Here is a 72,089-nt window from a genome sequence, read left to right as displayed (position 1 = left end):
CGATGGTGTAGCAGAGGAGGTAGTGGGTGAAGAGAATGTTATACACCAAGAGGAAGTACTGGTTGAAGAAAGTGTGGTAGGAGAAGAGGAAGAACTGGCTACAGGTAATGTGGTAATTGAAGAGGAGGGAGTGGCTGCAGGTAATGTGGTAATTGAAGAGGAGGGAGTGGCTGCAACTAATGTGGTAATTGAAGAGGAGGGAGTGGCTGCAACTAATGTGGTAATTGAAGAGGAGGGAATGGGTGTACATAATGTGGTTGTAGAAGAAGAACAAGTGGCTGCAGATAAAGTGGTAGTAGAAGAGGAAGAAGTGGCTGTAGATAATGTGGTAGTTGAAGAGGAAGGAGTGGCTGTAGAAAATGTGACTCAACAGAATGTGGTAGCAGAAGAGGAAGTAGTGGCTGAAGATGTAAATTGTGAAGATGAAGAAGGTTTAGGTGGAGAGAAATTAGATGACATTGAAGAAGAGAGGGTGGCAGACGATGATGATGGGTTTGGGATGGATATTGATCCACCTGTGAGGAAGTTTGGGGCTGTTTTAGATAGGTGGAAATCATTCAAACGGAATTCAAGCAGAGTGAAGAGGAAAAGAGATATTGGTGAAGGGGCATTTGTGACAAATGAAGATGTTGGATTGCATGACATTAATGAGGACTACGAATCAGATGAATTAGATTCTGATGTTGACAGTGATGAGGGTGCTGCCACAGTTGGTCCCAAATTTAGTAAGTTCAGACATGAAGATATGAATAAAGACTTCAAATTTAAATTGGGAATGGAGTTTGGATCTTTGAAGGACTTTAAACAAGCTTTAATGGAGCATAGTGTTCTTAATGGAAAAGAAGTAAAGTTTGTTAAAAATGATCAGAAGCGAGTGAGGGCAATTTGCAAGAAAAAATGTGGTTTTGTAATCATGGCTAGCAGGGTTGGAGGAAGGGAAACCTACAGAGTCAAGACACTTATTGGGCGTCATAAATGTGGAAGGGTATTTGGAAATAAAAATGCAAACAAGGACTGGATTGCTCAGGTCCTTATAGACAGGTTTATGAATGTTGGTATTATGACTATGGCTCAAATTATTGATGAGGTGAAGAAGACATATAGTGTAGGTATAACACCATGGAGGGCTGGGAAAGCAAAACAGATTGCCATGGACTGTTTGGTTGGGGATGGTCAGCGACAATATGCTCGTTTATATGACTATGTGGCTGAATTATTGAGAGTGAAAGCTGGAACTTTCAAGATTAAGATAAATCAACCCCAACCAACTCTGCCACCTAGGTTTGGTTGTTTTTACATGTGTTTAGATGGATGTAAGCAAGGGTTTTTGGCTGGATGCAGACCCTTTATAGGTGTGGATGGTTGCCACTTGAAGACAGCGTATGGTGGTCAATTGTTGGTTGCAGTGGGTAGGGACCCGAATGATCAATATTATCCGCTGGCTTTTGCAGTAGTAGAAAACGAGTGCAAGGAGACTTGGAGGTGGTTCTTGACATTGCTGTTAGAAGATATTGGGGACATTGGAAATCATAGATGGGTATTTATTTCAGATCAACAAAAGGTAAGTATCATAGTGGAATGTAAACTCTGATTTAAATTAATCTGGAATGTCAAATTGATATCTAATTCTACCTTTGAATTAAATTTGTGCAGGGCCTAATGACGGTCTTTGAGGAAATCTTGAATGGAGTGGAACATCGTTTCTGTTTGAGACACTTATATAGCAATTTCAAGAAGAAATTTGGTGGTGGTGTTGTGATCAGGGACTTGATGATGGGAGCAACAAAGGCAACATACTATGCAGGATGGGAAAAAAAATGGGTGAGTTGAGAAACATCAACCCTGATGCTTTTAATTGGTTAGTTGCCATTCCTAGGGAGTCTTGGTGTAAACATGCATTCAGCATGTATCCAAGATGTGATGTCTTGATGAATAATCTGTCAGAGTCATTTAATAGTACTATTTTACTGGCTAGGGATAAACCTATAATTACTATGATGGAATGGATTAGATCATATATAATGAGTAGGTTTGCAACCCTTAGAGAGAAAGTGAATGCATATACAGGAACTGTGATGCCTAAACCACAGAAAAGGCTGGACAGGGAAATAGAAAAAAGTGGGAATTGGCTTCTTGTATGGGCAGGGGATTCTAAGTTTGAAGTGACGCAGGGGTTCACTATGGAAAAATTTGTTGTTGATTTAAGTAACCATAACTGTAGTTGTTATTTTTGGGATTTAGTTGGTATACCTTGTAGGCATGCTGTGGCAGCCATTAATTACAAGGTTGAAAACCCAGAGGATTATGTTCATGCTTATTACAAAAGGGATGCATACCAGGCTTCGTATGGCCCTCAAATTACCCCAATCAATGGACAACAACTTTGGCCAAAAACCAATCAACCTGAACTACTGCCACCCATTTACAAGACTCCACCTGGGAGACCAAAAAAGCTAAGAAGAAGGGAAGCTGATGAACATGTCAGCCATTCCAAACTATCAAAGAAGAATACCATCATCAAATGTAGCAAGTGCAAACAGTTAGGCCATAACATAAGAAGCTGTAGAAGGGGAATCAGAAACAGAAAGGTAAACGCAAATCTGTACTACTTACAATTTCTTTCATTCCTAAATACAACTTCTGAATCTTGAATTCATACAAAATTGCCAGGGACAGATGCATACAACTGGTAGTGCAGCAACCAACACTGCAGGAACATCAAACCTTAGCTCCACCAGTAGAACCAGATCCACATCACGGGTTGCAGCATCCACCAACCAAGGAGAAAGACCTCGAACCACCATAAGGAGAAGAAGAATGAGAACAAGGGTTTTAGGGTCTCAAGCAAGTACTACAACTTCAGCACAACCCACGTGAATGTGAAAGAATGAAGTTTTTTTGTTGGATTTTTTTGTATGGTGGACCACTTTTCTGTAATGTAGTGCATTATAATAGTGGACCACTGTTTTAGAATATTGGGCATAGTGAAAGTTGCCCACTTTTTTGATTGCAGAACTATTGCATTATTGTATTAACAATTTGGGACCACTTGTCTGCTAGACTTAATTGACAGCTACTGTTTGTTGGATTACGTTTTATTGTTTATGAATGAAAACTATTTATCAGTAAATCATGATGTAATTATTTCATTGCAGTGAGTTTTGTTTCAATTCCCTGAATGTGGTATTAAGGAAATATTTCAGAATCTGAAATTGATGATAACAGTAAATGCATAATAATCACAACTACAAGTTCCATTTTCATTGCAAATACTAAGACATAACAGTAACCAAAAGTTTGAAATTCCATTACAATTCCAATAATATCATAATCACAACTACAAAAAACTACCCACTACAGTAATCTCAAACATTGCAATTAACTTTGAACAACAACATGAACACCATTACAATTGTTGAGACCCACGATATCACAAATAAAAAAAACAGGAATGTCCCAATTTTTTCTCTTGTTGCAATTTCATCTTCAACTTCTCATTTTTCTTCATCAAATCAAGCATAATTTTCTCCCTTTTCAAAGAAACTTCATCTTCTTCACCTTTTTTCCCACCATCAACTCTTTTTCCACCACTGGCTTCACTCTCTTTTTCTTTCCCTTGAAAATCAGATTCCTCGTCGTCAACCCATTCAAAGTAATTACAATGTGAATTGGAAAAAGATGAAACCATTACCACAAATACAAAAGCAACATCCAATAAGTCACGGGATTTGAAACTTACAGCCCAATTTCGACATCTCCAAAATAATCTCCCTTTGTTTTTCACAGTAGATGCCTTTAGGAGCAACAATCTTTCCCCACACCCACAGACTTTGGATGACATTTCTGAAGATGACGCACAACTTTGCGACATTTTCGAACCTGTATTCCGCGGCGTACATGGAAACCCTTTGCTACCACTCTTCATCACTCAAGAACGCAATAATTATGCCAAACTCTGCCTACCCAGTGACGATATGCAGCAATTGCTCACTATCTCGAAGCCCCAATTCACAAATTTCAATTTTAGGGTTTCTAAATTTCCCAACCCCTTTTTTATTTGGATGTAAAGCTTCTCTTTAATTAGCACGTGCAGAAACACACTCCACTTACATCGCATAAAACAGGATCCATACGTGGCAGTCCGTTTGCCAGGTGTCAAATAAAACTAACGGCATCCAAAAAGGAGGACTATTTCCAATCGTTTCAAAACATGAGGGACCAAATTGGAGCAAACGTTAGTTGGGGGACTAAAAACAAAATCGCATAATACTTGAGGGACTAAAAACATAATTAACCCTTAAAAAAATATACCATAAATTTCACGTCCTTTAAAGACAAGAAAATAAAGATATAGACGATGTTTATCATATAGAAAAAAATAATTGTACATATTATATTATAAAGACAATAGCCATTAGGATTAAAATTAAGTTGTACACTAAATATATGTTTTACAAGTACTTAGTGATAGACTATTTTTTATATTAATTTTAATATTAATGACATGATTTTATTTTCTTTACAGTTCAATTTTTATATGAATTGATTCACTACAAGAAAGTATGTATTTATCAATGAAATTCTATGAACGAGTAAAAATCTATTAGTAATACAAATTTTATTGATGAATTTTAAACTTTTTTTATTACTGATAGATATTTTTGTCGATAATTTAAGATAATGTAAATGAGGAAAGGATAGAAAAAATTTGGATTGAAGCATGCAGAGCGCTAGAGAGAAAATGCTCCCACTATACAAGACACAATATTATGCGTTCCTATCTTAATATATAACAATGCGTCAAATCGATCGAATGCAACAAAAAATATATGAACCTTATGAACATAATTATTTTAAGAGATAATACAAAAAATAAAAAAATAACACTCTTGAGATAACTCTAGTGTTTGTTGTGTATTTATAGGTAAAAAGAAAAACATAAGAGTCAATAGTCATCAAACTGATACTAATTTAAAAAATACTAATTTCTAATATTTGAAATAAATAAAAAAATTTATACATAAATAATATTTAACTCTTGAATTAGCATAATGTTAAAACATCAATAATAACAATGTTTTATTTTAATTACTATTTTATTTTAAATTATACTAATATTTCTAACGAATCATATGCGTACTATAGGCAATTCATAATTTTTGTTGTAGTGTTTAATATTTGCTATAGTAATATTGATACTCATTCTAAAATATTCCGATTAAAAGTTTAAGTAAAAATGACTAGAGGTCATACATTCTTCATAAGAGAAAAAATTAATAAACACACACAAACAATTATATATATATATATATATATATATATATATATATATATATATATATATATATATAACTGTCAAAATGGGTTGGAACTCGTCAATTCGGTCCATCATGGGTTCGGGCCGGATTGGGTTGAAATTTTTTTATAAATTTTAATATGGGTTCATTTTTGACCCGGGTCACTTAGAACCCGGCTCATCCGGGTTGAACTCGTGGTGAGCCGGGTTGGCTCACAAACCCGCAAATAAAGGGTTACGCAAGTGTGTTTTGTTAAGTTGGACTTTGCATATAGGTCAGGTTAGGTTTAGGGATGGCAATTAGGGCCTGGCCCGCGAGCCCGGCCCGCAGGCCTGCAGAAAAAGCGCGGGGCGGGCCAGGATATTGAGCCCGTAGGCCCGCGCGGGCTCGGCCCGCGGCCCACGCGGGCCGGCCCGCAAGCCCGCATAAAATTTTTAAAAAAAAAAAAAACTTGCACTTGTGTATATTAATTACTTCTTTTATGGACTCTTGCATTAACATTTCAAATTCTTGTATAATTGGAAAAGACAAGTATTATGTAATTTTTAATGTGCTAAAATTTAAATAATACATTGTGTATGTCATAGTATGAATATGATGAAAATGTTGAATTATCAATTTATCATCTAATTCCCCAAAGTCTTTACTTAATTTTGTGAACTTCTTAAAGTTTCCTAATTTTTAAACATTGAAAATTTTATCATAAAAAAAATAAATAAATAAAAAAATTTAAAAAAAAAAGCGGGCCGGCCCGCGGGCCAACGTATATGCGAGGCGGGGCGGGCCGGCCCGCGGTGTTCGGGCCTTATGCGGGGCGGGCCTAAACGGGACGGGCCGGTCCGCATTGCCACCCCTAGTTAGGTTGCTTTTTTAGCCAACACATAGATAATTTGGTATTTTTTTATTTTATTTTGTATTTGGATTGTATTGAAGTTTATTTAGATTTTAATTGTAGTTATAATTTAGTTTTGACTGAAAAAAAATTATCCCTTTTAATTAAGTGAGTCTGTGAGTCGGTCAACCCGTTTAACCCACCAATCTGTGGTGGGCTGGGTCAAGTTCATTTTTCTTTTGACTCGCTAATAAATAAGTCACCCGTAGTGGGTCGAGCTGGACCGAACCAAATTAACCGTTTTCACATCTCTATATTTATATTTATATCAGTGTGTGTTAGTATCATTGTTAAGGAGACATAAATATCACACCGAAACAAATATTTTAAATGAAGTCGTTTATAGTGATAGATGTGATTATAGCGACCAATAATTTAAATTTGAGTTTGAGTTCGAATTTCTTGTCCAAAACAACTAATACTCCGTATTTCGTTTAAGATTTTTGTGATAAAAAATAAAGGATTGGTGGCAATATATTTTTTATTATTATTAGTTAGACGTGACGTTTTTTGTGATAAATAGCTTAGAATATTTTGATTTTGTAACGACATTGTATTATTAGTTAGAAGTAGTGAAGTTAACACTATAATACGTACGTCAAGTTTGATTGCGTTCATTTGATTGGATTGGGAAAGTCTTTAATTTGATCACGCAATTCTTTCACAAACATTGTAGAGATTAAATTCTTAATTACCTGCTTAATTTAAAACTTTACTTGTTAAACCCGAGTTAAAAATAGTGATTAATAATTATCTCGAAATTTTAAATATGGTGGGGTTGTGAGTAGTAAAAAAATGCAAGAAAGAAAGTGTGTAGAAAGAATGATGAGGGCATGGTTGTACCTGGCATGCATGATTGCACGCTAACGAAAAAAAAGCAAATGAATGACGCAGTGAAGAGAGGAACCATGCAATGCAACACTTTTGCTTCCCTCATCAGACATCATCATGGGACATTTCTCATGCTCTTTTCTTTTCTTAATTATGCCTTTCATCGTCTTCTTCAATCTGCTGCTATCAAACTATGCGACAAACTCTTCCTAAAATATTTGCACCTTCCTCAAAACTTTCTTCATTATTAAATAATTAATTACAATATAATATTTTAGTTTAAACAATATAAATTTTAGTTCTCATTTCGACCATTTATTATTGGTTTGGTAAAGATTGATTATCTTTTGAAAATATTTCGAATGATAATTTAAAAAATGTAGAAAATAAAGTTTTTAATGCTACATTCACAGGTAGTTTTTGTTGATGGTGGTTGAAACGCAAGGAAATCTGCGAATGGTGATGGAGGCGTTTTTCAGTGAGGCTCACATATAGGTGATTTCAGTTGATGGTGGTTGAAATGCAAGGAGATCTGCAAATGGTGATAGAGGTGTTTTTCAGTGAGGCTCACATATAGGTGATTTTCGTTGATGGTGGTTGAAACGCAAGGAGATATGCAAATGATGATGGAGGCGTTTTCCAGTGAAGCTCACATGCTTACTCGTGTTATTGCAGGTTTCAACCATTTTTGAATAATTTTCTTTTATTTTTAACGTATTTTATCCTTCAATTGTTATTAGAATCGAGACAATAACGATGAGATATGTCTCGGGTAAGAACCGAGACATAAAAGTGAATTTTTTTTACCTCATTTAAATATGTCTCGGGTCTTAAATCGAGATCAAATAATCAAAATAACCGTGACAGAAATCCTGTCATTTTTGTTTCATTTGATTAGATGTGATTAATGCATTCTTAAGTTATCTTTAATTATATTCAATAAAAATGATGTTTATATTTAAATTAACTTGTTGATATTTTTGAACACTAATTATAAATAAAACTGAATTGGTTAACATTTTCTTATATCTCATTGAAAAAAAAACGAAAGAGTTAGAAAATTCCTTGAACTCCTAATATGCATGCTTGTTTTGAAAAGGGATGATTATTATATAATTGCAATAATCACAATGATGATTAAGATAACATTGATAAACAATAACTTAAGTTGGTCCAAAAAAACAATGATGGAAAAGATGAGAGGGAATATATTGACTTTGATGATGGAAGCAATTCGCCATGAAAAGAAGGATGATGTTGGAGAATGATGATGAGACTCTCCACGATTTGTTGACCACACACATTCACAATGTATAAACTCAATAACTAAATTTTGGAAACGATTAAATTTGTCATTATAATTTTAAAAATTTAAGAAGAGTTCATTATATTTTAAATCTTTAAATGTTTAATTGAAATTGTATTTTGTATTTGCCATAAATTTTGAATTAATTTTATTTTCATACTTTATGAATTTATATAGTCTAGTTGACGATGTTAACAAGTTTATGAGGTAACAAATCATATTATACATGGAATTAAAATTAAATATTAATTTGTATGGAGGTTCAATTTTAATCTATTATGTATAATTGTTTGTCACAAACGATTCAATGTTAATGTGGAAAACATCGTACGTTCATGGTATGATAAAATTTATACAAAATTATCAGTGAAAAAGTAAAATACAATATTTGTTAAAAGTTTAGGTAACAATAAGTAATTAATCCTTAAATGAGATTCCATTGAATATTATATATATAAAGAAAATTAATGTTGTAAAATATTGAAGAAGAATATAAAATAATAGTACTTAAAAGTAAATGTGACGACTTCAGTTACAGTAACTCGTGTGCCCCGACCACGCCCTTTCAGTGAATTCATCATTTTGTTTTGATATGCTTTTTCAAGTGTCAGACTTACGTATATCAGAATAATGATAAATGTTCTTAATATTTCAGACGACAGTGAGTAAATAAAATGCAACAAAATGATAATTTTAATTCATAAAATTATAAATCACTGTCAATTTCATATTTTTAAAAAATATTTAATCTTTAAATGTGTAAAATTAGGATAACTACGTTCTATGGTTAAATTCTGTATAAGCATTCAATTAATTTTACATTAAATTTGATATAAAATTGTGAGACTGATTTTGTACTTTTTCTTATAGTTTTTGAGAATTAAATAAAAAAATGTTTAGTTTCTTAAATAATTAACTATTATCTGTTTACACATTTAATAATTAATTTAGCTGTTTGTCCATAAAATATAAGAAAATGAAGTTAAAAACAAAAAAGCATATATTAAAAATTCCTTCTTTTTTCAAAGTTGTAATTATTTAATGTTCTAATGTATTTGATTCTTCTGAGTATTTAGAGAGAAGTTATATAAGAGATATATAATAATAATAATAAAATTTGAGTCCAACCACACAAAAATTTGATACAAATCTCGACTTAAAATTTTGAGATAATGTCTTTATTAAGATATTCAATTTTCTATTTTAATCTATACTTACTTAAATTCTCAACAGTTTGTTTAAGGTGTATCACTTATCACCATTAAAACTAAATTTTCTTTATTAATAATTACTTTTACGTAAATACTTCATAATAATATTATATATAATATAGTTTTGAAATTCTACATAAACATATTATAAATAATAATAATAATAATAGTAATATATATTTCATTCCCATAAATCACAAACAATGAAAGAAATATTATTTTATTAATATTATTCTTAAAATAATTTTATTATGTTTTATTAGCTTTATTATTGAGGCATTTAATATTATATCCTTTAATTTGACTTTTTAATTTATATTAAATATTTTGTGTATTTACTTTTTTTATTAGTGTAATAATTATACCAATAATGTTATTATTACTAATAATATTAATAATTTTATTATTAATAGCACTAACTATGTTTTTAATTTTTTATTTTCGATATATGACTCTTTTTTTTTCAGAATTCTTGGTTTCTTTAAAGTTACAAATTATCACCTTTGATCTTAGTCTGATATAGCATTAGTTAAGTACTTACATGTTAAATAAAAAGTTAAATAATTATTGTAAGTGATAAATACTAGTATTATCATATAATAAAAAAATTATAAAATAGTAAAATAAATGTTATTCAACTATCTGAATATAAGGACTCAAACCATTAATTTAAAATTTTGAAGAGATAAAAATCGAACTTCTTTTAAGAGAATGAAAACCTAAAACAAATAGCTTTATTTTAAATTAAAAATAAATAAAATTTAGATAAATTACGTACACAGTGCCTCCTGCGTGTGCGTATTTTTTAAATATACGTGATATTATATTAGTAGGTGATAATAATGTAATATTATTAAGTTAATATATAAAATAAAATTATATTTATTAAAAATAAAATAAAATATATTAGAAAAGATAAAAGAATGTTTGTTGATAAATAAAGAAAACAGAAGAGCAGAGATTGGCGATTTTATAAAAGTATTTGTAAAAATAACGGTCAATTTTTAAAAAATAAAATTAGTAGTTTAAAATGTGGACACAAAAGAGGAAATCCTCTTAATATATCAGTATAAATTAATAACCCATTCAAACCTTATTGAAATTAAATCTCGTCTCATTACAATTTTTTTTTACCTTTTTCTTTTATCAATAGTAAACTTTCTTATACACACATTTACATAAATATTTACAAGAATAATGGATTAATAAGTTTTACAAGTGAGTCTGAACAAACAAATCTACCTATTGAATCATTAAATCCTACATTAATATTGTGCATATTGTTCCTTCACATGTGATGCTCATTCTAAAAATAGAGGTCATCCACAACACAATAACTATCCTACAAATAGCCCATTTCTACTTAAAGTTTGCAATTAATTTTGTCTACAATCTATTTCATAAACATGTTTATAAAGTTTTTCCACTTACTTTGCCTAACTAGATTTGAGTATTTTTTTTTTATTATTATTATTAGCAAGTAGACTTGAGCATGACTTGGGTGTTAAAAACATTACGATAAAGTCATAGGTGATAACTTGAGGAGAAAGACATCACAACATCTTAAATAAGTTACTTTTATTTAAATATCCAAAAAAAATTTACATGACATTATATTTAATTATTTTTCACTTTCTCTTTTTCTTTACAAATACAAAATTTTACTTTTTTATGATTATTTTATCTCTATATAAGTGTGAAATGGTTGTTCTTTACCTTGTAAAAGTTGAAATCTCTTTGGTTGGTCAACAAATATCTCATCTAGTAAGTAACCATTTAAAAATGCAAATTTTAAGTTCAACAAATATGTCATCTAGTAAAAGAAGACAACAAAAATTTCATATCAATTCAAGTTCAATTTCAAAGTGATTTTTCAAGAAGCAAGGGACTTGTATAAATTATATTGGTGTGAAATTTCTTTGTATTTTTTTAATGCTGATGTGGGCCTTAACTGGGTCTTGATTGAGCCTCCATTTGGGCCTTGTGGACGTCCAACCCTAGTCAAACTAGGTCAAAGACTCACCGCATCATGAAGACTAGGGTCATTTTAGGCATTTTAGTATTTTACTCTTCAAATAGAGTTTTTCTTCCATGGAATTTCACCTTCTTTTATTTTCTTAACTATGGATTTGTAGAATATCCCATACCTTCTGTCATGAATATTAGTAAACTATGATTAAATCTTCAACAACTAAAAAATCCAAAACAAAGGAATATTAAAACATTAAATAAAAAATAAATATGTTACAGTTATTATAAACATAATTTCAACAGCAACTAACAATCTAAAATACATTTTAAATGTTTCTTAAAATATGATTTTATTATAAGAGGTTTTAGAATGATTAACTTTAAGTAAATATTCTTAAATATAATAAGAGGTATTGGAAAAAGTTACGGAGTGGAGGAAACAATTACCCGAAATATTACATTGTGTTTGGATAAAACATTTCAACAATGCTTAGAAATTGAAATGCTTTTTATTTAAATTGCTTGTAATTAAATTCCATTCATTTTTTAAATAACTTGTTTGAATAAGGAAATTAAAATACCTTACATTTCAATTTCTTGTTTGGAAAAAAAAATTGAATTTATTGTGAGATAAAATTTAATTTTAACAATATTTATTTTACGCTTAATTATGTTTTGAGTTCATGATAAATTTGGAAACATGCTTGACAACCCAGATGGGTCGGCAGACCCAACTATGCAACCGAATTGGTTAGACCCGACGACCCACCCGAGCTGGACCGACTAGGAAGCCCAGACAGGTTGGGTGGCCCGATGATCTAGAGGCCTAACGGCCCATACTACACGATTGTGCCGTTAAGTTCGTCAATATGGCCCGGTCAAACTCGTCTAGGTCATGGGCCCAATGCTCCAAACGGGTCTGATGACCCGAACGAGCCCGACGACCTGGACGGGCCCGACGAGTTGAACAAGCCCAACAATCCGGACGAGGCCGAATACCCGGACGGGTCCGAATACCCGGACGGGTCCGAATACCCGGACGGGTCCGACGACCCAGACGGGCCCGTACACCCAAACAAGCCCAAAGACCTGGATGGGTCTGATGACTAGGATGGGCCTGAGGACCCGGACGGGCCCGACGACTTGGACACGTCCGACGACCCGGACAGACCTGACTACCTAGACGGGCTCGAGACTCGAACAGGCCTAACAACTCGTATGAGCCCTTTCAAAACATCGGGTTTGTCCGGATAGTCTTGCCTGTACAAGTCATCGGACCCGTCTAGATCGTCAGGACCGTTTGGGTCATCGTTCTCGTCTGAGTCATCGGGCCCGTCTGAGTCATCGGGCCCGTCTGGGTCGTCGGGCCTATTTGGGTCGTTAGACGTGTCCAAGTCGTCGGGCCCATCCGAGTCGTCGGGCTCGTCCGAGTCCTCGGGCCCATCCTAGTCGTCGACCTGTTCGGGTCTTCGGGCCCATATGGGTGTACGGGCCCAATGATTTCGAAGGGCCCGTCAGGGTCGTCGGGCTCGTCCAGGTCGTCGAGATCTTCCGGGTTGTTTGGCCCGTCTAGGTCGTCAGGCCCGTCCGAATCATCGGGCTCGTTTGGATCGTCGGGCCAGTTTGGGTCATCAGACTTGTTTCGGTCATCAGGCCCGTTTGGGTTGTCAGGACCGTCCGGTTCGTCAGGCCTGTCCGGGTCGTCGGGCACGTCCGGGTCATCGGGCCCGTCCGGGTCGTCGGGCCCGTTTGGGTCGTCAGGCACGTTCGGGTCTGTCCGGGTCGTCGGGCACGTCCGGGTCGTCGTGCACGTCCGAATTGTCTAGAATGTGAGGTTGAGTGAGAATAATTTCAAATTCTACCTATTTTGAGAGTATTTGAATTTCTACTAATTTAGCTAATTGAAATCCTTCAAAAAAATGCTTGCATTTGAAATGCTTTCTAATTTCTATATCCAAACAAAGCATTTCATTACAAAAAAATCTAAATTCTTCAAAAAAATGAATTGTTTCACTAAAATAGTCTATCCAAACACACTCTTAGATTTGATAGTTAGTTTCTTGACTATATGAGCTGTAAACGTGCAATGATTACTTATTTATTCGTATTTAAAAATAAATAAAATTAACAAATTTGTATACTAATAAAAAATGTTTTTGCTATTTAGTTTTATTATTTGGAAAGGATTTGTTTTCTAAACTACTTTTCATGGAAGCTTGACATTTTATAAAAAAAAGAGAAAACGTTTTTAGGATTTTATAAGAATATTTCTTACCTATAAGAGATGAAATGACTGAACTATAGGAACTGCGACTAAAACATGTCCATATCTTGTCGTTGAGAGTCTATCGTCCCAAAAAGCAACATCTTTGATCATATAAATTTAATATCCATAATATCTATAAAGTTATTCCAATATATATATATATATATATATATATATATATATATATATTTATTTATATATATTAGAAAAATATACCTTGTAACTTTTTTAGAAACTCGAGTGTTATATTTTACTGTCAACACATAATCATCAGACTCACAAGGTCATATGACTTATAAGACATGTATTACAATAATTTTTAAAATTATTGACAATATTATATCGATGGAAGCAAATTGTTAATAAATTTGAATTATCAATAGATTTTATTGATAGTTTTAAAATTTATATTACCAACCAACAAATTTACTGACAAATTTAAAAGTTTTAATTATTGACAAAAATTTTTGATGTAAAATTTGTCAGTAGTTATATACCTTAAAACCTTAAAATTCATCAATAAAATCTATTGATAATTGAAAGTTCTTATTAACACATATTTTGTTTTTTATTTGTAAAATTCATTGGTAATTACATACCTTAAAATCTATCATAAAATTAATTAGTATTTTAAATTTTTTAATATTGATAGATTTGGACATCGATAAATTTGTTGATAAGAAAAAAAATAGACAAATTTCCAGTCCACATCTAGCCAGAAATATATTATAAAGGTTAAATCATTTCAGAGGTCTCTATTTTTGTAACAAAATCTCAAGTAGGTCTCCTGTAACATCCATACTTAAAAATATATTTTTATCATGATGTAGTTTTTACTTGTTGAAAATAACAATAAAAAGAAAACAAAACTAATAAAATATATATATATATATATTAAAAAATATTAGTTAAAAATATATTACTTAAAATATTATTAAATAAGTGTGTGAATTAAGAAAAATGAAGAATCTTCTAAAGAGATAAGAAGATAAGTTCAGAAGATAAGAAGGAAAAAAAAGAGAAAAGAAAAGAAAAACTAAAGAGAGAGAAGATAAGAAGAAAAAAGAAAAAACTAAAGAGATAAAAATTATCTCTTCATTAATGAAAGCAATGATGATTTGAAAAAATAAACACATGTGTGACTTATATATATACACATATATATGTATATATATATATACATATATATGTATATATATATATATATATGTATATGTATATGTATATGTATATGCATGAAGATGAAAGGAAGTGAAATAAATAAGTTACGTGAGAGAGAAAGAAAGAAAGAAAGAAAGAAAAGAGAAATAGAAGGAGAGAGAGAAAGAAGAGACAGAGAAAGAGAAGATACAAAGAGAAAGTTTAGAGTAAAGATTGAAAGATATCCTAATCCTTTTCAAATATTATTAGTGTGACATTTCAATCAACAAGGTAAAGGGGGTGAGGTTAAGTTATTTTTATATTAATCTTGATAAACTCATGGTATTATATTAATCTTGATAAACTCATGGTATTATATTAATCTTTTAATTATTTTGAATCATATATTATTATATTCACTTCTATTTAACTTATTTTCATTTAATATCCTCTTATATTTATTTAATTTATTTCCAGCTATCCGTTCCTTTATTTCATTTAATTTATCTTTAATCGTGCACTGATCTTTATTTTTTTATTTAATATCCAGTTACATATTGATCATGTTTATTTATTTTATTTAATTTATCTCTAATTATGTACTAGTCTTGTTTATTTACTTTATTTAATTTGTCCTCTAATTATATACTGATTTTGTCCTTTTATTTCACTTAATTTATCTAATTGGTCATGATTATTTATTTTATTTCACCTCCAATTATTTACTGATCTATTTATTTATTTAATTTAACTTATTTTTTTATTAGTCTTGTTTATTTATTTTATTTTATTTTTAGTCATGTATTTTATATTATTTAATCCTTCGTCTTGCTCACATTTTCCCTTTTTTTTTCCCTCCATCTGCAGCTGTACCCCACTACATTCAACACACAACACCACATCAAAATCACAATCATCACCAACCAATCACTCACACTCTCTCTCTAGTACTTCGATTCCTTTCATTACCACCAACTAAACAAAAAAGAAAAAAAGAAAAAAAATTCAACCATGAATTCAAAAATAGATAAATTTAACGATTGAATATTTACCCCATTTCCACCGTGTCATTCTTCTATGAAAGCATGTGCATAAACTTTACCACAAAAGGTAACGGAGAAGACTATGCAAACTGAGATTGACGCAGCACAAAATGCTTCAGCACAATAGCTATTCTTGGACTTGGCCCACTAAACAAATACCTACCTAATTACTTATTATATATATTATATATTATATATTATATATTATATCTACTACAACAACAATAATAGTTGTCCACAAAAACTACGAGGAACCACAACCTGCATCATCAACAACGATACCAAGAGGCCTAAATTGGCATTCACCAACTATGTCTCAAAATAAAATATCTTCATCGACATCTAGTACAAGGAGACATGCATTCTTACAACCTCAAATTTAGACATCTACGATGAAGATGCTTTATGAACTACAGTGAATTAGGTAAACATTTCATTCCAGACCAATTTCGTACCCATCTTCATTATTTGTTGTACTAATATCTCAAAAAAAAAAGTGTGGATCTTTGACGAAAATATAAAATATTATATTTCAACTCAAACACGTTGTAAATTTTTTGAAGTTATTAATTTCGTTTAAGATTCTGCTAGTTAGAAGTGCACACAGCTTCAGGATTCGAACGTATGAATTCCACACGCGTATACGTACTTTTATGGTAAGTAATGGTGAGTGTATGAAACTAGTAGGTCATGATTGAGCTGTGGAATCCGATCTATAAGTATATTTATTGATTTAATTAGTTGGATAATAGTTACTTTTGTTCATACGTGTCAATTGTATCCATTTATAAGAAGGTTTCTAATAAGCTACCAATCGAGTCCCAATTTTAAAAAAAAATGTTTCAATTAGATCTTTTTATAAAAATATTATTAACATTGTTAACTTATTAATGACTTTTACCACTAAATTTTAATATAAATATCAATACTTAATTTTGTAAGTCATTTTAAATATCAATACTGTTAACAATGTTATAATTCTTTTGTAAAGAGACTTAATTGAGATATCTTTTCAAAAGTTGAAACTCAAAAAGGAACTTAATTGAGACATCCTTTCAAAAGTTAAGATTCAATTGACACATTTTTAAAAAACAAGTATCAAATTGACACATCCAAACGAAAATGAATATCATCTGACTAATTAAACCTATATTTATTATTCAATTTTGGTCATTAAAATATGTATTTTTTAAAATATTAAATTATTTAATTTTAAATAATGTAGTCTATTTTAAAAAAAAAAGTATTATAAAATATCTAACTAAAAAAGTATGTTTTGACATTACAAATTAAAAAAATCAAAATTTACAATAAAATTCAACCCAAGACCAATTTTATTAGATTAGGTGCAGTCTAGGAGGTGCGATGAGACAAAATGATCACATAAGAACTCCACAACCATTTTAGAATAAATATAAGCATTATAACTGGTTTTGCCCTAAAACAACGGTGACTGAATCGGAAGATAGATAGATAGTAGACATAATTATATACCAGTCCAATCAAAACAATATCAGCAAAGACAGTACCATGATGTTCTAGTCCTAAAATCATGCTTAAGTATGATCTAGTGAAGATTTTATGAACGCAGAATTTCAAACTTTTTCTTTTTTAAAAAAATACCCACTTACCATTGTGGGTAAGAAGGGTCAGAACAATTCAACCGCAGTAAAGTAAACAGAAGCTCGTGCGATAATGAAGGACCAGATTATGCAATCTATCCTACATCGGCAGATAAACTGGTTCTGGATAATTCAGATAGAAGAGATTTCTGGATTAAAACTTTTGAAGCAATGGATTTTTGTCTAAATAATAGGTTGGCTAGAACTACTTAATTGATAAGCTCATTGTATGCTGAACTAATACTTGAACAAAATAAAAAAGGACTTTGTTTTGATGAACTTCAATATGAATCTTGTTGAAATAAGATTTCGAGAAAAAAAAAAAAAAACTTTTTAACAAAACATATATAGCCCTTTTCATGAAGGAAAACTCTTCTGAAAATGGTAGAGTAGGAAAATTTAATTCCTGGATGCAGACATATATAGCAGACACTAGAAACGGCTCAATGCTTAAAGGAAATACTAAAACCGCGAATGACAGTAATCTGAAACCATCTTGAATCTACCAAAAATTGTAAACGGTGAAAACTTCATAAATATAAGGCAACGCGAAAGCAAAGCACTTACATAGGTGTTGGAAAATTATTATCATATGAGGTACATGATAGAATAGTAATAAGTTGAAGATCTATAAGAGTTTTTTTATCAGTTCAAACGTCTGCGTCTTGGGGCACGAGAATCTCCACTATCCACATCAGACAATCTTGAAGCATCATTCCTCCTCCTAGAAGAGGATGTTGACAAGGATACCATGGAATCAATCTCCACAGCAGTGTCCACTTGACTCTCTGAATTTATAACAGCGCCAATGCTTGAAAAAGAATCCCTGTCATCAACCGGAGGTGAAGGTTGTTCTTGGTTCCTGCCAATTGCATTGCTACGGAAATAAGCCTCCAGTAACCTTTCAGCAGAAGTGAGTGCTGAAAGAGTAGAAAGCGTTGCTCTGTGTGATTGTGTTCTTCGAAGCAAATGGGATTGTTGCACCCTACTTCGGTTATCCCCTGCCTCAGCAGTATTATTAGCATTATTCTGAGCAAAAGCCATCACATCCTCTGGGAGTGGCCCTAAATTCTGCTCTCTCCGCATCCCTCGAGCAGTCAAGAACCTACTTAGCAAGGAAGTAGTTCTCTCTGCATTTTCACGGCCACCATCCACTTCATGTGGCTGAACATAATCACGAGTAAGATCAATTCTACTCCCAAGACGCCGAATCATCTCTTCCACAGGGAGTGCAAATGCATTTCTCTGAATGGTTTGTCTCAGACTCTCAACCCTCCTTGCTTGGGGCCTAGGAGGGATCTTGAGAGCAGAATCCTCCTCATGACCTCGGACATTGTTTCCTCGCCCATATATTGGGGTAACACTTTTGAGAGTCACCTCTCCCTTGCAAACTGGGCACTCTTTCGCATCAGAATGCAGATGCAACCACCTATACAGGCAAGGCCAACAAAACAAATGGCCACAACAAGTCACAACAGGATCCCTTGAGAGGTCCAAACAGATGTTACAATCAAAAAAGTCTCCATCAGTGCCACTACCCTTCTCAACATCATCCTTCTTCTGCGAAGCCTCGTCCTCTGCAACACCATTCACATTCTCACATGCCTTTGGCACCTCCTCCATTCTCTCCTCGGCCGCCACACTGCCTTCTCCCGCCTGTAAGGCGGTTCCATTTCCAGAATTGACCAGAAACTGGTTCAATTCCATGGAGATATTGTGGGCCTCAGGAGGAATATGAAAATGCCGCGCAGCTTCAGGTGGGATGTGGACATGAAGTTCAGGGTGCGGTAGGGGAAGATGCCGCCATCGCCATCGTTGTCGTGCCCTAAACCTCACAGCTTCACTAATCCTCTGAAGAGGCTCTCCTATCCAATCATCCAAGTTCACAGCTTCATTGCTTATGGGGTCAGTTTCAGGCTCTGGGCCTGGACCCAGATTCAAATCAAGGTTCATTGCATCGGAGGTCTCTTCCTCCATCGCAGCAGCTTCAATCACCAAACTGGAAAGACGCTTCCTTTATTGCAAATTTCAATTGCAGGGAAAGGAAAACAACAAAGGAAAGGAAAGCGAAAACTTTTCCACAAAAAAACCTCGAGTCCAACACAAATCCCAGAAACCCAGGTAAGAGGGAAATTAGGGTGTCGAAATTAACAATCAGAAGAGAAAATCCCCCAATCTTGAGGCGAAATTGAGCTCAAACCCTAGTTTCATCGCAAACACGAAGGACTCCAGATCCAATACAGAGGGTTGACCACAATTGTAAGGAGAACCCATGGTGAATTACTCGAATTAAACTCGAAATGAAGGGAAGCTGCGTAAGTGTTGCCGATTAGGGTTATGCAAGTACAAGTTTACGAAAAAAAGACGGATAATTTTTTTTTATACATGTAATCAGGAAAAGAAAAAAACAGATTGAAGGAATGAAAGAGGGAAAATGGAAGAAGGGAGAAGAAGAAGAATTGAGAAGAAGATAGAAGACCTTGGAGACAAGAGACGGTAGAATTAGGGTTGGATCATTGTTTGTCGTCGGTGCGCCGTGCTTGCGGTTGGATCTAGTGAGAGAGAAATGGGGTTTAGAGGAAAGAGAAAATGGTTAGTGAGGGAGAAGAAGGTAGAAGAAGAACAACCTCACCTTCACCTGGTATGGTACGTATGTTGTTGTGTTTGTGGTGGTGATGAACGGTGTGATGAGGTAGAGGCACGAGTGGGTTGTCTGTGATATTCCTACGCCGCTCGCTGCACCAAGGCGATATCAGAGCCGTTCTTGTGATGAATCACAATGAAACAATTCTCCTTCTCTTAGCCTAATTACCATTATTATCTCATTAAAAAAGCGAGGTTTTCTTAAGACCACCTCCACCTGCATAACTTTTTTCTGCTTAGGATTATGTCTGAACTATATTAAACTTGGACCATGGTTAGGGGAAAAAAAATTCTCTAACCTTTAAGGAAACTATATTTCTAAATTTCAACCTGAAATTATTAATTATTTTAAGTACTAAGTGAGATAAATCACCTCATGCTAAGGTGACTATTGAAAATATGATAATAAATTGTTTTATCATATTAATTGAATCTTTTAGTTTGTTTTTATGTTATGAAAATTGTTTATTTTATACTAAATTTATGATTTAAGCAAATTATTTTAAAATAAAGTAATTATTATTTTATTATCTTAAATAGAAAAGTGAAAATTTGAAGTTGAAGAGGAGAATTATTTTAGGATTTTCTTGTTAGAACTAAAAGAGGATACAAGAGAAATGAAATACACAAAACAAAATTGGTGTGATGATGTATACAAATGCACACTGATGCACTCAGAATTATAAATCTAATTAGAGTAATTATACAAAACCCATAAAGATTTGAATCACATTTTTAACACTTATTTGATTCAAAATTTTACAAATGAAATCAACTATATTCGAAAGACTTTCTTAATTCCTCAAATCTTTTTATCTTTAAAGCCATTGTCATAATATCAACTGGTTGCACTTCAGTCTTGTAATGCTTTAGTTTGATTCTACTCTTGTTGACTTGATCCATGAGAAAATGAAATTTGGTGTCTATATACTTGCTTCTACCATGAGACATTGGATTTTTGGGCAAATTTATGGTTAATATTTTTATAACATATCATCAATTCATTAAGTAGTGAGCACAACCACAATGCTTAACATAATGTTGAATAGGCTGCAATATATTCTGCTTAACATGTTGACAGTACCATCGCTGTTTGCTTCTTTTAGCTCTAAGATATAGGGGACCTAGACAATAGAAACACTTGTCCCATAGTGTTTTTTCTATCGATCAAGTCTCCAACAACAATTAGAATCAGATTAGGCTACAAGACGTAGATGATTATCTTCTTTGGTTTGATGGGAGAAAATAATTTCATATGACAATGTCCCTTTCAGATATTTCATTATTCTCTTTGGAGCTCCGAGATGTGATTGTCTAGGATTATTCATGAATTTACTCACAAATATAACACTGAAGGCAATGGTCTGTTGTGACAAATAAATCTCAAACTACCAACAATCTTTTTGAACAAGGTTCCATCAACTGAACCTTCATGCTCAATCTTTTTCACATTTACCTCAGTTGCAGTTTCTGCACGATTTTACTCCAACATATTCAATTTCTTTAGTACCTCTAAAATGTACTTCTTCTGGTTCATATCAGATCCCTTTTCATATCGACCAACTCTAATCCTAAAAAATATGATAGGATTTCCGATTATGTTATTTCAAATTCCTTCTTTAAACTTTGCTTGAGTGATTCAATAATGACTGGACTGCTTCCTATAATAAGTAAAACATCCACATTTAAGCAAATAACAATAATTTTAGTGACATTTACAACCTGAAAAATACAATCCATGTTCAACTGAACATTTATGAAACCAACACTTTGAAAAAAAGTATCAATCCTTTTGTTTGAGGCCCTTGGTTCTTGTTAGAGGCCATAAATAAAGAGTCATCTTTAATTTCAAAACCGTATGTTCATTCCCTTTACTTATGAATCCAGGGGTTGCGTAATGAAGACCTCTTCACCCAGTACTCCATTGAGAAAGGCAAATTTAACATCAAGCTACCATTACTTCCAATTCTTCCAACTAGTCAAACCAACAATCAACCTTACAGTTTCCAATTTACCCATTAAGGCAAAAACCTCTTTAGTAATCTAACCCCTCCTTTTACACGAACCCTCTAGCCACCGATCTAGCTTTATGTTTAGCCAAAAACCCATCCAATTTGATTTTAACTTTGAAAACCCATTTGACACTAATAGAAACCTTATTCTGAGGTAATTACACCATTTGTCAGGTTCTGTTCTTCTCGATGCTCCTCAGTTTCTCTTCCATAGATGATTTCCATACTTTGCTAACGAGTGCTTCTTCAAAACAAAAAAAAAAAAAGTTCTACATCCGCCAAGAGTGCCAAGTGTTGTACTAGATCACCATCATCTGAAATTGCATTATCAAAGTAAATCTGATAACCTGATAGGTTTGAAGGAAACATTTTATTCCTTGTTGGTCTACTATTCAATGCCTGAGACTCACTAATCACTGTCTATTATCCTTGAAATGATCATTTTCTTCCCAATCAAACTCTAAACTTGAATTGTTCCAGATTTGAATTCACTACATGAATTAGATTCATCAAAGTGAACATCTTTACCGAATGAAACTTGCTTTGTCTCGGGATTGTACAATTTGTAGGAGCCTATGGAGTTGTAACCTACAAAAATTATTGGTTCGCTTTTATGATCAAGCTTCCTTCTCCTTTGATGGAATGTGTTTGTAACACAATGAACCAAAATTTGTAAGATGCTTGACTGAAGGCTAGACCATGCTTTTTTCTAGAACCATTGAGTTAAGCCTTTTAGTAGGACATCTTTAAAACATGTACAACAGTCACAACTGCTTCACCTAAAAAACTGTGAGGAAGATTCTTCTGTCTTACCATGCTTCTTATCATGTTCACAATTGTCCTATTTCTTCTCTCTCAGCAACCCCGTTAATTTAAGGAGTGTAAGAAGTAGTCAACTCATGTACACAATACCGTTTTCCTTAAAAAACTTTTTTATCTCATTGGAAGTAAATTCACCTCCACCATTTGTTCTCGACACCTTTATGCATCTCCCTGATTGTTTCTCTACAAGAATCTTGAATTCTTTGAAAACATTAAACACTTCACTCGGCTGTAATTAGGTATAACCACAATTTTCTTTTGAAATCATCCACAAACAAGGCAAATATGTGTTCCCTCCCAGTGGAGGAACATCAAAAGTTCCACACACATTTGAATATACAACATTGCAATACATCACTAGCTTTAGACACAATATATGAACTGAATGAACTTCTTAATTTCTTACTGATAAGACAATTATCACAAACTTTCTTTGGAATTGCAATTGAAGGAAGACTATTTATCATATCTCTTTATCTTTGAAGACTTAAATATTTGAATTTTAAGTGACCCAATCTCAAATGCCATAGCCATGAATTATCTAATAACAAAGCAACAAAAAAAAAACATTATGATTGAATGGTGTTTAGACTTACCTTGAAAGTCTTGTTCGGAGCCAAATGGGCTTTAATAACCATTTTGTTTGTAAAGTCATAAATCTTTAAGAAACCATTAACCATGTTCATTGAAAATCCCTTCTCCAACAATTGACCGATGCCAATTAAATTGCTCTTCATCTCAAGAACATATAGCACATCAGAAATTACAACTTGTCGACCATCTTCTCATGTTACTAGCATATTCTTGGTTCCTTCAACCTGAATAACTCTATTATCAACAAATCTTACAATGCTTTTCTTCTTTTCATCAAAATTAATAAGCCAATCACGACGACCTGTCATATGGTTTGAGCACTCAGAGTCTAAATAACAACTTTCATTGTTGTCTAAATATGGGTTGGTAACTAGAGCTGTCAAAACGGGTAATCCGGCTCGACCCACCACGGGTTGATGATTTAGTGAGCCAACCCAACCCGACTCACTTTTTAGCGAATCAAAAAATTCGAACCCGGCCCGGCCCATCACGGGTTGACGGGTTAAACGGGTTGACTCACGGGTTCACTTAATTAAAAAAAATATTATTTTTTTTATATTTCTTTCAGTCAAAACTAAATTGTAATTCTAATTAAAATTTAAATAATCTTTAATACAATCCAAATACAAATCAACCTAACATGACCCAAATGTAAAGCCCAACTTAATAAAAAAACACTTGTGTGACCCTTTTATCTACGAGTTGGTGAGCCAGCTCGGCTCACCACGGGTTCAACCCGGATTAGCCAGGTTCTAAATGAGTCTGGTCAAAAATCAACCTGTATTGAAATTTGTAAAAAAATTTCAACCCAACTCGAACCCGTGGTGAGCTGGGATGGCTCGTGGGTTCCAACCCATTTTGACATCTCTATTGGTAACCATCATCATCAAAAAGAGGTTCTCCAGGATCGTCATTAAAAACCTTTTCTTCTTTAACCATGTATGCTTAATGTGATGGACTTCCCTTATGACATCTATGACTTAGTGCAATCATACATTCTTTGGAGAAATGGCCAATGCAATTAGAATTAAAACATTTAATTCACTTTCTATCAACTACCTTTTCCTTTCCACCTCGTGAATTACTGGAACTCTCTTTCTTACTTAGACTTTTAGATTGATCTGAATCAATATTTTCCTCGACTATTTCTACCATAGCCACCTCCCAAATGTCTACCACGTCCTCGACCACGACCTCTAAAATTGCCTCTGTAGCCTCATTTTCAAAATGCGCCTCATCAACACATTGATGAATAAAAAAAGGTTGTTTTACAATCTTTCTTATGTTCTTTGTAAAGTGCCTTTTACGCATACGTGGAATCTTCCTTGAGCATTGAGTACCCTTCTTTGAGAATTACTACGACATCCTAGTAACCGAAAATTGCTTTCATTTGTACATGCCACAAATCCTAGTTCACCCCATAGAACCTGACTCTAATTCCAATTTGTCAGAACTAAAAGAGAATGTAAGAGGAATGGAATACATATAAAAACTTGTTTTACTAATGCGATGCACACTGATGCACATAAATACACACATAACAATAGTTACAATAGTTTAAAATAAAGTAGTAGTTACTTATAAAATTATAAAACTGACTAGAGTAACAACACATAACCCACAAATTCTTTGAATCACATTTTAACATTTCTCACTCAACGAGTCATATCTTCGTTCAATGAGAAGAGAATTTTGCTCCTCGAGAGAGAAGCACATTCACTTAATGAGTGAAGGAAGTTAACAATATTTAAAAAGTTATCTTGCTGAGTGAATGGTTATACTCACATAACAAGAAGTCATTCTTTTCGAACTATTGAAAAAATGAAATATGAATGTAAAGAGTAGCTTTTTTGGAGAGGGACAAAACTAGATACCTTTTCGAAGAGTTGCTTGATAAGGATATTCAAGACAACTTCCCACTTTAATCTTGTCATTTTTGTGCTCCAAATATATAGTAGTAGTTAACTCCTATTTTCATTGGGTGAATGTCAGGAATCTCATCTTTATGTATTTTTTCTTTGCAAAAGAAATATGTTACATGGCTCTTAAGTTCTTCCTTAGTGCTTAATGTTACATGGTTGATTTTGTATGATTTTTGTTGTATCTAAACATTGAAAAATGTCTTTAGAACTGGGTTTCAAGATTGAACAACTTAGAGATGTGATTCTAGACATATTTTTATATCTCTTGGTCGTTATAAACACTTATCATTCATAGAAATATTGGGTAAAAAAATAAGGTGTTAATATCTTTGCCTTAACTTAGAAAAAATGCATTGAATTGAGTTCATGTACCCGTGCTGAGATTGTCATGACCAAATGTTTAAGCTAAGCCAAAAATGTGCCTAAAGCCTCCCCAACCAATTAACCTCTATATTTGGTGGAGGTACTCGAGCTTCATCAACCACTACCCGTGTCATATCAAAATATAAAGGGACAATATAGATGTTATCAACTCTCCCTCTTTTTGTTGTCCAATTACAACTAAACGAGAGATATTATCTTAAACATATAACTCACATTGATTTGGTACATTAGTGTGAGTGTGATTCATTAAGGGATTTGCAACAGAACATAACCTTTTGGTGCTCACTCTAATGAACTCGGGAAGTGTATAAGTTGTTCCTTGAGTATGCTACTGAGAACGAGCAAAAGACTATAAATTTTCATCAAACTCTTGTTGCAAGGACTGCCAAATTTGATTAAATTTTTCTTTAAATTGTGTCTCCACTTTATGCAAGGCATCCTTATTGCAAGAGTTGGCATTTCTCGGTGGTGGTGGACTGAAGTAATCTTGGAGACACATGTCACACCAGTATCACGCACATGTCTTGGGTGTTTTGGTCTTCCTATGGTTGTCGTCAAAATATTGTCTTGACCACGACAAAAAAAGGAGTCCTATGTAACATGCTCAACTAAGGAATATTATAACATGTAAAGGGCTCAAGTGAAAAAATCATCAAATAAAGGCGATGGACTAATCAACAAAAGGCAATCATCAAAGTTTGTGGGTAGGCACAAGAGTGAGAGAGAAAAGATTCCCAATAGACAATTGGGTGACTATGTGTATAGTGGATTATAGAAGGGGAAGCGTCACCTCTGATGGGGTTGTTGGTTGTTATCTAGCTTCTACTTTCACTCTTTATTATCTCATCATCTTCTCTGAAATTTCTTTTTTCTTATTCCTATGTGTCATGGCTCACACTAGGTCGTGACTTGAGTCCTTCTTTGTAAACAAATCCAGCGAATAAAACAATATAATAATTCTCTTCTTTATTGTTAACTAATTTTTTTCCCTTTCAATTTGTGTTTTCATTGCCACCATTACAAAAAACATACCATAAGGATCTCTAAAATGATATGAAAAAAAAAATGCTTGATGCAATTGAGTAAGAAAAAGGAAGAGGATACCTTAAAACATTTTTTTGAACTGGAGCTAACAATTGCAAACCTATATGAGAAGCAAGCTCACGCTAGATCGAGCTTAGGGAAAGAGGCCATGTATAGTCATCCCTTTCATGTAAGCGTGAAGTTAGATTATTCTCACGTCGATGGTAATGATGTGTTGTGATGGATCTTCAAAGTAAAACAATTTTTTATTCTTATCATACTCTAGAGGATTAACGTTATTATTGTCATTCACATGAACAAAGATGTTGCCCCATGGTCACATGGACAAAGAAGTTCACAAGGGATCAATAATTAATCTGAAACCTAAATATAAGCCCTATAAATGTTGGGGAAATAATAATAGTAATTTGTATATTTGTATTTACGATTTTTATAGTTAAGATATGTGCAAATCGTAAAGTCATTTGCTAATCTATTGCAAGTAGCCTTCCACATCTCATATTGGGGAGGTCAACAAACTCTTTCCCTATTGCCTCTGCTTGAGCTTTCATGAGGCGTTGCTCCAAAAATGTGTATCTCCTTATGACAATAGGTGGGATGCGTCATTTAGTTTTTGCCATTCCTGGGCGACTAGTCTTTTTACCTGCAATGCAAATAAAAAAAGCGAGTCAACAAAATATTGTAAATAAATTTGTGTCATTATAAGAATTGTCAAAAACTAACCTTTTGATAGAATCATTCAACTAGTCAGATGAAATTGCATCCAATCCTCCTTACTGATATGATAGTTGACATAGGAACTATAATCTTTATGCTTTATGTGTTCTTGTGTCAAGAAAGCCTTAAAATCCCTCTATTTTGTGGCAATGGTGGATAAGACTTTCTTTCTTACCAACTCAATGTTATAAATTTCAAAATTTTATTGCACAAAGAAACTTATGAAACATTAATCAATTCATTATGAATGTAGGTTAATAATGAAATTAACTAGTGTTCATATAACTCAATATCATGTCACGTGAGGTTGTTCTCTATCTTTTCAAACTCATATCATGCACAAAGGACATAGAAACATGTCGTCGAGCTATGAATCCCAAATAAGTACTAAAACTAGCAGCATTTGGGCTTGAAGACTTCCCAAATGAGTATCTATGTCAACCAACATCCTCTCCTTAGTAATCAATCCCCAAATTACCTAAGAGAACCAAGTTTCAAATCTACCTAGTCCACTCTTTTTGCTTCTCGATTTAGAGTTTTTCATACATAAAAATTAATAATCTAAACTACAATTTTCTCTCTATTTATTTTTAAACGTATTATATAGATTACCTACACAATTTAATCTCTAAACTTGTAAACAAAATGATGACATAATTATTAAGTCACTCCTATATATTAAAATAATTAATTACTCCCAATAACTTTTAATATTCCTATATTTTTAATTTTAATTTCAAACATCCAATAATTAAATGTAAATATTCAACAATTAATTTCAATATTAAAAATTCAAAATTTAAACATCTAAATAACACGAATGTCATGTTAAGGATGAACAAAACTAATTCAATGAAGATACTTATATATTCCTATGATTAAAAACTCCAAAAATAATTACGGTATCAATTTCAAAAACAAACCAGGGACTTAAACCACTAATCTCATGATAAATTCTAAATCACAATTTAATCAAATAGAAAGCTCTAACATACAAAACCACTTACACGAACGAAAGATAAGACTTTTAAATCAACAATACTTATTAAGATGTTTTGTGATCATAAATATCTCCTTATGGACTAGTGTCATCTATTATGTTTGATAAAATACAAGTAAGAGAAAGTTTAAGAGAAATATTTATTTGAAAGTATCATAATGAGAGTTTGTATACTGATTTATCATAAACTTGTGTAATATATAAATTACAATATCTCATGGTATAGTGCATGTTTGGTTCTGCGTCAAATTGATGTAGAATTGACTTTCTAATGCATAATCCGTACGTGTTTGATTTCTAAAATCAATTAGAGGGTAAAAAATTCATGTTGAATGAGAAGTAAGTAATTTTCTCCAACACCGAACCAAACACAACCATAAGAGAAAAAATAAACCTAATATGTATCGTCATAAAACAAAATATCTCATAATAATAAAAGAGAATAAAATATATAATATCTATAACAATAGAATTAAAACCAGGAGATATATGATATCTTTATCATTCTCTCTCTCAAGGTGGGCATGGAGATTAGGAAGACCCAACTTGGAAGTAACATTATAGAAAGTAGTAGGATGAAGAGAATCTTAAAAACCTTGAGATTTTTTTGTTTCATTGTTGATAATTGTTATCAACAAGAAAGAGATATACAAAAACAAATGCATCGTTTTTTTCAAGATGAAGAAATAAAGGGTGAGGAGAAACCAAACTCGTCATGAGTTAAACAGGTAAATGATGAAGAGAAAGTACTGGCAGAAGGTGTTCTTCCATCTGATATCATGTTATTGTTTGATAAAACACAAGAAAGAAAAGGTTGAGGAGAAATACTTTTATTGAAAGTGCCAGGATGAGAGTGTGCATATTGATTTATTAGAAATTTATTCAATATATAAATTACAATATCTCATGATATAAGGAAAAAATAAAATCTAATATATATCATCATAACAATAAAAGAGCATAAAATATATAATATCCCTATCAATAGAATGAAAACCAAAAGATATATGATATATTTATCATCATGATTAACCCAAACTAAACACTTTACCATAATTCACTAATCAAATTAATTCACTAATAATATCACCATATTTTTTCTTATATTTATAATCATATGATCATAGTTACTATTATAAGTAATATGACAATTCTTCGTACAATAGCATTTTTGAGTAAAACAATACGAATTTAAGAAACTCATCACTATAATTCATAAAAGCTCATTCTCCAAAAAAATTTAGTGGTTAATTATTCTTAATATAGTCTATTCAAAAATAAAAGTTTAAAAAAATTTATAAGTCAATTTTGTCCACAATATTTATTAGCATATACTGCAGAAAAGTAAAAACTCACAATTAAATCTACGGAAATTGTTTCGGGAGATCCCAACGTCTAATTATTTCTAACGTCAAAATTTTAGGAAAAATTATTAACCAAACTCAGTTATTCATAAGCAATGGTAGATAGTTCCACAAAGTTAATATCACAAACATGTCGTAAGCAATACATTAATTAATATCTTAATGGCAACATGCATTTTTTTTATAAAATTCATAATACCAAAACTGATTGCTAACTCATTCTAAATTCTAATATTAGTCCTAAAATCTTAAATTTGAATATAAAAAATACTAATCAAGTTCAACAATGCTTACCCAATTACAGAAAATTCTATGAAGTTCATACTACCGCAAATTTTATTTTTAATTCTATAACTAATTCCACTAAGAATTGTGTTTGTCTTAATCTGAATCTAAACATCTCCCTAGCACATCCAATTTTACGAGAAAAATAATACTTAGGATCAATTACACATCAATAATTATAGACAATAATTTAAGATGATGTTCTCTGTTCTACTAATAACAACTAGGGATGGCAACAGGGCGGGGCGGGGACGGGTTTCGCTATCCCATACACATCCCCGCATAAAAAATTCATCCCCATCCCCATACCCAAACCCAACGGGTATCAAACTTTTTTCCCATCCCCATCCCCACCGGGTATAATCTCGTACCCATACCCGTACCCGTGTTCTAACTACTTTAATATTAATTTTTATAAAAGAAAAAAAATTACGGTAAAGAAAACATAATATTATGAAATATTCAATATTAGGAGGATTTTCTTCGATGTCAAATACCTTAAAATAAATTATAATTGTTTACATTTTATATTAGAATACCAAATAAAATTTCATGTGAACCAAAACATTTATTAAATTTGCAAACTACAACATTGATGAACTTAGTTGATAAAATTAAAAAATATTTCAAAAAAATATAAAAGGAAAACAAATATTCAAATTAAAATATATTTTAAATGTTTGTTTACTTCAATTTTTTAAATTCTAATGAATCTCTTTTTTATACACTAATAAAAGTTATAATATATCACTTGATCAAAATGACACAAAGAACAAATAATAAACATAATAATAAAAGGAAAAAAAATATTCAAATTAAAATATATTTTAAATGTTTGTTTACTTCAATTTTTTAAATTATAATAAATCTCTTTTTTATACACTAATAAAAGTTATAATACATCACTTGATCAAAATGACACAAAGAACAAATAATAAACATAATAATAAAATTTTGACATAGATTTTGTATCTTTTGAACTTCAATATATGTTGGATAGTGACAAAAAAATATTCATAGCAATTACATTAAATTTTTATATTGTAGTAAATAAAAGTTATTTATACAATTAAAGTGAAAAAAATTACAGTATGATTAATAGTGAGTTATAAAATAACAAATAATTAGATAGAATATATCGAAATATTATTCTACATGATGAAAATAAACAATAAATAAAAATATTAAAAAACTAACAAATGTGTGTTTTAGAAATAATTTGAGAGACTATCGAAAGAAATCGCACAAAGGAAATCAAATGTATAATTAAGGTATGATAAAATGAAAAATACATTAGAGAACTAATTATTAAATTACGTTTGAAGTGGTTAAAATTAAATAGAAATATCATTAGTGACAAAAAAAATTGTCATTAAATTACAAATAAATTAGTAATTAAATTGGTCACTAAATCAAGTATCGATTCGATCATTGAATCAGTCACTAATTTAGTCATTGATTCAGACAATAAATCAACTACTACCACCAATGACGAAAAATAGTGACTGATATGGGTTACTGACTAAATCAGTCACCATTTCATGTTTTTCTTGTAGTGAATTATCATATACTATTCCTAAATATCATTATATATATATATATATATATATATATATATATATATATATATAAAATTTTAACCACTTCAAACAGAATTGAAAGTGAAAAAATTACATTATGATTAACAATGAGTTATAAAATAAAAAATAATTAGATAGAATATATCGAAATATTATTCTACATGATAAAAATAAAAACAATAAATAAAAATATTAAAAAACTAACAAATGTGTGTTTTAGAAATAATTTGAGAGACTATCGAAAAAAATCACACAAAGGAAATCAAATGTATAACTAAGGTATGATAAGATGAAATATATCTTAGAGAACTAAGAAAACTTTTCAAATATCAACATATATACTTAATGGTTGAAAAATAACGAAAATTATTTCAATGAAACAAAAGAGTTCTTCAAATTAAACAAAAATTAATAATAATAATAATAATAATAATAAGTAAAGAATTTTTTTTATATTATCTTAAATTGAGAGTATAAACATTCTCATGAAAGGAAAATTTATAATAAATAAAAATATTAAAAAATAATATAAATATTCAAATGTGAGGCATAATATTTTTTTTTTATTAACATACATCATTTTAACATAATTACATAAAGGTTATGATAAGATAAAAAATATATTGGAGATGAGAATGAGTTTCATGACAAATGAAATAATTAAAAGAAAAAAAAAGAAAATATATATATATATATATATATATATATATATATATATATATATATATAGGAGTTACTTAATTAATTGTGAATATTTTAATAATTTAAACGAGAATGAAGATATGGCGGGGACGGGTATTATGGCGGGTATATGTACATCCCCATACCCATCCTCATACCCAACTGAAAAAGTCGGGGATTCCCCATACCCATACCCATACCCAGTCAATGCGGGGATTCCCCGTCAAAACGGGGACGGGTTCGGACAATACCCACGGGGACGGATTTATTTGCCATCTCTAATAACAACCACTAGATATGTTCAAATTTATAGTTAATTCTAAAGAAGTTATTTTCTTCCCATTACAAATCCATATTTATCTAAAATAATTAAAATTCCATAGAAAATAACAAAATAGTTGTAATGTACACATCAAAGTAAAACTTAATTTTTGAAGATTATGTCAATTTTAACTAATCAATAATTTTAGTAGAGATATTCTAGATTTTTTATAAAAATTATTCTAACTGGTGAGTTCCTAATATATTATAATATTATTGAAAAAATATACCTCATTCTTTTAAAGTGATTATTATTAAATTTAAACTTACCCCTTCTAATTTCCTTACTATTGTGTTTCGAAACTAACGTACATGTACATTACTAATCGTTAGAAAATTCATCATTTAGAAAAAAAATTGATTTCAATTTTTACTTATCAAATAATTTTTATGTAAAATTAATAATCTCATTTAATTGTCTAATGGTTATTAAAATTTAAATTAAAACTTCCCTCGTAATTGAAACTTTCAAATTAGGCAACAACAAAATCCTTAAAAATATATATAAAAAAAGATATATTAATTTCATAAAGATTATCTCAAGATGATTCCAGTTTATTCTTAACCTTAAGTATTTTCTTTCATACAAAAGTTATATTTTACTCATAACTCTTCCTTGACAAATTAAAATTTATTCATTTTAATAAGTTTTACTTTACAAAAAAAAAAACTCCAAAATATCAAAACTCAATTAAAACCAGAAATAAATATTGTTCAAAGTTCCAATTGTCATATATATTAATAGGAAATCGTATTTGTAATAAAAATAAATGGTAGCTTCTATGTAAAATTTTCTAAATAGGACAAATAACTATTTAGATTCTAGAAAATTTAGTAAAAATAGAATATATTCATATATTAAACAATTATAACTTAATCTACAAAAGATATTCTTTTAATTATTCCACTTATCGTTTTCTCCTTGCTCAAAATTTTTAAAGAACAATGCTCCTTCAAATGTAGTACTACCGTAAACATGTTCACAAGTTTAAAACTCATATGGATTAGATTTTGAAAAAATAAAATAAAATTGAACAACGACCACAAACTTCAAAATTTATAACTAATTCTACAAACAAATATTTTCAATTGATTTGAGTTGTTATTTACTTACACTACAAAGAAGTTGCAAGAAAAAAACTATGAACTTTCAAAAATAAAAACACGAACTCAACTCTAAGTTAGTGAAGTTAGATAATTGTTTAGCTAATAATCGATATACCCATTTTAAAAGGTTTGTTAGTTTTTAAAGTTTATGGAAATCTTCCGATTTTTTTTTTATCAGAAAAAATTATTAACTCTAGAGTATTCAGGATACTCTAACACTTTTAAAAAATTTAAAAAAAATATTGAAAGTTTTCCGATATGAGCTCCAAGTATTTATTCCCTGTAGGAACCCCTTCAACTTTCATTCAAGGTCACGCTCCAAGTCCAATTAGATGTTTTTTTTTAAATGTTCTATTATAGGAACGAAACAAACACAAAAAAGTAGAAAGAACATATTTATAGCGCGTATTTCTATTTTCTTAACGTTTTTCATTATATTAAGTAGTTTTGAACGAAAGTACAATTTTTTTTATTAGATCAAATAGTATAAGGAAACAAATACGAAAGAATTGAAAAACGTAGAAATGAGAAAGTTTCTATTTATATGACCAAATAATAGATCTATTACCAAAATTCTACTTTTACAAGTTAATTTCGTACGATTGAAAGAAATAAATATAGAAAAATTAAATAAAAAGTAGTTTTTTTAGGTATTATTGTAATAAGTAATATCTTATAAAAAATCCGTTTTTTCTATAAATCTAAAGAAAATTATATGATTTTCATTTTTTATCTGATTTAGTACGAGTTATTAATTCTTTAAAAGAAGATAAATTAATTAATGATTAACATTAAGTTACATTAAAAAATAAAGAATGTAAGTTAAAAAAATGAATGATAGTGTCATTATTCTAAATTTAAATATAAATCTAAATATTTTTTATCTCCTTCAACTGATCTTATCCATAAATAAGACGGTAAAATGAATTTTACATTCACATAAAAGGTATAGAAATAATATATTATCGTTTTATTTCTTTTCTTCTACACTGTATCAATGGTTACTAGTTTTTCAACATTTTATCTTCATTTTCCAACATCATCGTCTCGTCGAACCATTTGGGTCATTCCACATTTCTCTCCTTTCAACCACGACTAGCTGTAATTTCGAAATAGGTACCATCTAGCTACTTAATTTTTAAAGTTGATTTGTGACCATGGTAAAAGAAATTAAAGTAACAGCTGAATCAAGTATCAAGTAAAACATGTTACTACAAACGCAAATTTATTATAAAAACTTATTATAACATCACTTTACGTAAGAAAACAAACCAATAGTCCAACATGCAGATACTGATTTCGAAGTTCTACCATACCCTGACATGATCACACAACGAACACAAACCTATGTTTTTATATAGTTTTAAGTTTGTGTGTGTGTATATATATGTGTGTTTGTGTGTGTGTGTAATGTGTGAAGAACAAGTTGTGCCTCATGGGATTCTTTATTTTTTAGCTTCCATTGACTTTCTTACAATCTGATCTGATTTCTCCCTGGCTTCCTGTTAAGGGGCTAATATTACCCATGTTAATCATGGACTGAGCAAAGGCTTGGAAGAACGCGGTTTGGTTGTTGGCGAAGGTGTTGACGATGGATATTGTGGCGGAGCCACTGGTGGAAAAAAGTTCTTGGTCTGTTTGAAGAAGACCCTGATTGTTGAGAAGATTTTGGAAGTAGTTGTTGTCGAAGGTGTCTGGGGAAGAAGGGTCAAGGTTGTTCAGAGTGTTCCCGCTTCCATTTTGTGGACAATTTTGCTGCAGGGTTGCTAAATAGCTTGAGTTCAGCGTGGGATCAGGGTTACCCGTTCCACTGAAGTTGAACAGCCTCTGGTTGAAAAACCTGCACTGTGCACGACCAAAAGTGTGTGCACCTTCGAAACCAAACACTAGTTAATAAACATATGTCGTAATTAATCGTGGCCTGAAAAGTTGTAACTACGATTACCAGATAATGCAACGAGATCAGTTATGTTTAAGCCTACGGCAGCAAATTTTGCTGTGACATTGGCCAAGCTTTCAGTTGGTGCGGGAATGGAAGTGTTAGCACCAGATTGGTTTGCAATCAAACCGTCCCTTCTACCTAGTAGTACGGTCCACGAAGGTCCTCCTCCCTGCAAATATTTAGGTTGTCATGTTGTGGGAAAAGTCTTTGTTCTTTTCTTACAAGAAATGAACGATAAGAACAAGTAAATTACCAAAGACACAGAAGCTTCAGCAGCAAGGGCAAGAATATCAGCACAAGATACAACACCAGGGCATGAATTTTCAAGAGATGTCTTTATGTTGTCGACTACGTTGAAGCCACGAGCGGAATTATTGTTGGGGACTGCATTTTTCTCGCTCAGCGTTATGTTCCCACCTTGGTCTAACAAAAGAGACCCATCACATCCCTGAAACTCAAAAGTAGTATTTTTCTGATATCTGACAGTGCATGATGGTACCAAAAACAGAATGAATTATATGTGCTTCTTGAAATGTGTACATTAACAAAGCAATCATGAAAATGAAGACGAGTTAGGCTTGCAGCAATACGAGTATCAGATTGCAGAGCCTGCTGAATAACGCTGCGCACAATGGAAGAGACGTTAGGGCATGTGGTGGAATAGAAGGTTGAACTCAGTTGAGCATTTGATGGATGAAGAAAGATTGTGAGAATTAAGAAAATGGTGGTGGTGAGAAGGGAATGAGTTAAAGAAGACATATTTGATGACTTCTTGTGAATAATGCATGGAATCTAGGTGGCATATATATAAGAAAGTGTACATTTTGAAAAATTTATAATTTGCTTGGAGATAAAGTTTTCACTGTTACATTACTTGCAAGCATAAGCTAGGTGAAAGGCCTAAAAAATAGGATTTGTAGTAATCATTAGGTGCACACAGCAGACGTTGAAAGGAAAATTCAAACCATAATTATTACCACTTAACTACCTTGCGCTACTTGAGTCCATATTTGGCACCATATATAAATTCTATCTCAGTGCATGACTTAGAATTTATCAGTTAAATGTCATAAAACCTGCATGAAGTGATTGAATGGAAAATCAGAACAAGATTGCAAAATTCAAGTTGTCAGTTGTCATAAATTCTAATTTTTCTTTTTCCATAGTTAAGCGTTGAACTGTTACAATAAGATTCTTGGGAGGTGTTTAACATTGAAGATGAAAAAGATAGAAGATTCTAAGGGACATGGTTGTTGTGTTAGGAAAATTATTAACGAGCTAAACGTTTGATAGATTGTTTTTCAGTCATTCTTCGTAGGTACAACGTCTAAGTCAGCATGGGAAAACAAAACATTAAGGTACAACATCTAGTCACTGATAATGTGTAACCAATAGAAACATGTCTGTAATCAGTGAGGAACATATATGCGTGTCATTATGTGGCCATCGTGAATATGATTTTTCCAGTTCTAGATGCTTTTGAAATTGCATGTTATGGAAAAGATGACCATTATGGACGAGAAGTAACACTGGGATGTAAAATGACAGGGACAATTCACATTCAGAAATGGAAACCACCACAAAGTAAGATTTGTATATGTTACTAATTTAAAATATTTATGTTTATATACATTATATTTCTGAGAGAGAAAAAGAGTAACTCTAAAAAAACACTGATATACCAAATATACACCGCAGATATATTACACATTAACATTTTGTAAGAAAATTATAAGCATGTGCTAATTAATAAGAAAATATCCAAATATGTGTTTTACAAATCAAAAAATACACACAAAAGCAAAACTAAAATCTCAAAGACATCGTCTAAACAAAACATGTATCATTGAAGAATAACAAATATACATACTATAAGATGGAAAAGTAATTTTTTAACGATTTTGAAAACTTTCTTTTATAATTTTATAATTTTAGGTAACATTTTTTTAAAAATAATTTTCCTTTCTTTATTTTTCTATATTTTAAGACCACTCAAAAAATACTACTTTAGGTTGTAAAAACAAATTATTAAAATTTAGTTATCAAAATATCATCGTCTAATAAAATATTATTAGTGTGGTTTATCTACTTAAAAATCTTCTCACATACATAATAAATATGATGGCAAGACAAAACAATGAAACAGTGCAGTAAGTTAATGTAATTTAATTAAAACAAAAAGAAAAACATATAAATGTTCATATCATATTACTTTTTATGTGATAAGCTATTTGGTCATGTGAATTAATTACAAAGTAATTGATTTTATTGCTGGGATTTTAATGTTATTTATGTAGAAGTTGATAAATGCAAGTTCTTTATAAGGAATTTTTTTGTTAAGCTCTCTCTTAATATATTAAACTATTATTCAATCATTCTCATTTCATTTATGAAAAATTATCTTTTACGATCCAAGATGATATTCTCTAAATTATTTTTCATTTTTCATTTTTTTATATTTTAAAATCACTTAAATGTCACCTCAAATTGTAAAAAACAAATTATTAAAATTTAATTGTCAAAATATAATTATCATTCACATTTACTTATAGGTTCTTTATCTAGCGAAATGTGAACTTTTGTATCAAAACTTATGTATGATGCCTTTGAAATTAATTGAGTGTGCCATGTTTGGTAGGATCTTAACCGAAGATGAAGTAAAGACATTAAGAGAAATATCCACTTTTTGTGGTCCTAAGTCTCTTCAAACTTTTAAAATAATCATATATCTGATAATTTCATTTGTGTACTTTTTTTTGACAACTTCTTAATCTGTTTCGGCTCCAATGATATATTTTTACTTCAAATAACGTACACCTTAATAACAATAATACAAAAGCATATGCTTTCAAAGTGCAAATTTTGTTCAAAACATATTCAAATGTTAAGTGTAACCATGACTCATTTTTGTAGGATTGTTGTTTAATTACCTAAATTACTGCTCGCAAGTCGTCGTGAGTTGATTATGGAGTCTATTATGAACATCTAAACATTCATATCTAAATGCAATTGATTTTAATTATATATATATATATATATATATATATATATATATATATATATATATTTATATTGAGCATATTTATCAAACATTAACATTTAATCAGGATAATAATCTAGCCACTTACGTGAAATCGGGGTAGTTGTTTAATGAGACTTCTGATTTAGAAATTAGTTAAACATATTCTTTTTTTATTATTTGGCTTAAATACCTTTTTGGTCCTCATTTTCACATAATGTTTAAAATGGTCCTCATTTTTACCGAATGTTTAGAATGGTCCTCAATTTCGCAATTCGTGTTTTATTTTGTCCTTTTCTGTAACGCCGTTTAAATCATTAATGGAACATTTTACAGGTGGCACGGTTTGTATTAGGGTGTGTTACGTGTACTATACAGGTGGCTAATTAACGTTAATTTTTTAATTTAGGGGAAATTTTGCAATTAGGGAAATTTCTTTATCTTCGTCTTTCTTGAGTTCGAGTTTAGATTTGCAGAGGAAGCAGCTAATACTTGCCATTTCATCATTGGATTGCAGTTGCACTCTTCATTTCAATTTTCTAGTTAATCATCATCGAGGTAAGTGGGTTCAGGGTTTTCTGGGTTGTGTTTGCTTGTGGGTTAGGGTTTTCGTAATTCTATTTTTGGGTTTGTTTGTCTTTCGATTGTTGTGATGTTCTGCATGGTTTCTAAATTACTTCCATGATTTTGTGTAGTTTGTGTCTGTAGGTGGGGTTCAGTGGGGTATTATTTTAGTTGGTTTGTTTGTCGGTTGTCGATGTTGGTGTAATGGTTCCCATTATTTTATTTGTAATTGATCGTAGCAGTGGTCCCCCATTGTGTTAAAGTAGGCTTAATAATACATCTTTTTTATCTGTTTAATTTACTTTAGGGCAATGAGTGATGATAAATGTTATTGTCCACCACGGTGGTGAAGTAGAGGCCCATGAAGAGGCTGCTGAAGTAGAGATTGGGGATGCCAGTGGTCTGAATAGTGATGTTGAAGTGGAAGGTGAAATTGAAGTGGAAACTATGCCTGAAAGTGATGATTCTAGCAGAGGTAAATTTGAAAATAGAGCACGTCATTTAATCGAGTTATTTGATGATGAATGACATTTAGAAGAATTACTTAGTGGGCCAGATAGCGAGAGTGAAACAACTGGGGATGAAGAAAACAATGATGAAAGGACAGGATGTGGTCCATTCCAGACATTTGTAATGCCAAAAAGTATGGCGGATTACAAATGGGAAGTAGGAACTATTTTTCTAGACAACAACCACTTCAAGGATGCCATTAGGGCTTATGCTATTCATGCATGGAGAAATCTGAAATTTGTGAAAAATGATAGTAAGCGAGTTATGGTTGGTTGTTTGGGTGCACAAAATAAATGTCAATGGTCCGCATATTGTTCCTATGTTCGTAGCTGTAAGATTTGGCAATTGAGGAAACTACTTGATGTTCATTCTTGTAGCAGGGAGTTCAAGATTAATATCATTAAAGCAAAGTGGCTTAGTGAAACCTTGGACCAAACTCTAATAGAGAATCCAAAGCTAAAGATAAATGATGTAAGACAAAGGGCTTTAAGAAAATGGAATACACATGTGTCAATATCAACAGCTCGTAAAACAAGGGCAATGGTTGCAGATATAGTAGATGGGTCATTTAAAGAGCAATATAAAAGAATCTACGACTATGCACATGAATTACTAAAATGTAATCCTGAATCAACTATAAAAATCAAAGTGAAAAATGATAATGATGAAGCAATTTTTCAGAGGTTTTACTCATGTTTAAAAGCATGTAAAGATTCCTTTGTCGTTTGTAGACCCATCATAGGTTTGGATGGTTGTTTTTTAAAAGGAAAATACGGAGGTGAGTTGTTGAGTGTTGTGGGTAGAGATGCTAATGATCAGTTATTGCCCTTAGCGTATGCTGTTGTGGAAGTTGAAAATAAAGAAACTTGGACATGGTTCTTGGAATTGCTTATTGGTGATCTTGGAGGTATTGACGTGTGTAAAACAATGACCTTTATGTCTGACCAACAAAAGGTATGTTTAATATATGTTCAATTTATTAATTTTTGTTTAATGTTGTAAGTACTAATAATCTTATCATTGCACAGGGATTAGTGCCTGCCATTCAGGACCTATTACCCACTGCTGAGCACAGGTTTTGCATGAGGCATCTATATGCAAATTTCAGAAAAAGATTCTCTGGCAAAAAATTAAAGATACTCATGTGGAAGGCTGCTAGGAGCACACACCCAGCAGTTTGGGAAAGAGTGATGTTAACAATTAAAGAGTTAAATATTGATGCTTACAGATACCTTATTGCTATACCTCCAAGGTATCTCTACTGTACAAATACCTGATTTCTATACAAATACCTGATTTCTGTACGAATACTTGATTTCTGTACAAATACCTGATATCAATACTGACGCTATTATTTATGCAGGTTCTGGTCCAAGTCTAGATTTAGTGGTCGTGCCATATGCGACACAATTGTCAACAATATGAGTGAAGCTTTTAATAGTGTCATAGTGGATGCAAGAGGCAAACCCATAATCACCATGCTCGAGGAAATCAGAGTTTATTTAATGGAAAGGTGGGTCACCAAGAGAAAAAAGGTTACAACTTTTGAAGGAAACATTTGCCCAAAGGTCCTTGACAGACTACATAAGGAAAAAGAGTTAACCAAATATTGGATCCCAAGGTTAGGTTTTTGTCTTTTTTTAACACAATCAACTTATTTGTGTACTGATATGTGTAATGATATTTGCAACTGGTCAGGAGAAAAAATATTTGAAGTGAGGCACATATCCATGGTTGGAGATAAGTACACAGTGAATGTGGATGCTCAACATTGCAGCTGTAGGAAATGGCTTCTGACTGTTATCCCTTGCTGCCATGCTATTGCAGCAATGAATTTCATCAATGTCAATGTTGAGGACTTCATACCAATATGTTTCAGGAGATCCACCTATGAAGAAATATCAGTCCATCATCTTTCCGGTCAATGGTGAAGCCTTATGGGAAAGAACTCCCTACCCTGACGTCTATCCACCACATAAGAGAATCTTACCAGGAAGACCCAAGAAAAAAGAAGGTTGGAAGAGTGGGAGTTGAGAAAGGATAACACACAAATCAGCAAAGGAAGTCATAAAAAAATGTAGCATATGCCGTTAGATTGGACATAATAGGAACAATTGCCCAGATAAGTCTGTGGATGAGCAGACTGCAACACCTGCTGAGACTGCACCAGATGCCCAAACTGCTGAGAATGCACCAACTGCTGAAACTCAAACAACTCAACCACCAAGGAATGAAGTGGAGAGTCAAGCAACACCACTACCAACACCAGAAGAACCATCTCAGCAGTTTAGGATGAAATTACAGATTAGGAGGAGACCATGATAGCAGCTACAAACATCTTAGTTATTTTTTAGAATTTCTGATGTAGAATTCATTATTGATGTACTACATTTTGACTTTCCTTAAACTTCGTTCAGTTTCACTTTTGCCAAACATTGATGTAGTGCATTTTGATGAGGATGAATTAATGTTATGAATTTAACTTCTTCCAGACTTATATCAATTTAATTTTTCCCAAACTTAAATCAATTTCACTTACTTCAATGCTCAGATTAAGATGTCATTTTGAACATGTTGGGACTAATATCAACATAATCAAATTAATTCATTTCTTCATTTAACAATAGTACAAAACAGATTGGACTTTAAAAGATTACACACAATAACAGTACGAACAATACAATAACAACTCAAGTGAACCCTATTACTAATTGCAGCCTCTTCTCAGCAACCTTCAATGACTTCTCCAAATCATTAATTTGTCTCATTTGTGTCATGATGATGACATCCTTTTCATTAACACCACCATTTGAAAAAGTTGCAGCCCACATTATTGGAACCACCACTCTGTAAATCAATAAACCAAAAATTAAAACCAATTTATTATTAACACAAAAATAAAAATAGATTGTACCCAAAATTTTCTACCAATATTCTTTGGAGTTCTTGCCATCCTCAAAGCAGTCATCTCTCTGCAACTACAAATCGGGGTTAATTCGTTTCTCGTTGAACCACCAATAGTGCACGAAGTGATACAACACGGTTGCCTCCAACGATTACAACCAGAGGTAAAGGAAGAAGATTGGGACCGTAACATACCTATATAATGGGATTGCAGGAAGAAGAAGATTGCAGCAATACCAATTGGGAATGGAGGAACAAGATTGTCAAAACTCACCAACTGCCCAAACATTCCCTACCAAAACCCTAGCTCACTTATTTATCTCCAAATATCTAATTAAGCCACCTGTACAGTACACGTAATACACCCTAATACAAATCGTGCCACATGTACAATGCTCTGTTAATGATTTAAACGACGTTACAGAAAAGGACCAAATAAAACACGAATTGCAAAAATGAGAGTCATTCTAAACATTCGGTAAAAATGAGGACCATTTTAAACATTCTGTGAAAATGAGAACCATTCGCAACAAACACTACGAAAATGAGGACTAAAAAGGTATTTAAGCCTTATTATTTTGATACTTAATATATATTATGAATTCTCAATCTAGTTAATTACTACCCAAATAATTATCAATCACATTAATTTAGTTCTATTAAATATAAACAATATCCACTTTCACAACATAAATAGCAATTTAAATCCAGTAAGTTAAATAATAGTACAAGTATATACATATGTTCATGTAATTCTAGTCATTTTTATCAAGATTCAACTAAATTTAAATAACATATATGGCATAATTGTATTCAAGGCAAAATTTGTTGGGCGAAAGTTCCCAATAATTTAATAAGTTATTCTTTGAAGAAAATTATTTGAGTAAAAATAATTTATTATGCTAAATATATATTTGTTGAACAATTAGCTAAAACTTGACCGGAATTATGATAATTTCTCTCAACTTAAAATTCACGAAACAAATTATTTATAAACTAGCGTACACGTTGTCGCGCTTGTGTGTACACATTTTTTAAATATGTATGATATTATATCAGTAAGTGATGATAATGTAATGTTTTTAAGTTAATATATCAGAAAAGATAATAGAATAACTATTGATAAATAAAGAAAAAAAGAAGAAACAGAGATAAACGATTTTTTAAAAAAAACTTGTAAAAATAACGATCAATTTTCAAAAATGTAATAAATAATTATATTTTAAAAGGTAAAATTAATTTTTAAAATGTAAACACAAAAGAAGAAATCATCTCAATATATTTTTATAAATATCAACAAAAAATGCAGAACTCTCCATATAATCAAACAACTCCAAAAGCATCACCAATAAATCTATATATACAAGTTCTAAATAGAAAATCCCCTAATACATACTTTCGAAACATAGTTATCTCTATTTAAGTGAGTGCAACACCGTCTTAACTTTTACTCCAATTAATGGACATCAAAATTTTATTAACAAGTTCATGCTAACATAAAACTTCTTTTAACATTCAATTTTATTATTTCCACATACTACATTTTCTATCCACTAATTCAAATGAGATTTGATCAATTCAAATAACATTCAATATCCATCCACAATAAAGAAAGACGTTCGAGGAAGTTAGTCCTAATTAATATGAACTTACTCTCGGTATTCGTACTTGTATTTAATGTATTTATTTATTGGTTTAATTACTCATAAGGTATCCAGTTTGGATCAAGGGTGTTAAATTGGTACCCCGCGAAAAAAAAAGTGTCAATTTGGTACCCAAATAAGTTTAAGTGCATCAATTAAGTCCATTTTCATTAACGCCGTTAAAGTCATTAACGTTGACCCATTAAAAGAGTATGTTGACACAAAAATTTGACACGTGGAATATCAATTATTTGTGACGTGGTAATTTAAATAAAAAATAGGACTTTTTGAAATGAATTAAAAAAAATTGTAATGTTCAAAGTGGCCCTGAGTCAAGAAAAGCATAAAAGCATAGTGAGAAGTGAGAAGGTGATCGAGATTGATGCGATTTGGGGGTTTCTGCAATCTCAATCTCATTTCGCTCTCATTTCCACCGATTTTCATCTTCTAGTTTTCACCATCGACGCCGAATTTGAGTTCTAAATTCCCATTTCCTCTCCCTTCCAATTCATGACACAATCACGTTAGACCAAGCTTATAATTTTTTTCCTCTTTCATTTTTTTGTCACTTTTATTCTTTGAATTGTACAACGACATTTGTTGCTACAATAGGGTAATTTCAATTCCAATGCCAATTTCAAATATTCTGAATTTTTTATGTATCTTTTTAGATTTGGGATTTTAGGGTTCTGAAGTTTTGGGATTTTAGGGTTATGAAGTTTCTACACCTAACCCTGGGGGATATTGATTAGGAGGAGGGGGAAAGGAACCCGAGATTAGGGTTTCCTCGGAAGCTTTGTTTTTATTGGAAAAAATTAAGAGGGTGTATTTGGGATTAGGAAGAGGGTTAGATCTGAACAAACAAGCAAATGGAGAGGAAGAAGAAGATGATAACGACCACAAATGACATAGGGCAAATTCAAACTTCACCATTCATTAAATAATTTGTAACACTGTACAATTGTTTTTTTTACACATCTTCTTCTTTCAATGACACGTATTTGTTATGCATTGTCACATCACCACAAATTTAACGTTGTTTTTGACAATCTAACGGGATGCACTTGATTGATACACTTAAACTTATTTGGGTATCAAACAGGTATATTTCTTTGACTTTAGTTGAATATGACAAATAATCATAACTGTATTTGTAAAGTTAGTGATAAAAGTAAAATTAATGAAACAAAAAGTGTTAATTAAGAGCCTCGAGTCTAGTTCAATTAAAAAAATATCTTTCAAATTTCAGTAATAAAATATTATATGCCTCATGTACGAGAGTGGAGGGAAAAGTTTATATTACTAGAATTTTTCATGCAAATTTTATAGTAAATTTGTTATTTTGGGTAAGGAAAGACTTTTTTTCTTATTTTTTTTAAGAATTATAATTAGTAGATAATTTTTTTGTAGATAATTATTTATTATAAAATTATAAAATTTGTAAGTATTTTTGTGAATTTTTTTTTGTGAAAGATGTTTTGTACAAAACATTTTGCAGAAAATTTGGTTGTTATTGTTGGTTATCTACGGAGTATTCACCAAACGAGTGCTATGAGGAAGAAAGCAACATAAATGTTAGAGATATTATATATTTCTTGGTTTTAATTCTATTGATGGAGATATAATATATTTTATTCTCCTTTATTATTATCAAATATTATGTATTATGATGATATTTGAGGTTTTACTTCTTTTTTTATATCATGAGATATTGTACTCTATATATTGAACAAGTTTCTAATAGATCAATATGAAAAGTAAGAAACTCTCTGAGTTACTTTTCATCAAACACCTCTTGTACATATTTTTTCTTCTTACTTACTCATAGATTATACATATCTAATATAAAAGTAAAATAAAAATAAGGGTTAAATATGTTTTTGGTCCTTCAAGTTTCAGTAAAATTTGGAATTAGTCTCTCTTCAAAACTTTTGACCAATCTAGTCCTTCATATTTAAAAATGCATGAATTTAGTCATTTTAACCAAATTTTGTTAAGTTTATATGATGTTTCAAGCACATTTCATGATAGTATTTGAATTGTTTACACCGTTTGACACATTTTCGCTTCAATGTTAACTTAAATATTATCATAAAATGTGTTTAAAATGTCAAATAAACTTAACAAAATTTGATAAGAAAGACTAAATCCACGCATTTCTAAAGATGAATGACTAAATTGGTATAAAATTTTGAAGAATGACTAATTCCAAAATTTACTGAAACTTGAGAGACCAAAAACATATTTAACCCATATAACAAGTATAAAATGCTAATTTAACTCTAAATAAAATTTTATTTAAAAAAACATGAAATATTCCACCAAATTCGTAATAAAGTTACATTATATTTATAGATAAAAAATACCTAATATAGAAAGAAATATATAAGTAAATATAACTATTAAAAATAGTAATCCAATGCAATATCATGTGATAGTGTTAATTTATAAAATAGTGATAAAAAATAAGTGAAAACAAAATTTTCTTTTTCATAAATAAAAAAATAACTTTTTTTTGTAATAGTTGAATATAGAATTGATTTTTTAAGATAATATATGATAAATATAACATTTTATAAAACGATAATACGTTGGAAAAATATTATTTGAAAAAGCTTATTCTCAGGAAAATAATTTTGTCAATAGTATAAAAAATCATACCAGTAGCCATACATATACAATATTATAAAAATCACTATTAATTTTGTTTTGAATTTTTTTTAAATATTTATAAATTTTGTTATGAAAATTAATTTTTTAAAAATTATTACAAATTTTTTTTGTAAACTATTTTATGAAAAATATTTTGTTTAAAAAATTTGTAGAAAATACTTATAAATTTTATTTTTAAAAATAATTATTCACGAAATAATTATCCATATTAAAACTCTTAATAAAATGACATTAAAATTTTTTCTTATAAATTATTTTAATAAATTAACAAAAAATATCTCATTAAATATAAAAATTATAATGATAGTAATTAAACACAAAACTACAAAAGCATATAGTAGTAGGTGTTAATGATTTTTTAAGAGAATTTGGTGTTATATATAAGTGTTAAAAGATACTACAAAATAAGAGTGGAGATATTTAATGCAATTATGTGTGCCATTAAGACTTTGATGTCGATCACGTGATGAATCTGTCTAATTTTGGGTTTTGAACATTGCGTGCGATTCACTGTTATCACATTTGATCACAATTCCAAGACGAGTAGTTAGTGAAGTTGACATAAACAAAAACAAAAACAAAGTGTGGCAGACACAGAATGTACCAAAGTAGATGGAGACATCAAATTCTAATGGCATGTTTGGCATATTCTTTCACCAAAAACTCTCTATCTTTAAACCTAAGGATATTTTATATTACTCATATAAAACTCCATCTTCTATATAAAATCTAATAATGTAAACATTTTTCAGCACTAAAGGAGAGAGAAATGGATTCATCAATAACATCAAGAGAGAAAGTCACGGGATTATTTTCTTTTTTTAATTTACTTGGTGGTGGTTATTGAGTACTTATACAAATCATTATTTATATAGTATAAAGATAGGGTTACTCTTTCTCCATAAAGTCATTCAATGATCTTTATTTATCTTGTTTTATTTATTTCTTTCTTCCTTTTAAGAAGACTCCTATATCTTTCTTTCTATTTTTAGGTCATTTGTTTAAACAATATTTGTTCAATGTTCAATTTTGAGATAGGAAAACAATAACTTTTATACTATTATCTTTAAAGTAATATAAATAATTGTAATTGCAATTTTTTTTTCCAAGTTTATATATTTTGGATTAATTGTGATTTTAATTCAAAAATTATAATGCAATTTTAGAATTTCTCTCTATCCGTGTTTTTTATTCTATTTGGTCCATATACTTTAGAAATGAATGGATGAAATACTAAAATCTAACGATGTTAATTTTTTTTTCATGAGACAAATAATGGTGTCACGTATTGACACATTTGTATCCACGTGTACTCTACATTTGTCCTTTTCTCCCATCTCCCATCTTCTTCGTCATTTGTCACAAGGAGAGTGGAAGACAAGAAGGATGAGGGAAGGAGAGAGTGGAGAGATAAGGGCACACATGGCATACAAGTAGACACAAATTTGAAAATATGATTGAGTAGAAACATTCTATAACTCCTTAGTTACTATGAGGTGCGATCAAATTCAAAAATATATGACGGTTGAAAGCACAAATTTAGAGAGAAATGGAGATAAGAAAGAGAAAGTGAAGAGGGAGTAGGAAAAGGAAGAGAAAAGGAAAGGGGTGGGAGCGTCATATAAATTGCTCAAATGCTTGTTTACAAACTTAAGTAGGAATAAGCCAATCAACTATATCTCCTTTAATAATGTGATCACTTAAGTATTTTGATAATGACAACACATGATCCATGGAGTGATACTTAGATGTTGGAATGTGAAAGAAGGCCATAAATTGTCTCTTGTTAAAGTATGTGTCACTCAAGTGTTTGAAATAATGCTCAAGTAATGTATTGTATTACTCAAAAATTGGTTTACAACATAAGTAGGAAAAAAGATTATCGAAAAATGTCTCTCAAGAGAATTTGTGTCGCTCAAGAGATGTTTCTTTGTTTACAAGTGTACCGTACCTAGCCAAACTCAACCAAGTAAACAAATATACACATCAAAACCGCCTAGCATCTAGTGCCCAGACACCACCAGCACAAGACATCTAGGCAAGTGGCTGGTCAAGGCCGACTACTTACCTAGAAAGTTAGCTAACATCGATGCTCCTCCTTCAATAGGTCCCCAGGGCCAGTTTTGGGGCCCAGGCCCACTCATGGCCCAAGCTAGGGCCCAGGTCAAAACCCAGCCCATGCAATGGTCAAACGTCATTAATGTTCTATAAATACACGTGGACCCCATTATTTAAAGGTACGCATTCATTAATTGCTGATTTGACTCTTTGAGAGCTTTGACTTACTTGAGCTTCGGAGATTCTTCTGCAGGTAACCCCTCCTGGGTTCAAGCCGACATGTATTGAATGGGAAGAGGCCAACTAAGGAGATAGCGGACTACATGGTAAGGTGACACTCGTGCCTAACTTATCTTATTTGTCCTTCTGCAGGAACAATTGGCGCCCACCGTGGGGCACGAGACGAACACCCTTAGTACCCGCTTTTCTCTGAAGATGGTTTCTACCCGCAGCAAAGCTGGAGCTAGCAAGCAAGTTGACGCTGGTCCCTCTGGACCTCCTGGCGTCACCCCTGATTTGGCCGCCATCCTAGACGGCCAGATGAAGATGCAACAAGAACTTGCAAACCTGAAGAAACGCAACGCAGAAGAGATAGAAGCGCTCAAACAAGAGAACTCCCGCCTCAGGAGGAAGATCGAGGCAGATGCCGACCTGAAAGGAAAAGCCAAAGAGACCTCTGAAGCTGTGAAGTCTCCGGCTTTCCAACCTACAGAGGAAGAAAGTGAATACAACCCCACCCCCACACTTTCACCACCACCCAACAAACCCCTCTCACTACCACACACCCCCAACACTTCCCACCAGGTCACCCAGGACCTACCGCACCCTCAACAACCCACGTTCCCCACAACATACCCACTACGCTTCACACCGCGTACGTCCCACCCTACCACCCCCCATATCTTCCCACAACCCACATCCCCCCTCATAACATCACCTCCACCTTCCCTACCATGATCAACCACCCACTCCCACCCCACATTCTCCCCCCCCACCAGCCCAGACGCCGCCACCCATTCACAGACTTTATCGCTAACACCCCTCTCCCAACCCAGTGGGAACCATTCAACCTCGATCGCTACACTGGCGAAACCGACCCCGATGAACACCTGAAAGTTTACATCACACATATTGCTCTGTATACGTCCCAGGACGCAGTCTTCTGCAAAGCTTTCCCCACAACACTCAAAGGCCCCGCCCTAGAGTGGTTCACCACCCTCCCACCCTACTCCATTGATAATTTCGACACCCTTTCCCACATGTTCTCCACACATTTCGCCGACAGCCGCCCTCACCAAACCACCACCATGTCCTTACTAGGCATCAGACAGGAGCCCAATGAACCTCTCAGAACATTCATCGACCGCTTTAGTAAAGCAGCCCTTTGCACACCACACCTTAACCAGGAAATGATACTCCAATGCATGACCCTCACCCTGCAACCCGGACCCTTCGCTAACAACGTCTACCTTCACCCACCCACCTCCATGCACGAACTCAAGCTGCGTGCCGCTGACTACGTTCGCATGGAAGAAATGCAAACCCTTCACACTAAATTCTGCAACGACTATGCCGCCAACACCGCCACCCCCAATCCCAACCCCGTACCCAACCCCACCCCACAGCCTCACCCGCGCCCTGATACCCGTCCACGTGAACCCCGCCAACCACGTTTTACCAGATACGCCCCACTCACAGTAGCCCGCTCCCGCATCCTTGACGAAGCCCTCCAAGCTGACCTCCTCCCCCCACCACGCAAAACAACCACCCCTCCTAACGCTGACATGACCAAGTACTGTCGATACCACCGCAATCACAGTCATACTACAGAAGAGTGCAAAGCGCTACAGGATAAGATCGAAGAACTGGTACGCGCCGGCCACTTTCGCCGCTTCATCCGCAGAGATGACCACACCTCCTCTCAAACCCACCACCCCCCACGACACGACCACAGACGACAACCAAGTGGTGCCAACCACAATAACCAACCCGCCCAACCCAATGACCAACACTCACAACCCGCCCACACCAACATCACCCCTGCCGACCCCCCCTTGCGAGGTACTATTAACACCATCTCTGGTGGCTTCGCAAGCGGAGACTCCACCTCATCTGCCAGAAAGAAACACCTCCGCCACATACAATCTATCAACCACATCACCCAAACCCACCACAGACGACGTATGCCCCCCATCGTTTTCACTGATGATGACTTTCACGGCCTCGACCACCAACAAGACGACCCCATGGTCATCACAGTTGAAATCGAAAACTATGCCGTTAAAAAAGTACTGGTAGATCAAGGCAGCTCAGTTGACATCCTCTACTGGGACACTTACCAAAAATTGCAACTCCCTGACACCGCTATGATCCCATATGACGAGCCCATATACGGCTTTTCTGGCGAACAAGTCTCTACCCGTGGCTACATAGACCTCCATACCGTCTTTCGGGAAGGAACCCAAACAAAAACAATCCTAATCCGCTTCCTAATAGTCGACGCACCCACATCCTACAACATACTCTTGGGCCGTCCTTCCCTCAACACCCTCGGAGCAGTCGTCTCCACCCCGCATTTGGCCATGAAGTTCCCAGCACCATCCGGTGATATCCTAACCATCCACTGCGACCAACGTTTGGCACGCGAATGCTACATGGCAAGCTTAAGGCCCCAACTCCCAATCCAACAGACAAACCACATCGAGCGACCACCTAATTCACGCATAGCCTTATCCGGCGAAGACCTTGATCCCAGAATAGGCCGAGATGCCCGCCTCGAACCAGTCGAGGACACAACCCCCCTGGGACTCCCCAACGGCCATTCCATCAACTTGGGCACTGGTTTAAGTCTTGATGAGCGTGCCACAATTACACCCATCCTTATAAACAACACGGATCTCTTCGCTTGGTTAGCCGCCGACCTCCCAGGGGTAGACCCCAACGTCGCATCCCACAAGCTCTCGGTATATAAAGAAGCCCGCTACGTATCTCAGAAAAAACGCAAACTTGGTGAAGAACGCAGACAGGCAGCCAAAATAGAAGCCGACAAGTTGCTGAGCGCAGGATTCATAGATGAAGCGCATTACACCACCTGGCTCTCTAACGTTGTCTTGGTGAAGAAAGCCAATGGTAAATGGCGGATGTGCGTGGACTACACAGATCTAAACAAGGCATGCCCTCGCGACGCCTACCCCCTACCCAACATCGACCGCCTTGTAGACGGCGCGGCAGGAAATAAAGTACTTAGCTTTCTGGACGCATACTCAGGCTATAACCAAATACCCATGGCCACAGCAGACATGCACAAGACCGCCTTCATCACAGACGATGCCAACTACTTCTATAGAGTCATGCCCTTCGGCCTCAAAAACGCTGGGGCAACCTACCAGCGGCTAATGGACAAAGTCTTCAGCCACCTCACAGGTCATTGTGTCGAAGTCTACGTCGATGACATGGTCGTCAAATCCCCAAGCCATCATCAACACGCTATAGATTTGGAGGCGGTTTTCTCCGCATTACACCAGTACAACCTCCGCCTGAACCCTGAGAAGTGCGTATTCGGCGTGGACCGGGGTAAATTCCTCAGTTTCATGTTAACTCAGCGCGGCATAGAGGTCAACCCCGAAAAATGCAAGGCTATCATCGAGATGCGTAGCCCAACCACCATCAAAGAAGTACAACGACTAATTGGCCGCCTCACAGCTATATCTCGTTTCCTACCAAAACTAGCAGAACAAACTCAACCCATAATTCAGCTCCTAAAGAAATCCGCCCGGTTCACGTGGACTGAAGATTGTGAACAAATATTCCTCAAGCTCAAAGCATCCCTAACCTCACCCCCCATCCTCCGCAAACCTAACACTAGCCAACCCCTGCTAGTGTACATCACGGCCACCAATCACACCGTCAGCGCTGCCCTTGTCCAAGAAGCAGAAGGCACCCAGCACCCTGTTTACTTTGTAAGCAGGACACTCCAAGACCCTGAAACCAGATACCAAATGGTAGAAAAACTAGCCCTATCCTTGGTCCACGCCGCACGCCGCTTACGTCCATATTTCCAAAACCACACCATAACCGTCAAGACCGATTATCCAATTCAGAAAATATTACAAAAACCAGACTTAGTCGGGCGCATGTCGTCATGGGCCGTGGAGCTCTCCGAATTTAACATCCGCTATGAACCACACGGCCCCATCAAAGCCCAATGTCTCTTGGACTTCGTCAACGACCTACAACAAACACCTACCGAGGACCAATGGACGCTTCATGTAGATGGCTCCTCAAACCCAAGGGGTGCGGGTGCCGGCATCGTACTGGAAGGCCCCAACGACATCCTCATTGAGAAATCTCTCCATTTCGCTTTCAAAACATCGAATAATCAAGCCGAATACGAAGCTATACTGGCCGGTCTCTCTCTAGCCCGTGAAGTAGGCGTCAAAAAGCTAACATGTAAAACCGACTCCAAACTCACAGTAGGTCATCTGAACGACGAGTTCCAAATTAAAGACCCCGTCCTCCAACAATATTACCATTTGGTCCGCGCAATCATCCAATCCGCTTTCGAACTAGTCCGCATCGAACACATACCCAGAACCGACAACGTCAGAGCAGACATCCTTTCCAAGTTAGCCAGCACCAAACTCAAAAGCCGCAACCGGTCCTTGCTACAGCAAACACTATCCACACCCTCCGTCACACACACTTGCCAAATGCTAACCCACCCCCCGTCAGACAATCCCACCCCTACCCAAAACCCAAACTGGACCACCCCTTACATCCAGTACCTCAAAACTCGCAACCCCCCGGCCGACGCGGACAAAACTTGGCTGGCCAAGGCCGCCAGGTACACTATGGTAGGCGACGACCTCTACAAACGCGGATACGGCCAGCCCCTACTTAAATGTGTCACGCCAAAACAAGCCCAGTACGTCATTAAGGAACTACACGAAGGGATCTGCGGTTATCGTTCAGGCGCTCGCACCATGGCCACAAGAATTCTCAGAGCCGGGTACTTCTGGCCTACAATAGAGGCGGACTGCCAAGACTACGTCAAAAAGTGCAAACCATGTCAGAAGCACGGCAACCTTATACATCAAAAACAAGAACAGCTACACCACATACTGTCCCCCTGGCCGTTCGCTAAATGGGGGATGGACATCCTAGGCCCATTCACACCCGGCAAAGGACAGGTTAAGTTCCTAATCGTAGCCGTTGACTACTTCACCAAGTGGATTGAAGCCAAACCGTTGACCACTATCACGGCCCAGCAAGTCCAACAGTTTGTGTGGAAGGACATCATATGCAGATATGGCATACCGCATACCATCATAACAGATAACGGCCGACAATTCATTGACAAGGAACTAGAAAAATTCTACACCGGTTTGGGCATCAAACATATCACAAGCTCTGTAGAACACCCGCAGACCAATGGGCAGGCGGAAGCGGCAAACAAAGTTATCCTCGTGGAACTGCGCAAAAGATTGGATACCGCTAAAGGTCGATGGCCAGAAGAGTTAATTGAAGTACTATGGGCCTACAGATGCACCCCGCAATCGTCAACTAACGAATCCCCCTTCAGCCTGGTCTACGGCGCAGACGCCATGATACCAGTAGAAATTGGCGAACCATCCCTGCGCCGAGAACTATACGACCCAGCTAATAACCAACAAAACATGGCCTTGCATCTCAACCTCCTTCCCAAACTCAGAGAAAAAGCCCAAATACGCAATCTCGCTGCCAAACAACGAGCCGCCAAGAAATATAACGCAAACTTGCACCCGCGATCGTTTGTCATAGGAGACCTAGTATGGAGAATGGCCAGCAGTGCTAGAAAGAAGGATGGCAAGTTCTCCGCCAATTGGGACGGCCCATACCGCATACGAGAAGACACAGGAGGTGGGGCTTATCGCCTAGAACAACTATCCGGGGAAGAAATCCCCAACACATGGAATGTATCCCACCTCAAGTTTTATTTCAGTTGAACATACACCATAAGCAGACCCATACTTGTAACCACGGGTGTACTCTTTTTCCTCACTTGGTCTTTTTTCCCTAAGGAGGGTTTTGGCCAAGGAGGTTTTAACGAGGCACCCCCATTTCAATTAATAAAATGAGTGGTTCCCTACTTCATAACTTTGTACTACTTTACTAGTGTTTAATTCGTTTAAGTTCCCCACCCTTACCACAAGTAAGCGGCCTGGGTCGAACACCCTTTACTTGTGCTTAATTCGTTTAAGTTCCCCACCCTTACCACAAGTAAGCGGCCTGGGTCGAACACCCTTTACTCGTGTTTAATTCGTTTAAGTTCCCCACCCTTACCACAAGTAAACGGCCTGGGTCGAACACCCTTTACTTGTGCTTAATTCGTTTAAGTTCCCCACCCTTACCACAAGTAAGCGGCCTGGGTCGAACACCCTTTACTTGTGCTTAATTCGTTTAAGTTCCCCACCCTTACCACAAGTAAGCGGCCTGGGTCGAACACCCTTTACTTGTGCTTAATTCGTTTAAGTTCCCCACCCTTACCACAAGTAAGCGGCCTGGGTCGAACACCCTTTACTCGTGGTTATCATACAAACGCCAACAATGCTCCCCTACGCATACAACACAACATATCGCATATTCCTATCACATGCTATTATCAATAACCACAACATATATATCCACAAGATGCATCACATTAAAAACAAATAAAAATATTGTACGAGTTATTACAGACTTAGGATTCATTGCGAAATAGAACAATCATAAAAACTACATCCTAAGCTGCTTTGTCATCCTCCACGGGCGCATCCACATCTTTCTCCGCCTCGGCCACCTCATTCCCAACCTCCTCCCCACCCTCTTCATCCTCCCCTACCAGCTTTCCACCAACCACGTCTTTATCTACATCAAACCTTGAATCCAGGGCATCCACTTCCTTATAAAAGAAGGCCGCCTGTCGCAACCCCTTCTCAAAGCCATTTATATGCTCCTGAATAACACTATTCTTCAAGTCATCCAATTCACCAACAGCCCCGTCATACTTGTCCTTTAAATCCTCATAGTCTTCCTCAAGCTCCCCTATACGCTTATTCAATTTCTCCTTAGAATCTAAACAACGAACCTTCCACGACACCAACCTCTTTCTCTCAGCCTCCCAACTTTCCTTCTCCTTCTCCAACGCCGCCTTCTCCTCCGCCAACTTGTCCACTTTATCCTGCAGCCCTCCCGCCTCCTTCACTTCCCTTCTGTAAAGGGACCCCACACGTCTACTCAACACCAATGCCTTACTCCCAAACTCAACCATGGTTCTCACAATATGATCAACCTCCATATTGTCGATGGAGTTCACAACAGTATCTGGCAAGTTAATTGAGATGTCCTTTCTCACGCATATCTCCGGCAACTCAATTAGCCCGGCTTCCGGCAACTTCTCGCCACTGGCCGACCCCGCCCCATCACCTGACCCGAGAATAGCTGCCCTCACTTTCTTCACATCCTTACCCTTCCCGGGTCGAGGCGGAAGCTCAACCTTCCTCTTCGTGCCGCCATGAACGTGTACTTCCACCACAGATTCCTACAGATTGGGAACACCAGTTTTCCCAGCCTCCTTGGCCTTGGCGGCCATCTCCTTCCTCAGCGCTTGAAAGAGCGCCAAGTTCTTCTTGCCAGACTGTGTCATATGTCCTGCAATAACATATCACAACTCGGATCAAAACAACTTAGCATCATTAACACAGTTTAAGTAATAAACAGATACCTTCAATATCTATAATCGGATGCACCGAATTATAAACCCTAACTAAGCCCTTAGTGGGCAACTTATCCACAAATCTTAACAACATCCCCACCACCTCCTTATCTCCAGACGACAACTCCTCCACCCCCATATCCTTGTAACGCAAAGGGTTATTGGTCCAACTGAAAGGGAACTTTGTATTCCCATCCGCATTCAGGAAATGCGGCTCACCTCCCTCCTTCACCACAACCTTGAAGTATCCGTCCTTGAAGTGCTTGAAAGATTGGGAGAATGCATCCAACCTGCTAATGCTAGGACGACTTATCAATGACAACCAGGTAGCCGGCCTCCGGGGTCTGGTATCATAGAAATACAAAAACGCATAAGGTGAAGGCTCCAAGTACAGCGACTCGCACAGAATGCGGAAGGCCTGTAAGTAAGCCCAACTGTTAGGGTGTAGTTGAGTAGGCGCCACATTCAAAGCCCGCAGCACACCCATAGTAAAGTCGTCGAAAGGTAGTCGTATATGAAGCTGAGAAAATGACACATGTACATGTAAAAGAATTTCTCGGTAGCCCCCTCTTGACCGTGGCATACCCGGTCGATGGCGCTCACTCTTTCCAGTGAAACAATATCTCCACTGACCCCTCTAGATATGACGGGCGTACAATTAAGCCAAGAATTCAGCAGACGAGACCACCTAAACAAGGATGACTGTTCACGAACATCGGACGCAACCCACGCATAACCGCCCTTAGCCGGCCAATTACTTTCCTCCAGCTCTTCAGGAGGATCTTCTCGGACCTCCCTCACTACTTCCATTGGCATCCCACTTGTGCCAACTCCAGCACTTATACCTTCTCCACGAAGCCGGTCATCTCTACTCCTATCCGACTCAGTACTCTGACTACTACTAGATGCAGATAACGATGAGCTATCGCTACTAGACATACCTGTTTTCGTGTTTACGGAAAGATGTCGGCGGAATTTGGGAACTAGTCGGACAATATTATGCGCACAGGGTCTCTGATTTCAAAACTCGCAAATGAACCAAGTAAACCCTCAGCTGCTTTCAAGCCCATATTTATAGTCCACGATCCCAAACGACTAAAACCTCTTCCCGCCAAAATGAAACCCCAGACCAATCGACACCATTATGAAGGATATGACACATAAAAAACGACGGCGCCAAAGTTTTAACGATGTGACCACCTGACGCCTTTTCACCTACCTTCTGACACTTCCAAGCCTTAACACTGTTCACCACACTTAAAGGCTGGGGGACTGGTGTATCACACCTAGCCGGTTTTGCTAGTTAACCAACACATATCATCCTTGACCGACAACCCATATCGGACAAGGCTGGGGGACTGGTGTACCGTACCTAGCCAAACTCAACTAAGTAAACAAATATACACATCAAAACCGCCTAGCATCTAGTGCCCGGACACCACCAGCACAAGACATCTAGGCAAGTGGCCGGTCAAGGCCGACTACTTACCTAGAAATATAGCTAACATCGATGCTCCTCCTTCAATAGGTCCCCAGGGCCAGTTTTGGGGCCCAGGCCCACTCATGGCCCAAGCTAGGGCCCAGGTCAAAACCCAGCCCATGCAATGGTCAAACGTCATTAATGTTCTATAAATACACGTGGACCCCATCATTTAAAGGTACGCATTCATTAATTGCTGATTTGACTCTTTGAGAGCTTTGACTTACTTGAGCTTCAAAGATTCTTCTGCAGGTAACCCCTCCTGGGTTCAAGCCGACATGTATTGAATGGGAAGAGGCCAACTAAGGAGATAGCGGACTACATGGTAAGGTGACACTCGTGCCTAACTTATCTTATTTGTCCTTCTGCAGGAACAACAAGATTTTATATTATGGGTTTAAGTAAATGATTTTCTTAATAATGTGACATGTTCTATATTAAATGTGATGATACAAATATAAATACATTCTAAAAGTATGGATTGAATGATGTGATATTTACATCCACGAGAAATTATTCTACCTATTATAGTATTTTAGCATTGATGGTATTTTAAATGCCTAGAAGATTAAAAAAAATTGATAATGAATATTGTAATAATTATCATAACTACATTGAGTTATAAGTGAGAAAATATGATATTAAACATTTATATAAGTCATGTGTTATCTTTAGTAAGACTTATTTAATAAGTATATTAGAATATTTTAGTGTGGATTTATCCTTAGACTAATCAAGTGATGTATGAATACTTATTTATTATATTTTTTGATGATGTGAGATGGAATTATATAAATATTTATATTTAGCATTTCATGTAATAAGTAAAAAATTTTGAGTTATGATATTATAACTTGTGTAAAGTACCTAAAGGCCTTATAATGAATAAAAGTGAAGACATTAATTTTGAAAAACAATAACACATAACTGTTACATTACAAGAAAATATCATATTATTCACGATCTGACAAAATTTTTCCAACGAAAAAAAATCATCGATAAAATAACATTTACCAAATGTTTTTCTTAGTAATGGATTCGTTTCTAAAATTCTTTGGTAATGCAATATAATTTGTTGGTAAACTAGTCAATAATGGATTTTTTTAACTTCGTCGATAAAACTATCTATAATTGATGTTTTTGAACATTCGTCGGTAAATTTCTCAATAATTAAACTTTTGAAAATTCATTAGTAAATTTGTAAGTAATTGTATTTTTAAAATTCATGGATAATTTCATCAGTAAAGTGGGCGTCAATTTTTCTGCCAAACCTGACGAAATATGTGTTATAAATTTAATAGAAATTGGTAAAAAGAATGGAAGAAGAACGAAGAGAAAAAAGTAGGTGGAGGAGGATGAGAAGAAGGTGGTGGCAATGATTATGGCGTTTATAGCAACAATGACAATACCAAAAGATGAGTAAGAAAAAGAGGAGGAGGAAGAATAAGAGAAGATGGAGGAAGAGGAATAGGATGAGAAGGTAGAAAAGCCAAAGGTGGACAACAATGATAATGGTGACAATGATAATAGAAGAGAGTGACAACATTAATGATGAACGACCCTAAAAAAAAAAGGAAAAGAAGAAGAGAAAGCACTATAAAAATTTTCGTAATTATTAATATATTTTTACTGATATAAGTAAATTTGTCGATAAATCAAAATTTACTAACAATTTTAGAATTTAAATTACTAACGAATATTTTTATCAATAGTTAATTAGTAACTGAAAATTTTTTTGGTTGCTAAATAAGCTTTAAATTATGATTAACGAGAAAAATTTTTTTTTCTTTAAATGCATTTTAAATTTTAGTTAGCGATGAAAATAACAACTAAATACATTTTTAAAGATATTAATTTTGTGTAGCCACCTATAATCTTATATGAAATTCACTCTTTTCACATTCATTAAATAATATATTTATGTGTGTGTTGTTTTAATATAATTCATTTAATTTTATAATTTGTTGTGTTTATTTTTTATCATAAAAAGTTAATATTTAATTAGATTAAACTAATATTATTTATTTTATAACTTGTTGCTACTTAAATAAATATAATTTTCCGCTTAAAAATATTATAAAAATTTAGTTAGATACTTAGTATATGAAAAACTATATGATTATAATAAAATATTCTTGTTTATAACTAAAGACTCAAATGTATGATGTTAAAATTATACACGTTGAATCATAAAAATATAGATTTCACTTGGAATATGTTTGCGAAAACTCACTTTACTGGTTAATAAACTTTTTTTTCTAAATAAAATAAATTATTTATAAAATAAGTTTAAATTTTTGTACATAAAGTTAAAATTTAAGTAAAATAAGTTTTTCTTTTACGAATTCGAAAATGTGTAGAGTAAGATTATTTATCAATACAGTTTCCTTCCAAGCTTAATTGATATACTATTTTAATTCACTTGTTGATGGAGAAGGAATATATATTAATAGATTAAATAAGTTTTAGTTCCTTGAAAATGTGTATTATTTTCCAGTCTATTCCTGCAAATATCAAAATTAAAAACCAGTATTTTTTTAATATTTGGAAAATGCTTTTTTTTTTTAATGAGATTATGTGAAAAAATGTTGTTAAAATCAAAATTAAAACAAAATTAAAGTGCAATTTTATCATAAAATTGGATTACAAATTAGCTATATATTTTAAAAAATAAATGAAAATAACTTTTGGTCGTCTTTAATTACAATATCATTTTATATTAATAAAAAAACATTTATATATCTTAAAACATAAATGTAAAAGTGACAAAGTAAGAAAAAAAATAAGAAAAAAAAATTATAAAAATATAAATTTTAATATTTATATAATTGCACTAAAATAGAACAGACACAGCTTTTAAAGGATACTGAGGTACTAACTATGCTCCCTCCCTCCTTCTCATGCTGTCACTCAAAATACATAAATGTGGCCAGACTTATTTCATTTTGAACAAATAATAAGAGAAAGAACAAGCTAGATTTGGAGTGAAAAATATTTTATGTTTATTCCAAATAATGAGAAATAATGGGTTAAAACATTTAGTTTTTTGGGGTGAACCTTTTAATTAATTGATATAAAAAAAAATGCAAATTTTACTTAATGTTTTTTCCGATTTGAATTGGATAAAGTTATACATTTCTAATGCTTGGGCCTAAAATGAGCTGGGCCTTAAACTGCTTTAGGGGCATTTGGACTTACCATTAAGTCACAGAAAAAAAAAACGAATAGGAATGGACTTTTGTTGCACCTCCCAATTTAATGAGTACCCATTTTTTCTTACATATGTTTTTCTTTAATAAAAATATCTTTTTCATAAAATAACAAGTACACTATTTCTTTATTCACCTTTATTATTATTCTTCAATTTTGCATCTCCATTTTTATTATTCTTTAATTCCTATTTTTCACATTATATTATTTATTCCTTTCATCATTTACATTATTTTCTCTCCTCACTTTTTTTCTCTATAAAGAAATAGAACATCATTATAAATGCATTCTCCAATGACATACATTGATGGCTTCTTAGGGAGGGATTTCACAAGAGAGATAAACAACACCAATGAGACCTAAGTCCTATCCATAAAAGATTACATCACATTCAACCACAATTTTAAAACAATGGATTTACGAGTCTTTTAACTTGTATGTTGCTTAACTTTCTCATTTCTACCCAACATGAAACTTAAACTCATTTTGATTTTCAATCATCTTTCCCTCAAGGATGAGTCCCTGATATAGTCCCCCTCAAGCGGAAGCATTCACAACCACGAGTACCTCTTTCGTACTGTCATTCATCTTGATAGGACACTACATGAACCCTTTGTCAGGATTATTTTTTATACAAGGACCACTCTGATGGGTCTATCTATCAATGGGAGAATTTATCGAGAAGATATAATACCAATGAGACTTGAACCTAACCTTTATAAGGGATTAACACTATGTACTTTTCTTTCAATCCAACCTTAAGATAATGGGTCTTTTAGGTCAAGAGAGAGTTTGTAATCGTAACCCTTAGAAGAGAGAGAAAATTTGTTGGCACATTCACCGAACCACTTCAATAAAATTATGATTTTTGCTTTATTCATTGTTGGATCAGGCTTAAACTTTGACAATAGGTTTGCGACATATGGTTCTTCATTTTGATCATTGGGATCATCAATTGGAGGTTTGTGGTTAGGGAAATTAGTCTATAACTATCGCTCTATTTCAAGTTTCTCTTTATTTGTTCTTTATATTTGAGAGCATTATTACTTTTATAAATTGGCTAGTTACATGATCTTGTTTGTATTTTTTATTTGAGTCTTCTTTATTCATAGTTGATCTTAGTAGAACTTGAGTTTTTACTTCACACATGGAAATGATTTTTTCACATTAAAAATATTGGTGTTCTTTTTGGTGATTAGTATTGCTTTTTTCTATTATTGTCGTTTCTCATAAATTCTTGTAAGTTTAGAGAAATTACTCTCGCTACATACTTTAATATTTTTTTTATTGTTGTTATTGTTTTCTCACTTCAAAATATGAAACTTGTACTCACATCTTGATTCCAAACATACACTGCATTTTCTATCAAAATTGATATTGATGGTGTAACGTTGCAAATATTTAACCAATCTTATGTCATATGTTGGAAGATATTGTATGCAATGTTTCGTCAATAAGTCATGTGACAATTACTTTGTCTATTGTTGGCATGTGTAACTTCTTTTAGTCTTATCAAAAATTACTTTATAGAAAGGTATAACTAATCCAAAATGTATTTTGCTATGTATATATATGTTTTATTTGATATATATCGTTATAGCTTTATTCTCTTATTTTCCTTTTTCATAAACATTACCGGAAGGTGTAAATAGCTAAAGCTATAATAAGATGGAACAATAATAAAAGATATTAATCTTTTGCCAAATAAGCTTCCTTTGTTTAATCTCAATGACATTTTGGTACAGGGTAACACATTGAATAGTTTTGCCACGTACAAGGATAAAACTTTAACTATACTAAAACCTATAGCATTTATTATTCTTCGGAAATAATTTCAGTATGACTGCAATGTTTGTTTCATAAGGTGATTCTCTTTCGAAAAAATCAATGAAAGCCATAGTCCTGACACACATGTATTATCGTCAAATTATGTCAACAAACACAGTTGACTTTTCAAGGTCTCGAACTTAATTTAATGTAATTTAAACTATGATTCACATTTCAGAAGAATACTTTTTAAAATATAAAATGCAATTGTAATTATTAATTAAAAAAAAAATCAAAGATTGGGTTTTATTTTGTTTTATCTCAACTTTCAACCGTTAATCTTCTACTATATAATTACAAGTGCATTTCATTATCTAAGTTGTGGCACATCTCATCCCAGAGAAGTAAAATATCAATATTTTCCCCCAAATATCAATACTTTTAAGTTTTAGATATAATTTTTTAAATACATCTTTATTGTTGACTAAATTTAGTTAACAGCTACAAGTTTTGATGAATCACATCCATGTATTTGATGATGTACTTCACTTATTATTTTATATTTTTCCATAACTTCTCATTAAAAATAAAGAATTTATCCAAAATGTATTTTGCTAGCATTTCTCATCTGTGGTGAGAGGTTGAAATGCTGGTTAAGGAATCGAAGCAATTGTTGTGTAATAAAGAAGTGAGACAATAGAACTAAATATATATAAAGATTCTGCTTTCTTATAATACTAAGATTCATGTTTAATTGGTGTAATGATATTAAGACAGTATTATTTTATTATTTGATGGCATTTTTTTTAATGAACTTTATAATAGAATTAAAGAGGAAACAATTTTCGAAAAATAATCTAAACCCAGGAAGATCCTGTATGAATTTTTGTGAGTGTTGTTGGTCCTGAGGGTATATTTGAAGGAGTGCTCGGAGTCTGATCTGATACAAAAAGGTTCTAAATCTGATCTTAGCATCAGACGTAAAGTCCATATTCTTTGCACTTTTTAAGCAGCATATTTAAGCCAAATAAACCAGAACATATTCATCATTTCCAAAACATTTTTATTTTTATTTTTTGCAAAACTAGAATTTGAAACTTCAATAAACGATGAACACGAACAAGGAGGAAGAAGAAGAAGGGATAAGAAAAAAATGGAGAAAGAGTATTGAGAGAGAAGAAGAAGAAGACATGAAGAAAGGTGAAGAAGGTTAATGTTACGGTTAAGGAGGGTCGGGGTTGCGGGCCCCACCGGCTCTCATCTTAAAAGTATAAACGATAACGCCACCACCCACTCCCTTCTTCTCTTATCAATTTTTTTTCTTCTTTTTCCCTTTTTTTTTTTTAAATTGGTGTAATTTTGTAATGTAACGCTTTCTTCCACTCTCATTTCCTCGTCGTACTCTGTCCCTTTCTCTTTCTCTCTCTTCCACCGGATACCGTCCTACCCGGTGCCACTCTCACACGTGCCCCCTCCTCCCAAAGACTCCGTCGCACGTGCCGTCCCTCACCCATACAACTCCCTTTCTGTGGTGCAACAAATAAAAGTTAGAGAGAGAATAATAACTCATGGAAGCAATATATATGGAGATAGATAGAGAGAGAGAGAGTGTAGGTATGCGTTTGTGTGTGAAGGGTGAGAGATAGAAAGAGAGAAAGAGAGAGAAAGAGTTGATAAAAGCATAATTTTTTTTCTTGGTCTTTGAAGGGGCATGTAGATGCAGTAGCTATAGATTGGTTTATGGATACCCTTCTTTATCTTTCTTTCTTCCTATCTGGTTTTGTTTGAAATCTGAAACTTCAAGATCGGTTTTGGGTGAGTGAATCTTCTGGTGGGTTGTGTGTGTGTGTGTGTTTTTTTGGGTTCTGTTTTGCACCGATGAGGATCCGGAAAAGGCCGGTGCTTTTCCCGTCGTCGGTCTCGCCGTTGCCTCTGTCAGATCCACACCTGATCAGCCGGTCGCCGGTGGTGGTGCAACTAAGCGAGGCTGCTTCCACGGCAGCGAAACATTCTTCTTCTGCAGTGCTCCATCGCCATGCTGCTTCGTGGAGCTTGGATCGTTGCCAGCCATCTGATCAGTCTCTCCCTTCGATCGGGAGGCCAAGCAACGGCTGGGATGATCCCTCCGGCATCGGTGAAAGTGGGGCACACAGACAGCACAACAAGCAAGACCCTTTGGTAAGTAAAAACACACACAAACACTAATTGTTTAATTTCTATTTCCCCTTTTTTTAAAAAAATCGGTTCACTATTTCCGTTTTGTTTTTTCGAAATTTCATGATGTGGGCTTTTACAAGTGCACTTTTTTCCAATCTCTCGCAAGTGGTTACCCGTTGGTCTCAAATTCCTTATTTATTCATCTTTTAAAATTAATAAATTTGTTTTTTGCACACCCAGAAAGGGGCACGCTTGGGACAAGAACAAGATCCTATGTATATTTTGGTTTTGTTGGTCTTGCAGGAGGAGGTTGTTGTTGTTGGAAGGGAAGAACCTGGAGAAGACTCCGGAGAGAAGGGTAATCATACCAGGTAAGAACCAAAAAAGAGAAATCGTTTTTCCCCTCTCTCTTGTTCTTTCATGAAGTCTTGTAGTAAAAAAGGTGAAAAAAAAACTGAGACCCATATCTAGATTTGAAGTTTTTAACTAGCATGGAAAAAAGAAAATATTATTATTTTTATTATTATTTGTAAAAAAAAAAAATGTATACATCAGTGGAAAACACTGTTGAAGTAATTTTAATTAAGAGGTTTGTGTAGCCACCATATATGCTCTCCCACATATCTAACCAAAGTCCTTGGTTCCTTTCTCAAAATTGGACATCTACCATTTGCACTAGAGGTGCAGAAGTAGCCACCACCAAATGCTGGTCCCCAACTACACTGTGTTTTCTTCTTTCGAAGCATTGCACTATTATTTTCCCTTCATCTCCCATCCTTTATCGTAAATTTTATGTATATGTTATGGTTGTGGGTCTTTCTGGGTCTGGTTTGTTTGTAGGAAAGGACGCAACTTGGGTTTGGAAACTCTAGCTGGGGTGGCGTCACCGTTAAGCCCTTCTTTCACTCCTCAAGGTAAATGGCCAAGCTGAATAATGCATGTAGAGTTGAAAGCTATTGAGAAAAGGCGTTGACTGTGTGTGTTAATTATTGATGCGTTGCAGATAGATGGTACGAGGAAGAGAAAGCTATTCCGCTGAAGAAAAGGAGAGGGGCATTCGAGGAGAATAACAGTGCTGCTACGCACAGCAAGAAGACGAAGGCGAAGATGAAGACGAAGATGAACAAGAAGTGTTCCTCTCGCAACGAGGACAGCACGGAAGAGGAAGATGAAGAAGAGAGAAAAGTGGATGATGTAAACGTGAGTGTGAGCAAGAAGAGGGTAAGGGGTAGTGCACTGATGGAAGGTTCTAGGTGCAGTCGTGTGAATGGGAGGGGATGGAGGTGCTGTCAGCAAACGCTGGTTGGTTACTCGCTGTGTGAGCATCATTTGGGGAAGGGAAGACTCAGAAGCATGACAAGTGTTAGAAGCCGCTCCATTGCATCAACTGCACCAAAGAAGGTGCACATACACCACCACCATTCTTCTTCTTCTTCTTCTTCTCTTGAGAAGCAAAATCTTAGTGTTGCCGAGCCCTTCGTGGAGGAGGAGGAGGAGGAGGAGAAGCCGGAGATAATCACGAAGAAGAGGATGAAGCTGGGCGTTGTAAAAGCGCGTTCCATAAGCAGCTTGCTAGGACAAACGAACACCCAGATTGCTGCTGTAGCTCATGAGAATAGCAAGTAAGTCTAAAATAATAAGTACAAGTGCAGAAAACGGTTATTATTTCATGTACTTGTGGCTGAGAGAGAAATTTTTAATGCTGGAGTTTGTCCTAATACTTGGTGCCACTGCATCATGTTTCAACTTGGTTTGGTGCTTTGCTTTGTTTCGTTATTATGTTTATATTTTTCTTCGCCAACTGGTTGCGTTGTGTACGATTATTTTGAAAGCACTGCACTGGGGAACATATTCTGATTTTTCACTGGAATGTTATGTTATCCAACGGGTATTTTCGCCTAGCAGTGGACTTGATCATCATAACTGCGTGTTCTTTGACCGAGGAAACAACTTGGACTATCGCAAGAAAAATTGTTTTTTTTTTAAATACCAAAATCATCTCTAATCGATAATTTGTTATTAACAGAAAGGAAATTAACTGGTATGTTATTAATCTTAAGCTGCAGTTTAAGATTAATGTTATTGGTGTTGATGTATATATACATATATATATATATATATATATATATATATATATATATATATATATATATATATATATATATATATATCACCGTGCATGCATGGTGTGTCAACAATTGCACCCTCTAAGTGCGCGAGTTCTGCAGTCCGCGTGGTTATTTTGATGTTTTAAGAAAAATATACTATTTACATTTATTTTTAATTTGTCATTTAATTATTTTATTAACTATTATAAATTCTATCCTTTTAAATGTTTCTGGAATTATTCTTCACTCTTAGAAACACTTAAAGTAACGAAATGCTTTTTACATTCATAAAAAATATATTTTTACATTAAACTATAATGTTATTATTACTAGTTTTGTTTATAGAAATGATGCAAGAAACTATTACTATTATATATTTGTGTTCTTTATTCTAGGCGATAAAAGGAACCATAAATTAAAAAGTGATAAAAAAAATGAGATAAGTGTTAGTAAAAGAAAAGAGGTAACGCATCTTTTTGAAATTTGTTAAGAGTTTATTATTTAGTATATGCAATAAAATATACAATTTTTGGATGAAAACATGTATTTTTAATAGAAAAAAATTGTTAAAATATTCATATACGATAAACCCTTATAATGCTTTCTCTAGGATCCATACAATGTTAGAATCAATCCTCTAAGCGCGTGATTTGGTATTTGAATTTCAGACGATCGACATGAAAAATGGATATTATAGTAGCTTTAATTTGATTCTATACGAAATGCATAAATTAATTTTGCGATTTTACGCAGTTCTATATGGAGCAAGCAAAGTAGTTTGTCTTTATTATTGTGTGGCGGTTACTAAAATAAGAACGAGTAGTTTCAGTGTTGAATAGTATATTATAATATTGTGGTGTTTTATGAAAATCACATCACTTGCATTAACTGAATACGTGTTCTTGAATATAACAAGCTATTATCAAGAATTATTTGCGGCTATAATTGCAGACGAAAACTTACGTATTATCCATAAAAAAAAAAAAAAATGAAAACGATGGCATGATTTTGTCCGTAAAGTTTGGAGGTGGGAAGAATGTGTTTGCTTGGCTTTTTGCAATCGAATTGCAACAGAAGTTTGAGAAACGTGCATAAACCCGCTGGAAACACTTCTGCAAAGAGTTTAATCACTTACAATATTCTCAATGATCCTGGCAACTCTTTTTGTTTCTGTACTCTCTGATTTTATAATTTGTCTTCACTGGCCACAGTTTTTGGTTTTGAGAGCTACATGGGAAACAACAGCTTTTGATTCAGATGAATGGACCCTCATCAGCACCCTTTATTTTCTTCCATGACATGACCTACATATGGCAGGTCAAGTACCCCAAAATTATTTGCTTTAATTACAAAAGGGTAACATAAAAACCAAAATCCCAACCACTTCTCAGATCACCTCATCATTCGTTAATTTCAGCTTCTTTTACATAAAAAATAATCATTATTTATATGTCAAAAATAAACATGCACTCTCCGACTACATGTTATACAATTTATATGATATGATTTCGGGCTACAATTGTTTCATGTTGTTCTGTCAGTTTTCGTGGAAAACTAAAGACGTATAAGATTTGTCGCATAAAACAGTATATTACTCCTGTCTCTGTTGTGTTATTTTACAGATGAAAACTATTGACGCGGGAGAATATTGTACAAGAAATTATCTAGTCTATAAAAAGGTAAAGTTTTTCTTGCGTAATGAATGTAGACCCAGTGATTTATATAAACAGTGTCCTTTAACAAAATAATCCTCTACAAAGTAATAACGTACTTTTTATTACTAATGAAAAAGAGAGCTCAATGGGTTGACATGAGTCATTCCTGCATGATAACTTTTTGTGTGGGTCGATGCCTTTTATGGCCTAATTGCAGTAGCATGGTAGTGACCATTTTGATTAATATATATTATAATATATATGCAGAGCTTCTTTATATCTTCTCTTGAATTTCCATGCAAATTCCTAGTAAAGTTCATATATGACAGCCACTGAAATATCTTACTATGTTCTTCTTCTTTTTTCCACCACACACATGGAGTACTATCGAGAAAAAAGTCTATACTTTGCATACTATTAGCGAGGTGATGGGGAAGGGTTTTAGATGACATAGCCACTGAAAAATTTGATATCTTTTTGAGTGGCTATAGGCTAGTATATATGTATACTCATGTATTCCGTTGACTTCTTGCAGCAAGGTAGGGCTATAAAGGCGTGTGTGGTTTGTTTTGGTTTTGTTCATGAAGTTCCGAGTCTCATATTAATATTATTAGAGACGAGACAATTTCATAGTATATAAATGAAATGCAAATCTCATCTTACAGACCAGTTTTATAAGATTAAATTAGGTTTAAAGTTTATTTTTTAACATGATATCAAAATCATGGTTAAAAAATTTATCCTACCAAAATTTCTATTTCTTGAACATATAGTTTCATCCGTTATTGGATTAACCATTAATGTATAAGCCGGTTTTGTGATTGAATTAAGCATAAAGTTCATTTTCTCACATATTTTACTTTGGTTTCATGAATATGAAACTAATAAATTTTGTAGGTTGATTTTTCCGTAAGTTATCTGTCTTTCGGAGAAAGAGATGCGGCATTACATGAAATTCGCTTTTCTTGCTAAAGAAAGAAACATATATATATATATATATATATATATATATATATATATATATATAAGTTCAAATCGACCCTAAAATACTAATTTGTAAGATGAGATTTATATCTAATTATATAATATGTAAATTGATTTTATTTTTAGTCAACGCAATCGAATCAATCCAAAAAAGGAAAAGAATGTCTGCTAAAAGCAAGAAGTATAGGAACAGATGCAGACATGAGAAATGCACGCTATGGACATGAGGGTGATCGACACAGATTTTGTGTATTATGTATGTTTTGAAGTGTTGCATCGCATTGATGCACGTCTTTAAAGCCTAGTGTAGGACACTCCTTCCTTTGATGATATTTGATATTTCTTTTTTGACTAAAATGACTTGCGCTCTTAATCTTTTCTACTCTATCTTACCTTTTCTATTTTTAGTTCTTGTCAACACACATAGAGTCTATCTCACTTTCATTTACTTTTACAGTTTTACCAAGTCCTCAGAAGTAAAATTTATGTTAACAAAAAAGTGTTAATGTTGAATCAATTTTGTAAAAAGATGATGATGGTATATTCTTTGCAGTGAATTGTTTTATGTGAGAAAAGTAGAAATAAGTGTATTGGTTTTCATTTATGTGGCTTAGCCATTAAATATGACAGAGAGATTCTCTTGGATGGAGACGGTTGAGATGGAGACCCTATACCAGCAGTTCTCCACAAACCACAAGAATCATGCCCTCCACCCAATTGCCCCAGGAGTCTTAGCTACAACAAATTAATACTGAAATAAAATGAACAAGACTAAATAAGTCACAATTATTATACAAGGTTCTGTTGAGGTTGCTGGTGTCACAGTAGTAGTTCCTAGACAACCCAATTAACTCATGTTCCTCAGACTCAACAAAAGTCGTCCAAGTTTAACACATGCATTGAAATTTGACGATCGAGAGACACAATATGATGAAGTGAAGGGCAGGAAGAAGGTTTAATTAGTACCCATTCTCATTTGGATGCGTCAGTTTGATACCCGCTTTTGAAAAAATGTCTCAATCAGATCCTTTTCAGCAAAAAATTATTAATGACATCAACCGTATTGATATCTAAAATGACTTACAAAATCAAGTATTGATATTTATATTAAAATTTAGTGATAAAAGTCATAAATAAAGTTAACGGCGTTAATAATTTTTGTCTGAAAATGACTTAATTATGACACTTTTTTAAAAGTTAGGATTCGATTGGCACATGTTTAAAAGCTCATACCAAGCTGACACATCCGAACGAAGGTGAGTATCATCCGATTAATTAAACCCAAGAAAAAAAGAGAAAAATAAATAATAAAGAATAATAATATTTTGACTCACTTTTAATTTATTACTCCAATCATTCTTATATCATCACACTACACCGTTAAAAAAATCAAAATATATAGTCAAAGAATGATTGGAATGATAGGTTAAGAGTGAGTCAAAATATGGTTATTCGAAAAGAAATTGGTTAAGAAATTCATGTATATTGCGTGTGTTGGTTTGGGTCTTAAAGTGTGGCATTGATGGATGATGAAACTCACATGCAATAAGATGAAAAAGGTTAAAAGGTAAGTTGATGAGTTTTTTTGGGTATGTGGATGCCACTTGTCAGTAGTGAAAGGGGCAAAA

General features: G+C 33.7%; 4 protein-coding genes across 13 annotated transcripts; 2 read left to right on the top strand and 2 right to left on the bottom strand.

Annotated features, from left to right (window-relative positions):
• Positions 1–18,089: 18,089 nt before the first annotated feature.
• Positions 18,090–20,451, bottom strand: LOC114184573. Of its 9 annotated transcripts, none has more exons than XM_028071880.1 (3): positions 20,212–20,451; positions 20,059–20,131; positions 18,090–19,890 (listed from the first exon to the last, which is right to left on the bottom strand). In XM_028071880.1, the coding sequence occupies exon 3, from the start codon at positions 19,554–19,556 to the stop codon at positions 18,225–18,227; it is 1,332 nt and encodes a 443-aa protein (XP_027927681.1). In that variant the 5' UTR covers positions 19,557–19,890; positions 20,059–20,131; positions 20,212–20,451; the 3' UTR covers positions 18,090–18,224. The 9 variants fall into 9 exon arrangements, with proteins under 9 accessions (XP_027927681.1, XP_027927703.1, XP_027927691.1 ...); XM_028071902.1 differs by having other exon boundaries at positions 18,090–19,578; XM_028071890.1 differs by having other exon boundaries at positions 20,207–20,426.
• Positions 20,452–35,263: 14,812 nt separating this feature from the next.
• LOC114177105 (peroxidase A2-like) lies at positions 35,264–36,792 on the bottom strand. Its single transcript, XM_028062354.1, has 4 exons — positions 36,538–36,792; positions 36,251–36,445; positions 36,001–36,166; positions 35,264–35,926 (listed from the first exon to the last, which is right to left on the bottom strand). Exons 1-4 carry the CDS (start codon positions 36,754–36,756, stop codon positions 35,508–35,510), a joined length of 999 nt encoding a protein of 332 aa, XP_027918155.1. The 5' UTR covers positions 36,757–36,792; the 3' UTR covers positions 35,264–35,507.
• A 3,106-nt stretch (positions 36,793–39,898) lies between these two features.
• LOC114190670 lies at positions 39,899–42,021 on the top strand. Its single transcript, XM_028079649.1, has 5 exons — positions 39,899–40,055; positions 40,116–41,044; positions 41,119–41,342; positions 41,454–41,551; positions 41,789–42,021. Exons 1-5 carry the CDS (start codon positions 39,899–39,901, stop codon positions 42,019–42,021), a joined length of 1,641 nt encoding a protein of 546 aa, XP_027935450.1.
• A 22,933-nt stretch (positions 42,022–64,954) lies between these two features.
• LOC114164867 lies at positions 64,955–67,605 on the top strand. 2 transcript variants are annotated; one of them, XM_028049645.1, is made up of 4 exons: positions 64,955–65,735; positions 65,955–66,085; positions 66,555–66,628; positions 66,718–67,605. In XM_028049645.1, exons 1-4 carry the CDS (start codon positions 65,436–65,438, stop codon positions 67,338–67,340), a joined length of 1,128 nt encoding a protein of 375 aa, XP_027905446.1. In that variant the 5' UTR covers positions 64,955–65,435; the 3' UTR covers positions 67,341–67,605. The 2 variants fall into 2 exon arrangements, with proteins under 2 accessions (XP_027905446.1, XP_027905448.1); XM_028049647.1 differs by having other exon boundaries at positions 64,962–65,735; positions 66,018–66,085.
• The last annotated feature ends 4,484 nt before the right edge of the window (positions 67,606–72,089 follow it).

Source organism: Vigna unguiculata, chromosome 1 (genome assembly GCF_004118075.2).
Source record: "Vigna unguiculata cultivar IT97K-499-35 chromosome 1, ASM411807v1, whole genome shotgun sequence".
In the NCBI taxonomy this organism is placed as follows: Eukaryota; Viridiplantae; Streptophyta; class Magnoliopsida; order Fabales; family Fabaceae; genus Vigna; species Vigna unguiculata.
This window is presented reverse-complemented; position numbering and strand designations above follow the sequence as displayed.

Excerpts from the sequence above, each read along its gene's own strand:
- LOC114184573 (XM_028071880.1), bottom strand. The coding sequence starts at position 19,556 with ATGGAGGAAGAGACCTCCGATGCAATGAACCTTGATTTGAATCTGGGT.
- LOC114177105 (XM_028062354.1), bottom strand. The coding sequence starts at position 36,756 with ATGTCTTCTTTAACTCATTCCCTTCTCACCACCACCATTTTCTTAATT. Across the intron at positions 36,446-36,537 it reads TTCATGATTGCTTTGTTAAT|GGATGTGATGGGTCTCTTTT; the intron begins GTACACATTTCA and ends TTTGAGTTTCAG. Across the intron at positions 35,927-36,000 it reads TGATCTCGTTGCATTATCTG|GTGCACACACTTTTGGTCGT; the intron begins GTAATCGTAGTT and ends TTGGTTTCGAAG.
- LOC114190670 (XM_028079649.1), top strand. The coding sequence starts at position 39,899 with ATGATAAATGTTATTGTCCACCACGGTGGTGAAGTAGAGGCCCATGAA. Across the intron at positions 41,045-41,118 it reads TTATGTCTGACCAACAAAAG|GGATTAGTGCCTGCCATTCA; the intron begins GTATGTTTAATA and ends ATCATTGCACAG. Across the intron at positions 41,343-41,453 it reads CTTATTGCTATACCTCCAAG|GTTCTGGTCCAAGTCTAGAT; the intron begins GTATCTCTACTG and ends TTATTTATGCAG.
- LOC114164867 (XM_028049645.1), top strand. The coding sequence starts at position 65,436 with ATGAGGATCCGGAAAAGGCCGGTGCTTTTCCCGTCGTCGGTCTCGCCG. Across the intron at positions 66,086-66,554 it reads GAGAAGGGTAATCATACCAG|GAAAGGACGCAACTTGGGTT; the intron begins GTAAGAACCAAA and ends GTTTGTTTGTAG. Across the intron at positions 66,629-66,717 it reads CCCTTCTTTCACTCCTCAAG|ATAGATGGTACGAGGAAGAG; the intron begins GTAAATGGCCAA and ends GATGCGTTGCAG.